Genomic DNA, 71,811 nt, shown 5'->3' on the forward strand with positions numbered 1-71,811 from the left:
TGTGTTTGTGGTGCCTGTTACAATATTCCCGGAGATAATGTTTCCTTTATTTATTCTCTAGCATTCAACAAACATTTGTGAAGTACCACTAAGCCTTAGGTGGAACTAAAATATTCTTTTAAAAATTACCTAATTTAAAACGATCACCCAATTTGCAACATTTTAAAATATTTAAAACTGTAACTTGCTGTGTCACAATGCCAGAGGCTAACCCACAATAAGAACACCTAGAAGAGAAATTACTGTAGAAATAGAAGAGTTGGGCTCCGTAGTTCCATTGATAAAGTGGCTTATTAATAGTACAGTGGTGGGGTGTTGGCTGGCTCAGTTGGCAGAGCATGTGACTCTTGATCTCAGGGTTGTGAGTTCAAGCCCCACTTTCGGTGTGGAGCCTACTTAGAAAAAAAAAGAAAAGAAAAGAAAAGAAAAAATAGTACAGTGGCTGGCACCTCAAGGGTAGTCAGCCAAGCGGTTGTTGAATGAATAAAAGCAGGCAGGGATTCATAGCTGAGTATAAGGCTTTTAGACCAATGCCTGCCACGTTAAAAAAAAAAAAACTTCAAATATTTGTGGAATAATACATAACTTCATTAATTCATTCATTCATGCATTCATTCATTCATTCATTCTGCAATCACTTATATTGTGATTTACAACAAATTTGATGTGTAGATTCAGCACTAAAACCTCATCTGCTACTCCAGAGGCCAAGATTTGGTTCTAAGCCAATGCAGTGTAACTTTCCTACTGGAAGGAAGTCTCCACGAGACAGAACTTTGCCTGAGTTAGTTGTTCCTTAATGTTTTTAGTAGAAATACATTATACAAATTCATGTTAACTTCCAGTAGTCTATTTAAAAAAAAAACTTGCAAGAAAAACTTTGGCTATAGTAACAAGCATCTTTCATGCCACCATCCTGAGACATTTTAGCTCAGAATTCCCAGCCTATGAGAAAATTGTTCCATGCTTGACGTCCATGAAGCTGGGCCAGCTCCTATGATTATTTTTTTTTAATCCAACTTTTATGAGTTTCCTCAGTGTTAACCACAATCCAAGTGGGGGAGTATAAATTTAAAACAAACAACAACAAAAAAGATTGTGTTTCAGGAATGAAAGATAAACGTAATCTGAAATCAATATTTATGAAGTTGTGATTAATTGACTGATGGCCAAATGATTACAAAACGTCTGTCTGAAACATCTACTCAAATTTATTAGCTTTGACCAAAAAAATTAAAAAACAATCTGAACTGGGTCAATGAAAGAATAATGCATGCCTAATCAATTTTTAATAGCACTTAAGATTTTATATTTTTTTAAACTTGCTTTTAAATAATTTATCATAAAAATGAATCTGATTTAAACAAGGGGTAAAAGGTGTTCCATAGCTATTTGATGGTTTTCTTAGCAAAGAAATTCAATTATGACTGACTTTTTATTACTGAACTCCTTTATTAATAATAATACATCTTGCATTTACACAAAGGCATCGGGCCAACAATCTCAGAGAATCCAAGTAAGATCTAGGATTTAGCTCCAAATCTACCATTTTCCGGTGGTTTACCTTCTCTAGGTCTCAATGTCTTCATCTGTGACAGGAGAGACCTGCATAAAAACCCCTAAGATTCTTTCTAGTTCTAAAAGTTTATAGTTCTAAGAATTTAGGGGGGTTTAACCCATTCCAGGTGCTACATTTGATGGTACCCCTCAGGTCACAGGACTCTCCATAAGGCTACTAAGAAGCCAAGACACAGATTAAGCACAAAGTCAATGAGCCATATAATCTTTGTTTTCCTATTAGAGTAATAGCAACATTATTTAACAATTTTGGCCAAATGACATCTGTTTAGAACGTGATTTGTCAACAAAAAGAAATGCTGTTCATAGAGCAGAGGGAAAGGATAGTTCCTGGCTTTAAACCATTTGTTGTTGTTGTTGTTTTTTTTAAGATTTTATTTATTTGACAGAGAGAGACACAGCGAGAGAGGGAACACAAGCAGAGGGAGTGAGAGAGGGAGAAGCAGGCTTCCCGCTGAGCAGGGAGCCCGATGCGGGGCTCGATCCCAGGACCCTGGGATCATGACCTGAGCCGAAGGCAGACGCTTAACCGACTGAGCCACCCAGGTGCCCCAAACCATTTGTATTATTAAAAGTGACGCCTGGGAATTGGCCTGGAATCAGTTTGGACCTAGAGATAGTCCTCATCAGCCCATATTGCTAACAATATTATTTAGATGTGTGTGTGTGTGTGTGTGTGCACGCCTATTCACAAGCATTAGTAAACAAAGCAAGTATATTATGGTATGATCCTATTTGTGCTTATGCACAAATATATGAATTAAACTGTTTGTAAGGATATGCTTTAGAATTTAATAGTGATTATCACACAGGATAGGAAGGTGAGGCATAAGTACAGAGGAACTTTTGCTTATTACTTTATATATTTATAAATGGCTTAATTTTCTTAAGACAAGCCTTATTATTTTTATAATTAGCAAAAAAGTAACACAGCCTTCCATTTTGCAGTGAAAAACAAGTAAAGGCAATGTTTAAAACAGCCTGAGTCTGTAGCTAAAGAAAATATTATCTTTTGTGGAATAGTCACCTAGTACCAGATACTAGAGATAAATCAGACACAATCTCTGACCTCAAAAAACAGTCTGTTGTGGGGGCAAACACATAAACAACCAACTATAATACAATGTGATCAGCACAGAAATAACTATATGGACAAACTACAACAACAGCACTAAGGAGCTGTGACAATGATAGTGAATGTGGAAAGAGAGGCTGGGAATACTCTAGATTTTAACATTCTACTTAAAATGTAGGTTACAATTTTTTAAACTCACTTTGTGACTGTTAACACCAATCACCAAGGTGATTAACAAGAAATGAATCTTCTCCATTAACAACGGAAAAGAATTTTTAAAAAAACTGTCTTCAACATGTCTCCCTGTTGCACTGTTTCCAGGGATGGCTGTGAGAGGCAGAACATTCTCAGTTCTACATCCCACTCAGAGGGTGGCAATGACAGGTCCTAACATACCATCTTAGATATCAGTGAGGTAAAAACAGAGAGTGGACAAGGTGAGAGTAGGGAAGAACACTGCAGGATGGGGAAAAGGTGAAACTTGAATGGCAGTGGGTAATAAATGACCTGGAGATTTCTCATTCTGAAGTCTGAGATCTAGGGACAGGAAAGATACATTAGCAAAACATGTGAACTCCAAACCCCGTAAAAATATTATTTCAAATAGCCAGAAAATAACCAAACCAGGTGACTTTATGCCAGGCATTTTGAAAAAGTGGCCATTAACCAAACAAGCGACATGACTATTTTGCCTAATCCTCCAATTCCAAACAGATGATGGCCTCCAATTCCCAGGAAATGAAGTTTTGAGCTGTTTGGAAGAATTCTCACTGTTGTGTGTGAGCCGATTTTGAACTGGACTTGGGCTTCTTTAGGTGAATTACTGGCTGGTCCAGTCCCATTACTGTCTGTTTCTTTGAAACATGATAGTAAGCATGCATTGACCTCATTTAACACACACACGCGCACACACTTTACCAAGACTGAAGCTAAGAAGCAGAGAGGTTAAATAAATTGTCTGAAGCCAGGAGAGCTAGAAGTTGTGGGGGCAGGGAATGCTACCCTGCGGGTACAGGTCCAGAACCTCTTTCCTTTGACCACGTGCTTCTCGCGATCATACTCTTTTTCCGAAAGATTACCGAAAGTCGTTCCATTGGTTTTGTTTCTAAAACTCCCTGCTCACAACTTGTGTTTGTTTGCATAAATTAATTACATTGGCTCTTTCTCACTTAAAGTTAGTTGCTGTTAAATTCCAAATCCGTTATATTCAAGATTCATGTAGGAACTTTTAGTTTTTCTTTTTCACTGGTAGGAAATGCTGACTTAGAACCTCACACACTGTCCTTCGAGTTCTACAGCACAATGATACATGTCTTACCCAACACGCACCTGAAATGAAGGCTTTAAACGCTTGTGCAAGTGCTTTCCGGGAGTGTGGGCGACGGGCACGACCTGCAGCTTTCTCACCGGTGGGTGTAAATCAGAGTCCGTGGCTCGGACCCTTAAGTCTCTGTTAGAAACCACAGAAGGGCCAACGAAAAGAATGTCTTCAGGGAAAGTTGCGATAGAATGTAACCTGCCTCGGAAACAGATCAAAGACCATCACTGTTGCTTTTAAGTGACATTACATCATTTCAGAATGGAAAAAGACCTGAGAGCGGCAGAAAGTTGTTTTGAAAAATTAAAATGCATAGATAGCATCTTTTCTCTTCCTGTTTTGACAGCGCCATGTGTTTGCAGACTGTGTAGGGTTTAATTTTTAGGCGGAAATATCCCCTCCACCCTCTGGGAAAGACTAAGGCATTTAAAATCACCTTCCCCATCTTCCTCTCGGCCCCGCACTTTTTCATTTAAACTTTCAGGATCCCCCATCGATGCCTGTAGTATACTGCCTTCCTTCTTAAGAATATTGCAGCTCCCCAACACGGGAATTTTTTTTTTTTTTTTTTAATGAAAGGAAGGAGGGAGAGAGGGAGGGAGGAAGGAAGGAAAAAAAGTCGTGGCGACCGCGCGTTTCGAAAGCGCGTTTTCGTTTCCTCTCCCGGCGGGCTGTGGCCCTGCCGGGCTGCCGTAGCCGGCCTCGCGCGGCCCCAGACGCGGCGAGGAGCCGCCGTCGGCGGGACTTCCGTGTTGGCGGGATTCTGAACGCTGCCATGGCTCAGACCGTGCAGAACGTTACATTGTCGCTCACTCTGCCCATCACGTGCCACATTTGCTTGGGGAAGGTAATGGGTGATTCTGGGCACTTCTACGAAACAGGGTCGGGTATGAGGTGGCCCTCCGGAGCCGAGGGCGGTCTCCGTGTGTGGCGGGGACGGGGCGTGAGGCGCCGAGATGGGTGCAGACGCTAACCCGCGTTCTCCTCTGGCAATGGGAGGCCGCGTCCTGGGGGACGGGATCGCGTCGTGATTACTGGGTTCATCTGTGTGCCTTTTGGAGGAGGGTGACAGCGGCCTGGGGTCTGAAGGGAGGGCGGCCAGGCGGTTCTGCCTCCGCCGGCGGCCTCACCCGGCCGACTCCGGCGTCGAAGGAGGCCTCGTCAGAAAGGAATCCCAACAGTGTTTTACGCCCCTGTGCCACCCGTGTGGCGTGTGGTGAAGCCCATTGGAGCACGTTTCCTGGGAGCCTTGCCTAAGAGTCCTTCGTCCCCTGCACAAGTTTAGTGTTTCTGTCCTTGGGCCTGCCTGCAGTGCTAGTTGGGGAGAGTCTTTTCCATTTCCAGCCTCCTTTCCTTTGCTTAACCCAGCCGTGTCCTTTGCTCTGGGTTCAAAATTGGCAAAGTAGATAGTACCCGCCCTTAAGTGATGTTTAAAAATGAAAGGCATGGTCTTTTATTCCAGGAACGGATCGGCGAGGAGATAGAATACCCTCTCTTTGTGTCGCAAAAGGTGCCTAATGTGTTTGTGAAATGAGGTAGGAGAGAGTAGTTCTGAATTAGAAACGGAATTTTGAAGGTTCTAAAGCATTTGTCTGCTCTTTCGTTTCCGTTTGTGCCTCCCATTCGGTGTTTAAAAGAGCATTTCTTTAACGCGTAGATCAAGAAGAGGAGAAGATACTATGCAGGAACAATCAGATTTTTCTCCACCCTGAATTGTTTTTACGTTTGTGGTGTGTCTGTATTTACCCTGAAATGCAGACTGGAACTACAGCCGCATATTTAGAATTGAGACATACAGACTTCAGAGAGCAAACATTTGAGTGCCAGCCAACACGATCATTTGCCTTAGGTGTTTGGGGTTCTGTGTGAATTTACTGAGTTCGAGGAAGTAGGAAGTCAGGCTTGGAAGCAACTGATAACTTGATATCCCTCAGAATGAAATGCCAAGGAAATAGCAAATGTGCTGTGAGAGTATATAGGGGATGGCTTGATCAATTCTGACTGGAGAGATCAAGGATGGCTGCACGGAGGGCGGTATTTGAGCTGGCATTTGCTGCCACTGCCTACTTACATAGCTGGGAGGAGGAGATGTTTGTGTTTGCTCTTCTACTTGGTTTCTGACATGAAGTTCCCACAAGTATATGTTAAATTCTGAGTGAATATACCCCCAGCAATAGCATTAAAAGCTGATAAAGATACCTTGGGAAATAATTTCCACTTGGTCTTAGTTGTATGCATTATATCTGTTTCCATTAGTTAATAGGCCCTTTTGCAGTTGTGTTGAAAATGTGTTCTGCCTGGTTGATTTTCCATACCTGTGCTTTCTGTGTGTAACAAAAATGATTCTAGTAGAGGGTAGTGCTTTGAAGATTACAGAATGCTTTTGTATGTATTTAATTACTTCATTTACTTCTCTCACCAGTGCTGTGAGATAGGCTGGTTGTCCCATTTTTTTTTTAACGTAAGAGAACTAAGGCTTATAATCTCTGGTTTGAACCTCTGTCGTTATCATTTGTGTCTTCAGTAGATTAGGTCCTAAAAACTGACGTGAGCAGACACTCTTGGGGGTCTTCTTCCCTCCCTCCCTCACTTTCTCTCTCTCTTTTTTTCCTGTATTTGTTGGCTGTGTTCTAAAATGAAATCTGCTAATAAAAAATTAACGATTTGTAAACTGTCATCTTTTTCTACTAGGGAGGCATAAAGGTGTGGTGGTTGAAGGCCTGAGTTCTATGTTCAGACTGCATGAGTTCTAGCTTCTTCCGTTTACTAGTTATATGACCTCATACAAGTTACTTAACCTCTTTCAGAGCAGTTTCCTTATCTGTAAGATGGGAATAGTAGTAGTAGCAACATCCTTCCTTGCATTTTGGGATGATTAAATCAAGTAATTCATATGTAGTGCTTAGCATAAGGTCTGGGGCAGAATAATATTCAATAAATGTTTACTTTTAGTGTGGGTGCTGAGACAGGCCCTCCTATGAGCACACCAGCCTTTCAAGTAACTTGTGCTTTCCAGTGGCTTTCTGAGGCAGTGCACTTACTGAGGCAGTGCACTTGATGAAGATTTGCTTTCCCAATGGAGTGAGTTTGTTCTAGAAATTGCCACAGGACGTCCAGAGGTTTTAACTGGTTTCATATAACTGTTGCCTTTTGTATAGTTAAAGCAAATCTGATCTGCTTGGACCATTTACCCTCCCCACATACTGGTATTTGTGGGATACTGGAGATAGCATAACCTGGGGTAGTAGGTACCATGTTCCCATTGTTACTTCCACCTCCCGGACACAGCATCTCTGGCCAACTCTGAGATCTACCTTTAAGGTCCTTTTTGCCTAGCCCTCTCCCAGATAACCATTCTTTTGCCAACCTCATTATTTGTCCCCAAATCTCACCATCTGCAAGATCCTTTTCTTTTGCTTGTTCAACAGAATTAGGGGCCATTACCCCCTGAAAGGTCACTGTAAAAAAAAAAAAAAGCATATTACTTTAAAGGAGAAGGTTCGGGTAGGAGAGACCTTAAATCTAAATGGATAATGTAGATGCTGATTGGGATGGGGAAGAATGGAAAGGTAAAGAACTAGTGGAGGTAGCCTAAGTACCCACATTGTCAATACTTTGTTTTTTTGATACAAATGTACTTAAAATTGGACAGTTTAGACATTTTGCATTTTCTGCCTGTCTCTACCTCAGTCTTTTTTTTTTTTAAGATTTTATTTATTTGAGAGAGAGAGAATGAGAGAGAGAGAAAGCACATGAGAGGGGGGAGGGTCAGAGGGAGAAGCAGACTCCCTGCCAAGTGGGGAGCCTGATGCGGGACTCGATCCAGGGACTCCAGGATCATGACCTGAGCCGAAGGCAGTTGCTTAACCAACTGAGCCACCCAGGCGCCCGTTATTGAATCTTTTTTTTTTTTTTTTTTTAAAGATTTTATTTATTTGCGAGAGAGAGAATGAGAGACAGAGAGCATGAGAGGGAGGAGGGTCAGAGGGAGAAGCAGACTCCCTGCCGAGCAGGGAGCCCGATGCGGGACTCGATCCCGGGACTCCAGGATCATGACCTGAGCTGAAGGCAGTCGCTTAACCAACTGAGTCACCCAGGCACCCTGAATCTTTAAATATAAACTTTTTTTCATCTGGAAAGGAATCAAGCTTTATGTAGCTCTACGATATTAAGATTTGTACTTATGTAATGGCACGCTCTCTGGCTGAAATAATCTGAGATGAAATCAGCTTCCTTAGGGTGTGGGGTGTCTGTTTCTTGTAGAGTCCAGTAATAGGGTGGACTGTTTCCAGCTTAGAGTACTAGAGGAAGAATCCTTTGTTTTTTTTTTTCCCAGGGAGGACTTCTTGCCTTGCTTTCCACCCATATTGTTGATTAAAAATGTTGACAAGGTAAGGCTAGGTACAAAGCTTTATGCAACTTAGAGTCCTCATTCTAGGTTGACTAAATTCATTCATCAGTGTTCATCAGAGGCTGTTGATTGGCCAGCATGTTATCAGCCGCAGTATACTGAGCCCACATTTGAGTCCTGATTGCCTCTCAGTTCCCAAGAGTGGATTTAAGAACCAGCCTTGTACATAACTATCACAAGTAATTTGCTTTGAAAAAAGCCATATGGACTACCATTTTTCTCTTTTCCAAATTAAGTTTAAAGAATGCAGACACTTCAAAAAATGTATAATAATATTGTGGGTTTTTTTAACATACTTAGAGCATAACAAAAAATTCACTGAAAAAAAGTGTTGTTATATCCTAATAATTTTAAGGTTGGTATGTAATAGCTAGCATATGTACTAAACAAATAAGATTCCTGAAAGCATTCTAAGTAGGGATAAAGGTAGGGGAGGCAAAAATGTATTACTTTTCCTTTTACCTGGACAGAAATGGGGACCCGGACCAATAGGCATTAAGCAACTTAGTTCTCAGGATAACACAGTTTTAAAGTTCTAGGACTGAAATTTTGGTCCAGAGCCAAAGATTTCTTGAAACATAACAAGAACAATCCAGAAATTTTAATTTTGAAAAGTTTCCAAATTCCCAAAGTTGGTGATGGTAGGGGAGCTATTAGCATCATTTCTATACCTCAGGCTTCTTTTTCAGTCTTTCTAGGTCTTGTCTCATGAAGCCCATAAAATGTTGACATAGGTGCAAGAAAGAATATTCTTTGAAGAAAGATTAGCTCTAGTCTCTAACAAAGGTGATAAGAGACAGAGGAGTTGACTTTAAGTGTGATTGCCAGGCCTGTTGGTTGTCTTTCCCTCCCATCACCTCCATCAATGCCCCTTTTCTGTAGCCCCTACTGATCCCAAAGTCTTGATCCTAATCTTTTGCTTCTTTCAGGCATGTGCCCTCTATTTCTTACTCTCAGACTATTGTTTACTAACTCTGCCCTAAGGAAGAAAAATCTATTTCTTAGTTGAAAGAGCACTCAATTTGCAGCTGAGTCACATTGAATGATGGTTAAATACTGGTTCTGCCACTTATAACCTGTATTATTATTTCCTTGAGTCTCAGTTTCCACAGCTGAAAATGAATTTGATACTACCAGGGCCATTAGGTTATTTGGGAAATTCATGTGAATATCCTAGACCAGTGGTTCTCAAAGGGGTGGGATGGATTTCATCCCCCAGGGATATTTGGCAATGCCTAGAGATGTTTCTGATTGTCTCCAGGGGTGTGCTAGTTATGTCTAGTGGGTAGAGCCCAGGGATGCTGCTAGCTAAACATTCTACAATATACAGGAGAGCTCCCTACAACAAAAAGTTCCTCAGTCCAAAATACCAGTAGTCCTGCATCAGGCTCCCTGCTCAGCGGGAAGCCTGCTTCTCCCTCTCCCACTGCCCTTGTTTGTGTTCCCTCTCTTGCTGTATCTCTCTCTGTCAAATAAATAAGTAAATAAATAAAATCTTTAAAAAAAACCAAACATCTTCAAATAAAAGAAATGAAAACTATGCAGTAGAATTACAGATTTAGGGTTAATCTTTCTGCACCTAGGACTGTCCCCCTCAGGCCCATTCCAGTGATAAGAGCCCACTTTTTATACCTTGCTCTCTCTTATCTCCTCTTCCTCCCCAGCCTCAGGGTGTATTACCCTAGAATATCATTTTGACATGCTTACTCCAGATGAGTTTGGCATTGTACATGTCACTTGCTGTTGTCGTCTTGCATTTTTATTTTGTAAGAATACTGTTTTATTGCCACAGATCTCATTTGAGAGTAAATTGGATATAAAGCCTAATAACAGGCAACTTATGACTATTTCCATATCTCAGTAAGATTATATTAAGGAAAATTATGTGCGTGTTTAGGTATTGTATATACCAGGATCTGGGTAGAGGAAGAGGGGTGGACAGGAATTGAGGGAGGGCTACATTCTTTGTATTTTGCTCCTGTAGATTACAGTCAAATAAATAACAAGTTGTTTGTTTTAGTAGTTATTTATTTATAGATCTCGCTTCTCCTAAGCCAAATTTAAACCATTGTTTAGAAATCATCATCTGATAAGTACTTGCTCCAAAGAAATGAATTAGTCAACTCTTTCAAAACTCCCAACACAATGACAGTGACAATACCATGTATCAAACAGTGAAAATGATTCTCCTGTGGGTGGCATTGCCAATGGTCTTAGCAGAGAGAGCTAAGTAGTCTGCCTGTGATTGTTCTTCTAAAGAATTTGGCATATTAAATGGGAAGGTTAAACTTTTGCTTTTACACAGTTTGTTAGTGGCCATTGACCTTTTGCTTCTTGAGACACTTTTAGGAACATGATTTCAGCCTTTTTTTAATACATCAGAATTCAGTTTTATTAATCTTAGAGTGTGCAAGGCATTATATCAGGTGCTGTAGGTGGATACAAAGATGAGTATGCCCATCCCCTGACCTTAAGGAGGCTGAAATCTAATTGGGAAGCAGGATGTAAACAACTTTCTAAGTACAGTGCAGAAGGAAATGAACATTAAATCAATGCATAAGGAGTACCCTTATGAAAATCAGACAAAGACCCAGTTAATTTTAAAAAGGATTAATGAAGGCCTTGCAGAAGAGAGAGGTAGCATTTGATTTTCGTCTTAAAAGGTGGAAGGGACTCTATTTTGATTGGGGAAGCTGGAGACCAGCAGGTTATATCAAACTAAGAAATGAGAGCACAATCTGTCTTTGGCTCAGGTCATGATCCCAGGGTCCTGCTTCAGGCTCCTTGCTCAGCGGGGAGCCTGCTTCTCCCTCTCCCTCTGCCCCGCCCCCTGCTTTTGTGCGCGTGCGCAGTCACGCGCTCACGCACGCGCGCTCTCTCACTCGGACAAGTAAGTAAAAAATCTTTTAAAAAAAAAAAAAGGTGGGGCGCCTGGGTGGCTCAGTCGGTTAAGCGACTGCCTTCGGCTCAGGTCATGATCCTGGAGTCCCGGGATCGAGTCCCGCATCGGGCTCCCTGCGGAGCAGGGAGCCTGCTTCTCCCTCTGACCCTCCCCCCTCTCATGTGCTCTCTGTCTCAGATAAATAAATAAAATCTTTAAAAAAAAAAAAAAAGGTGGACAGAAGTGAGTATTTGGAAGCCAGGAAGCTTGGGTGGGAGGAGGTCATTGCAATAGGTCCTTGGGTAAAAGAATGAGAGCCTGAACTCATTATTGAGGTGAAGATGGAAAAGAAGGGATAGATGATAGGTAAAAGTAAAACAAAGCAAAAAACATTTTAAGGTAGATTTGCCAAATTTTGACAATTCTAGGATATAATTTTTTCACACTATAACTTTTTTGAAACCTGGCTGTATCAAGTGATGGCATCTTACAGTTGTAATTAGCAGCATTTTTCATACTTTTTTCTTAGTGGTACAGAAAATATTGGTGCATCTTAAAATCTCTGGCCACTTAGACTTGATATATGATACCAGGATTTGATGACCAACTGGATGGTGAGACTAAGTGAAAAGGGTGAGACAGACAGCTCTGAGTACTTTACTTCAAGTAATGAGGTGGTGGTGCCATTAACTTAGATAAGAAGGAGTGCAGGAGGAGGAGCAAATGTGTGGAGGAGGCCAAGTTTGGGTTTGGACATGTTATGATTGAGGCAGCTACAAGATCTTACATGGAGTTGGCTCCGAGGCACAGATACAGTAATACTGTTAACCTTTTCTTTTCTTTCTCTTTTTTTCTTTTTTTGAGGGATTGCTATCTGGAACCCTCTGTGTTTATCTTTACATTATTATATCTTAATGCCTGGATGAAAAGTATAATAAGTTAAGCCATTATCTTCAGAGACAGAAACCTATGCTCATTGTAACTAAAGGGCTTACCCAAGGTCAAACAGCTCAAATGGCAGAGCTGGAGTTAGCCCCAGGTTTGTCTCTCAAAACCTAAGCTCTGCCACTTACTGAGGTCCAGTTACAAGAGGATTCTCAGGAGTTGTCATAGAAAAGATGTTAACATCATGTGATACATGAGATTAAGAGAGAAAATGGAACTATGCCAGATAAGATGGCCCAGGAAAAAAAAAATTAAAGAAAGCAGCTGTACCACCTCTGGTATTTTGAATATAAGCATCTCACTCTGATCCTCTTTTCATCATACCTACTCTCCAGCATTACTTCAGCCTTATCAAGACCAATTCGTTGACTCTATGAATATCACTTTTTCACCGTCATCATTACCATTCATATACTCATGTCCCTTGTTAACCATGGTCATTTATTATCATCGGTCCCTTGTCTCTCTCTTTCTTGGCACAAATCCAACTCTGGGTAAACCCATCTACTTATTTGCTTCCTGCCTGAAACTGAACAGGTAAAAATTGGTAAGAAAAATAAACACCTGTGTTAATTGGTTTTTGTTTATAGTAAAAATTACACATCTCAAATAGGAACTCAGCAATGTTTGGCAATCCTGCTATATGTAAATTACTAGTAAATTTACTTTCTCCCTTTTCAAAATACTGCTTTAATAAAAGAACTACGCAGCTGAGCTCAGTCAACCCTCAGAATCATGGGAAAGAATAATAAATTTTTGCTTTAAATGAGCAAAAAAAAAAAAAATACTGCTTTATTCTGTTTTCTCAAGTTGATATCCCTACCCACATCTCACTTTCGGCTGGTAACCTCACCTCATATTTAATGATTAAAATATAAGCAATTGGAATAGTTACAACATGAGTTCTCTCATTTTTCCATCAACACATCTTCTAACCCCTTTGCATTTGTTCTCACACCCTTGGCCTTCCCTTTTGTTACAATGAAAGACAGATCCTCAATCCCATAAAAGCCAAAACCTTTGCTTTGTGCTTTGGATTTCATTCCCTCTTGACTTCTTAGGGACTTTGCTGCCTATAGCTCTAATCCCTCCTCTTCTTCCTCCATCGTTAATATCCCCTCTTTACTGTATCATTCTCATTGGCATCTCTTACCATGGTCTTAATTCTTATGCTCACTCCTTCACAGCAAACCATGAAGGAATTGTCTATATTCTCTGTTGTCACTTAACCTTTCGCTGTCTCTCTCAATCTTCAGTCAAGTTTCCATTCTTACCATTTACTGAAGCAGCGCTTGTCAGTAACAGATCACAATGATTTCCATGTAATTTAATCCCATAGTCATTTCTCTTTCCCTATCAGGCTCATTCTTTTTCCTCTCCTCTCCTCTCTTCTCTCTTCTCCTCTCTTCTCCTCCCTCTACTTTCTCTGTTTTCTCTTAATCTTCTGATCTCTAGTGTAGAAGGACTCTAAAATGGTATTTTTATTATTATTAGAACAGGAAACTATTGAAAATGCTATAAAGTATTTTGAGTCCCACAGTAACATTACCTTGTGAATCAAGAGAAAGCCTAAGCATTTCCATGTTATTTTGGTTTTTATTTAAAAATTTTTGCTACTTGAAGAATATTAAGTTATTGTTCCCTCTGGCAGTTTGCCAATTAATGTTAAATACTGTCTTAATAGCAATTACTAATCCAGCGAGTTTTTATTGAGTACCTACTGTGTACTAGGCTGTCTTCTAGGCATCAGAAATTTAGGAATGAATGAAATGAGGGAAGTTCTTGTTCTCATGCAGCTTCCTTTCTAATAGGAGAGATAGACATTAAATGTGTAAACAAACATAACATCAGGTAGAAAACTAACGTAACTTCTTTCTTCTATTTTCTGTCTTTTAAAACAGCGACACACACTCAGAACACCTAAGTTAATCCTGACCGAGCCACCTAATTTCTTTACAATTTGGTTTCCTTATTTGTGAGGTATATTTAACTGTGTTTACCTCACAGGACTATTTAAAACAAAACAAAAACACAGAGAAAGTACATGTGAAAGCCCTTTGTAAAATATAAGACTATAGAAATGTAAAGTATTAGTATTTGTGCATATTGTATAAATGGAGTCAAATATATATATATTTTTAAAGATTTTATTTATTTATTTGAGAGAGAGAATGAGACAGAGAGCATGAGAGGGAGGAGGGTCAGAGGGAGAAGCAGACTCCCTGCTGAACAGGGAGCCCGATGCAGGACTCGATCCCGGGACTCCAGGATCATGACCTGAGCCGAAGGCAGTTGCTTAACCAACTGAGCCACCCAGGCGCCCGGAGTGAAATATTTTTATATTTAGTGCATGTTAGTATTTCTGTCAGCATTGTTTGCTGTTTAAATTATAAACCAGTGTTTTTATAAATCCTGAATAATTTCCTCTTAAAGCACCCACTCCACTGTACTCTAGAGAAACTGTTTGTTTGCTCTAAACTAAACTTATTGGGATTCTCCCAGTTATGACTATTGCCCTGTACTAAAAGTAGTGTTTCTTTTTTCAAAGGTACGCCAGCCTGTCATATGCATCAACAACCATGTATTTTGTTCAATTTGTATCGATTTGTGGTTGAAGAATAATAGCCAGTGTCCAGCTTGCAGAGTCCCCATCACGCCTGAAAATCCTTGCAAAGAGATTATTGGTAAGGGCCTATTTTATAAACACATAAAAACAGATTTGAAACAATCTCTAAATAGTGTATATTTGGAGAAAGACTAAAATAGACAATTTTCACTGATGTCATTTTGCCACTGTCATACTGGATGGATTGGTCATTTGTATAATCTGTAAGTGAACACAGTGGCACAAGCCACTATGAGAAATCTTAGAGGCTTGTGGAACTAACATTATGGTAAGAGGCTGTGCATGTGGACCAAAGTATTAATGGTTTAAAGCAGCAGGTGTTAAAGGTCAAAGAGGCCCATAGAGTTCAGGCAAGGAAGTTCAGCTGGGAATATCAAGAAAGGCTTCATAAAGCACGTGGCCTTAAGAGATTTAAGAATGGATAAAATTTCAACTGGTAAAGATTAGGGAGGGCATTTCATACAGAGAGAATAGCATGAACTAAGGATTAGAAGTAGGAAAACACAAAGCATGTTGTTAGAAATGATCAGTAGTTAAGTTTGGTCTGACTACTGAAATAAGACTGAAAGTATAAATTGAGACTTTAGTGCAGAGAATCTTGAGTAATAAACTAATTCAGGGACTTGCTCTGTGGGTGAAAAGAATAGAGTAAGCTGATGGTTTTGAACAAGGGAGTGGCAAGATCCAAAATGTGCTTGAGGAATGATATGTGAGTTGGGTTGAAGGGGAGAGACACAATGTGAGTATGTCAGGTAGGAGGCTCTAGCCCAGTTAAGGGGGAATGTGAGTCTGGTTTAAGGATAAAAAAGAACATTCAGTGCAATACCAGTGTGGGTAAAAGGGAGATAAAACTTGAACTAGAAGATCCTTGAAAAATTAAACATTTAAAGAGCGTTTTTAGTGTTTGGATTTTATTCTGCTCATATTAAGTTATCATTCTTAGATTGCAGAAATTAAAATGATTTTTACTTGTTTCTTGCTTTACGAAAAATTGAAAGTGAATCTATCATTGGCTACGTAGAGAAAACACTTTTCAGAAAATGTAAGAAGTCATTGTAATAATCCCAACTTAGGGAAAATGGACTTAGTAAGATTTTTACAGTGGAAATGGACAGGAAGATAAATACCAGAACAAAAGAAGAACTAGTAGGACTTTGGAACTAAGAAATCCAAAGGAGGAATCAGAGATTATTCCAAGGTTTCTTTCTTGGTACTTGGGTGAAATCTGGTAGAGGAATATTTTTCTCTTGTGAACTTTGATGATTAAAATAATTTGAATGTTTTCCCCAGCTTCTCTTCACATACCTTCTCCTGCCTTCATATCTAAGTGATATTTCATAAATTCACTCAAGTAAAATAGTTCACTCATCCTTGTATTTGGATAGAATGTCCTGAAAAAGAACATCTGTAAAATGCCTTTGCTGTCATGATACTAAGAAGTACAAAGAAAGTAACCACAGCATAGTTGACGAGCTCTCAGGAAGAATTCATTTTGAGTGTATTTGTATCGCGTTACGGGCATACAGTTAATGCTGTGATTCATAATCCATCGTAACTGGGTTGTTAGATTCAGTTAAAAGATGCGTTAATCTTTTCATTTGTGTTACCAGTAACTAGGTATGTTTGAATATTTTGGTTATAATAATATATATATCATAATATGAACGCATATATAGAGATAGATAAACATATTAGATAATTATTTATGTGAAATTTAAATTGATAATATGGATGATGTATTCATTGGTTAAATATAAATATAAACATTAGTTTTATTACCACTTAACTGTTGTCTGGTATTCAAACTTTGCAGTAGTCCAAATGTGATAATTAACAAAATACAGCCTTTGCCTTCATTGAGTTTATTATAATAAGATACAAAGGTAAGTAAACACCCATGATATTTTACTGAAGGTATTATGGTGTTATTTGACACTTACCTTTTCTCCAGATTGAGATAGAGAAAAGGCCTAGGTGGAAGCCCCAAGTGTGTATATAAGGGAAAGGTAGAAATTAAGCTGGAGAAGTATATAAGACAATAAGAAAACCGTTTATCTTTGTTTTTATACTGCCTAAATCAGAATAAAAGTTAGATTTTTTTTTTCCCCTTGTAGGAGGAACAAGTGAAAGTGAACCTATGCTAAGCCATACAGTCAGGAAGCACCTTCGGAAAACTAGACTTGAGTTACTCCACAAAGAGTATGAGGTAAATAATAATTATAATTTAAAATGAGGACAACACTGAATTCAAGCTAAAACTGAGCTATCTCAGTCTCTGGACTTCTTAGAGTAAACATCCAATGAAATCTTATTTTAAATGCTATTTTAAAAATATCTTATTTGGGGGTGTCTGGGTGGCTCAGTCATTAGGCGTCTGCCTTCGGCTCAGGTCATGATCCCAGGACCCTGGGATCGAGCCCCGCATCAGGCTCCCTGCTCCGCGGGAAGCCTGCTTCTCCCTCTCCCTCTGCCACTCCCCCTGCTTGTGTTCCCTCTCTTGCTGTGTCTCTCTCTGTCAAATAAATAATTAAAATCTTAAAAAAAAATCTTATTTGAGGGGCGCCTGGCTGGCTCAGTAGAGTATGTGACGCTTGATCCACAGGGTCGGGAGTTCAAGCCCCATGTTAGGTATGGAGCCTATTTAATATCTTATTTGATAAATTTTTTTTCTTTTTCCCTTTTCTATTTCAAATAGAAGACAGGAACAAATATAAGCATTTTTTTTCCTTTTTTTAATTTCAAATTTGTCCTCAACAGACACATCATTTTGTAAGTATTTGCTCCTCAAGTTGGGAGAGAAAAGAAACCCTCTTGTGAAAGTCAGTCTTCCAGCCCCCACAGGGCATTATGAATGCTCTGGTAAACAGTGACTGTAACTTTCATTCCATTTTGTTTGTCTATAAATTCCCTGATAATTCTATGCCTGATTAGTTTTCGTAAAATAAATATACCTATGTCAACTACCAGCAAAGAGATTTTGGTGTGAAATATGCTTTTTTCTTTTTTTTTGCATGTTAACCAGTGAGGTTATTTTTGGTTTTATTTTTAATAAAAATTGTGTATATTTGGGGAACCTGGGGGGCTCAGTTGATTAAGTGTTTGACTTCATAGGCTCAGGGTCTTGGGATGGAGCCCCATGTAGGTCTCCCCGCTCAGTGGGGAGTCTGCTTTTCCTTCTCCCTCTGCCCCTCCTCCCCTCCTCCCCGCTCGTGCTCAAGCTCTTTCTCTGTCTCTATCTCAAATAATAAAATTTAAAAATTGTATATATTTATGTGCCCACAACATGATGTTTTGATATACATATCCATAGTGAATGATTGTGCTAACGAATGATTGTGCTAGCTAACTAACATAGCCATCTCCTCACGTACTTTTATTTTTGTGGTGAGAGTACCTGAAATCTACTCTGCTAGCAAATTCCAGTATTCAGTACAGTATTAACTATAGTCATCATGCTGTACATGAGAGCTCTAGACTTATTTATCCTACATAACTACAACATTGTACATATTGACCCATCTCCTTTCTCCCAACTCTACATTTCCCCTACCTCCCCACCCTGGGTAACCACTGTTTAACTCTCTGATTATATATATCCAGTTTTTTTAGATACCTCATATAAGTGAGATCATGCAGTAGTTTTCTTTCTTGGGAAGGTGATTTAATATGGTGATGGAAATTTTCCAAATTAGCTTCATGCTAATGGAATATGTATGTTTTGGGTGTTTTTTTTTTTTTTTTAAGGTTTTATTTATTTATTTGACCGAGAGAGAGAGAGTACGCATAAGCAGGGGAAGTGGGAGAGGGAGAAGCAGGCTCCCTGCTCATCAGGGAGCCCAATGCAGGGCTCAATCCTAGGACCTTGGGGTCATGACCCAAGCTGAAGGCAGATGCTTAAGGGACTGAGCCACCCAGGCACCCCTGGAATATGCACGGTTTTGAATAGTAACCATTAAACCCAGTTGTTATTTTATGTTGACTAAAGAGGGGATGTTATTAATCTCTTATTTTAACACAAAATATTTTTAAGTTAAAGTATAACATGGAAACTGCTTCAGTTGCCTCAAAAATATTTTGAAATAAAGTGGGGCATAAATAAATGACTGCATAAATGTTCATTCATATATGTTTTCCAATTCATATTTGTTTATTAATGTATTAATTCCAACAAAAAACTTACTTTCTTATTTTAAAACACAATTGAACTTGACATGTACTGTAATTTAAAGTAATAAATAGTACTGTCTGTTAACTCTAAAATGTATTCTTACATACTTAATATTTATCATACTTAGGTATTAATCAGATTAATCCTTTAAGAGTTCACTGGCATATTGAAATACTTGGAGTTTATTTTCTAACAACAGAATTTCTAACAATCTTAGTTTAAGATGAAATATCTATTATAGATTAATAAATGGTATCACAAAAAAGAGTTCTAGACCAAATGTTTAGTAATTGGATTTAAGACAGCAGTTCCAGATGGGGAAAACTAATACTTGAAATAGTCACAGTGGTAATTGAAGAACCAGAATATAGAAAAGTTAAAGTAAAACTAAAAATTAACCACACGTATTCTGAAGGAAAGTGGAAGGACATGGTATAGGGTTACACTCTACTTCAAATGCAGAAGCAAAAATGTAAACATCAAACAAAACTATTATGACCTTGATCAACACCGTCTCTTTTTAATTCCTCTTACTAAAGCAATTAAACAAGCCTAAGAATTTTCTTCTGTGGAATCTACTTCCTTGTTGAATTCACGTGACTTGTCTTGTTTTCTGGCTTTCTTCAATAAAATCAAAGATCTGACATTTTTATCTTAATTTTATTTATTTTATTTTATTTTTTAAGTTGGTTCCGTGCCCAGTGTGGAACCCAGTGCAGGGCTTGAACTCATGACCTTGAGATCAAGAGCTGAGCTAAGATCAGGAGTCGGACGCTCAGCCAACTGAGCCACCCAGGCGCCCCAACATTTTTATTTTTTTAACTACAAACTATCACTGAATTAAAATGAAAGCAGTGGAAATGCCAGCTTTTACCAGAGTCAAATACATTTTGAGAATTTCAGCTGTATGTGACTTTCTGCCTACAAAGTTATTCTGATGCATAATGAATCTGTGTACCTACAGAATTTTGAGTATAAAATTTAAAAACACATTGACCTCAGTTTAGCATATATATGTGTTTAGTATCTGTGTCTATCTAATGGCCATGCAATTCTTTTTCAGGATGAAATAGATTGTCTGCAGAAAGAAGTAGAAGATCTTAAGAGTAAAAATCTTAGCTTGGAGTCACAAATCAAGACTATTCTGGATCCTTTAACCTTGATGCAAGGCAACCAAAATGAAGACAAACATCCAGTTGCAGATAATCCAAGTAAAATTGACCCAGAAACTGTAGCAGAGTGGAAGAAAAAACTTAGAACAGCTAATGAAATCTATGAAAAAGTAAAAGATGATGTGGATAAGTTAAAGGAAGTAAGTTGTGGTTATTTTTTAAATTCTGCTGTGGTTTTTAAAATTCTGTATTTTAAGTCCCTTCAAAAGTAAAATAGCCATATTATCTTCACTCATTAGAAAATTTTTGGGGAAGGACAAAAATCTCTGGATGAGCACTTATAAGCAGTAGAACTTTTTTCTCCTTAAATGTCATTAGCTGCCAAGAAATATCAGGTCATTCCATTTGTGACCATAATTGGAGACTGTAGTGCTTTTGTATGAGTTTGCATCTTCTTGTAGAAGAGTGACATCAGTTTAAAGGATGTGTTTCTATTTACCTTCTTTGTGGTTTGCCTTAATTTTTTCTTAAGCTTATGTCAGTGACTGCCCTATATGCATAAAAACAAACGTATTCAATTCTCTACCTATAAAATGGAAGGTTTGGAACATATCTTCTCTAATACTACCATTCTCTGATTTTTAAGATTGTAATTAGTTAAAGACTGAATGACTAATTCCAAGGAAGCTTTGAGTAGCTGCTTTGGAATACTCCATGTAAGAAAGTATTGTAGCTTATGAAGTGGGTTCATTTTTTTCAGTTATTCTTCCTTTCACCCAACAAGATAAAGCATAGGTGGAAAAGGCAACCCCTAGGCTTTTTCAGTCTAGGAAAAGAGATGAGATCCATGCCATCAGTATGACAGGTTGTTATAATCAAGTGCTGTAGAGTTTTGTTGGCCAGAGGGACCAGCCTTTGGCTTTCATTTCAAGTTTATCCACAGCGGAGTCCTGCTGTGCTGTATGGAGTTGGTTTTGTGGTATCCATGTCCACAGCCGCCCATTTAACCTGTCTGTATTCACTTAAAATATTGTTACTGTGTTGAATGATTGAGTCCTGCCTCCTTGAAAACATTAATGAGCTCCTTAAAGAACTACCACCACATACTGACACCCAGATCCTCAGTGAAGCTGAATAGCATAGCAGTGTGCAACTTAATGTAAATACTAAGCCATCTTCACATATCTGCCTATAAAATAAATGTTGTTTGAGCTCAGGAAAGGCCATAATGAAAGAAGGGAACTTAGTGCTTTCAGAGAAAAAAGAAACTATAGATAGAATTACACTGAGTTTGTTACAAGTTTAGGGGAAGTGTGTAGTTTCTTTGGGTATTGAAGGCCAACATTAGCCTGTTGGTTTGTCCAAGAAGAGGATATAAAAAGGAAAGACATCTGGAAAGTTACAGTATTTATTAATCTACTATGTCCCCTTTAACTTCCCTTTGTCTTCTTGAGCTATCATTAAGTTCTACGTGGTCTCTTTTATAGTTATTAAACTTCATTTAAATTTTTGGCAATAAATGCTTCTTTGAAGATGAGGATCTGTATGAAAACATTATTCTGGGCTTGTAAAAGTGGTGTAGGGGGTGTATGTGAAAGAAAAGTACATAAAACACAGTTTTTCTTTGCTCTTTTAAAGGTCACATATTAAATTCAATACCCAAAGCTACACTGAGACCTCAGAATTATTTGGGATATTTAACAAGCCCATTTTGGATACCTAGTGGTGGTATTAGGTAGTACTAGGCAATAAATGGGGGCACAAATGAATTAAAAAACATGGAAGCAAAATTTGAATCTGAGGTACAAAATAACATACTATAAATCAAATACAGGAGTACAAAAGATTCAGACTACACAGCATGAGTGAAATGGACTTGTTTTCTGATGTTTCCAGGACTAGGTAAGTTTTGAAACCATTATGAGATCAGTATCATTTACGCAATCAGTATTACAAATGCAAAATAGTTATGTGAAGTCCTAGGTACAACAAATGGGTAGAACTTTGCGCTTTGTAATCTTGAGCCACCTAAATTGAAAATACCTCTGATGGTTTAAAAAAAAAAAAAAAAGAAAAGAAAATACCTCTGATAGTTGAGGAACCAGCCAGCCCATAATGAGGATATTAGAGAGCCACAGGACTGGTGAAAGACCTTGAAATGTAGTGATACAGTATGGAAGGGATGGGGAAGAGAAGTCAAATGAGTTTCTAATTTAAGCTTGCCATCATCATCAGAAAGCATTCACTAAGTGCCTCGTCTTATGGTGCTGTGTTTGAGAGCTTAATTCATTGTCTGTGTGTATGAGGAAGTAAATGACTTTCCTTGTATCTTCAGAGGGGCAGTAATAGTGTTTATCAATCACTTAAAGAATTAACCCTCCACAGTACTGGTTGGTTTGCAACCATGAGGATAAGTAGCTGCTCAAGAGCCCAAAAAGAACCTCCATGAGTGTTAAGTACAAGAGCTAGCTAGGCTTTGTGCCCAGAAGAATGTTTTTTGCCCTTCCTCTCTTGTCATCCTCTTGGGGTATTTGTGTGTGGGTGGATGAGCAGTATAGTCAGAAGTTCTGGAAATTATTCAAGAACATTGGTCAAATTTTTTAAATCTGTTTTTAAGTCTTTGGGTTTAAGCCTTTTTGTTGACAGTAGTTTTCGTGACCCATTCACTTTAAAATGTTTTAAATGTCAATGTTCTAGTCAAACAAAAGACATTTCTCTTGCCAAGTTAGTGAGATTGGTTTCTAGGCTAGGGAGTGTTATTCTTTGGAATTAAAAAATGCCATGACTGAGGAATTTAAATAGCTTTTAAAAAGACTCTAAAATTGAGGCACACTACTTTTTATCCAGAATCAATATTCAACTTCTAAATTTCCTAGCAATTAATGTTTTGTTAGACAGTTTTTAGGTATCATACAATTCAAAAAGAAAGTCATACTTGGGATTTTTTTAATCAAAAGAGAATTCTTAGAATTTTATTAGAAAATATTGACCCAATTTTGAGAGTCCCAGAAGTTGTGAGCCAAGGCATTTGGGAAAGCCTTGTGAAGAAAGCAAGCAAGTGGTTTAACTATATTAGATTTGTTATCACTAAAAAGCTATTTTTAAGTAACAACCCAAAATCAGTCTTACAGCTCATCATTCATGAGAATTAACTCTTAGCATTAGTTTTGCAAATAATTGCATATAGTATAATGTTACCATGCCTAGAATATTCAGTTATGTGAAAAAGGAAAAAAAAAATATTTGCCATTAGTATAGTCCCTTAATGACGCTAAGCTAACTAACATAGCTGTTTATTTCCCTGGATAGGAGAGTTGCAAGGTGCTTGGGGATTATGGATTAAAAATGCTTGGTTGTGTTCACAGTTTTACAAGTCATTCCCAGTGGTGATTTTAAGTTTCTGAGGACCATGTTCTAGTATTCAATTTTCTGATATCACTCTAAAAAATACAGATGGCTCATGACATAATTTTTATAAGGCACCTGTTTTAGTTCATGCTTAATTATTTTCAACTCTTTTTTAAAGGCAAATAAAAAATTGAAATTGGAAAATGGTGGCCTGGTGAGGGAGAATTTACGACTGAAGGCTGAAGTTGATAACAGATCACCCCAGAAGTATGTATTTTGCTCATAAAGCAATGTTTCAGATGATGTCAATGTTTTAGAATAAGCTGCTATTATTGTATGTGTTTTTCATTTGACTCTTTTCATTGAAACATGTAGATTTAAATACAATGTCTTGCCTGTAAAAGTCAAGTGTATACTTACGTTATTGGTGAAATCTTTGTGTCATTTAAGGCTAATTTTGAAGAAAGGATTTCATTCTTATTCTTTTTCCTTATCTGATTAGCAGGAGGATTGTTTTATGTGACCTAAGACAGGAAAAGTTTCACTTGGTTTTGTATGTAACTGTTTAATAGTACTAACAGAGAGTAGGGCGATTAATGTAATGCCCTTTAGATATTCTCTGAAAGAATCTTGATAGTAGTTAACATATGTAGAGTGCTTTCTCTTTGCCAGGTACAACAACCTGTGATGTACTATTAGTGTTCTCCATTTACAGATGAAGAGACAGAGGCATAGAGAGATTATCCAATCTGTACAGCTAGTAAGTAATGGAAATAGGATTTGAACCCACGTAGTCCAGTCCCAGAATCCATGCTGTATTACATTACAGAGAGAACCATTACACTATTACATTAACCATTATACTAAAAAGCATATCTGAAATAGAGTTTAAGGCATTATTTGTTGAATTTTAGACTGATTTTAATTATACAATTAAGTGAATCTATTCTTCCTTTATGATGGGATAGTTTTCATTCCATTCCAAGTAAGACAGTACAAGTATTGCCCTGTTTAACAGTTTGTTTAAAATTATAAGAAACAATTGAGAGTTGAGAGTTAAAGATGGAGAAAAGATGGGAGATAGCACTTGAAGTTTTTCTTCTTCAGGGGAAAAAAAAAGGTAAGCAGAGAATATAGCCTTCCGTCCCTCTGTGAGGGGTGGCATATCAGAACTCCACACTTTCCTTCTGTAATGACTAGACTTCATTTCTTCCTACTGGAAAAAGGCAAGGCAGACATAAGCAGCTGGAAATTTGTCCTACCAGAAGTAACTCTCTGCTTATCGTATGAAAAAGAGAAAACACTGCGTTTAGTAAAACCAAGTGTGGTATCAGGAAATGGTAGAAGTAAACCATAATTACTCAAAGCAGAGATAACTAACCAATAGAGAAAGAAGCATAGCTTTTACCTTTAAATAGTTCCTTCCCCTGTGCTTTCCAACCTCATTTTTCTTTCACCTCAGATAATGTTCTACTTTGACAAATTAGTGAAATAAGCTTAGGAAATGTTGCTGTTATGTGGTGGTTTGAATCTCTGCTCCTCTCATTTATTGGCACCTCGCCTTGCCAGTCATAGTAATGCTTGTCCATTAGTTGCATTTCCCACAGTGTGCTGAATGGAACTAAAGCTATTTTGTCTGTAGCTTTTATTTCTTGAAAAGTTGCCCACCAGATTTCAGATTTAATGCCAGCCACCAGGATGTGTTTTTAAATATCCACGGTTCCAACCTGATAAGTAACGGAAGAATCTCACCTGAAGAAACCTGGCCTCTGACTATCCTAACAAACAGCCACACTTCTGAAACCCATATAACTTTAGGAGTTGCTATCTTTAACTTCCATTCCTTCCCTTTAGGGGAAGGGAACAGTTTAACTTAAAAAAACGATTTGAACTGACCCCTATTCCAGATCAATTTGCAATGCATTGAGGTATTAAATGCATTGCAGTTGATTTATAGCTTTGTTTACTCTGCATCACCAAACCCTAGTGGGATTCAGAGAGAAGCTGACCACAGCTGAAAATACCCAGATCTGGTTCACCTGAAGAGAGCTTCTATTTGTTTTGAAAAAATATGAAATTTCAAGAGTGTAAAAGTAAATGCAAGCAAATAAAACCATCTGTTCCATTTTGTTCCCTTGATTAGGAAGTTCCTTAACCAATTATTTTTCTTTTGTCTACTTGGTTAGGTGTCAACGTATCCTTTTTATGCACATAGCTTTAGTTTCCAATGTATCCTTCAAATTGCGCAGACATATTCTACAAATCATGCAGAGGAGAGAGCTTTAAGATTTAGATACTAGAGAGGAAAAAATTTAGAAAAGTGTCATTGTCAGCTTGGGCTATCACAGCAAAATACTTTAGACGGAGTGGCTTAAACATTGAATATTTATTTTCTCACGGTTCTGGAGGTTAGACATCCCAGATCAAGGTTCAGCAGTTTTAGTTTCTGGCAAGGGCTCTCTTCTTGACTTGCAGACAGCCACCTTCTCACTGTGTCTTCACATGTCTGAAAGGGAGTTTTGGTCTCTCTTCCTCTTTTTTTTTTTTTTTTTTTGGAGAGGGAGAGAGGGGGGGTGGGGGAAGGGCAGAGGGAGAGAGAAAAATCTTAAGCAGGCTGCACGCCCACACCCAGCACAGGGCTCGATCTCACAACCCTGAGATCATGACCCGAGCCGAAATCAAGAGTTGGATGCTTATTAAGTTAAAGAGATTAAGTTAATTTATCAGGTGTCCCCTCTATTCTTCTTATAAGGACACCAGTTCTGTCAGACTAAGGCCTCATCCTTATGAGCTCATTTAACCTTAATTAACTCCTAAAGACTCTCTTTGTATAGTCAGACTGAGGGTTAGGGCTTCAGCACATGAATTTGGCTGTGGGTGGAGAATACATTTCAATCCATAGCAGAAGGTATTTCTTTTGAAGACACTCAGATCATGCTATTACCCCCAACGAGACTAACATATGATGTGGACAAGGGTGACTTAAACATTTACATTGGTCTCAAGTAGAGAGTTCTGTATAAAAGTAATGTATTTTATAATACTTTAAAAATAGTGCTATAAGCTTTTAAAATGAAAATCTGGGTTATTATTTATCTTCTCTGTTACTGTTTTTCTGTCTGTTTCCATCCATTATATCCAGTCTTAAACTGTGCCTGGATAATATTCCTTCCTCAACTTTAACCTAAAAGCCTTTTTGAGCAGTATGTCAGATATTCTGCTAAGCATATTTTTCTAGGCTTCAATAATATCTATTCTGTTCCCTGTCAAAAATCCATTGTCCTAATATCTAAACTGGTGGTCCAGAAAATGGGGTCTTTTTCTTTGATTTTATATAGCCACTTCCTGAATTTTTCTTCTCTTCTAAAATAGTTTATTTCACTAGGGAAAACCATTTGTTTGCCCTTTCAGTTTTCTTTAACATGGAGTCGTAAGAGAATCAGATCTAATGTTCATAACTCCAGAGGTGGTGATGTGTCCTTTAGTTTATAAGGCTGATAATTTGAAGAAAACTTACTCTCCCAGCCAGCCGGGGAGTACTGAATGTTTATTTACTTAACACTGTACAAGGTGCATTGAAATATATAAAATAAATACTCTTCCTGACCCCTATAGTAGGTTAGGTCCCTTTGCTATAATTTCTCTTACTACTTTGTACTTTCCCTTCATAGCACATATCATAATTGCTAGTAGTTAATATTTTGTACAGCTGTTTCACGGCTTTCTTCTGACTAAGCAAGGACTATAGTTGTATTCACTATTGTAGCCACTGCATTTTATAAAGTTCTGGTTCATATTCTGCTCCTAATATGTATTTGTTGAGTAAATGGATGATAAAGTTAGCTCTTTTTTTTTAAAGATTTTATTTATTTATTTATTTGACAGAGAGAGAGAGCACAAACAGAGGGAGCAGCAGAGGGAGAGGGAGAAGCAGGCTCCCCACTGAGCAGAGCCCGAGGCAGGACTTGATCCCAAGACCCTGGGGTCATGACGCGAGCTGAAGGCAGATGCTCAACCCACTGAGCCACCCAGGCGCCCCAATAAACGTAGTTCTTAAGACTAGGAGGAAACAGACAAATCCTAAATGTGGTACACTTAATAGGAAAAATGGCTAGGTGGTGGTATATGCAGCTGATGAGTCACAGACTCTACCTCTGAAACTAATAATACACTGTATTAGTTGATTTTAAATTAATTGTTTTTAAATTTAAAAAAAATGAATTAAAAAATCACTGACAAAATGGGAAGGGGGGTATGCTTTACAATAAAAGAGAATTAAGAGTCATAATAATCAGATGCAGTATATGGATCTTGTTTGGACATTGATTCATAACAAAGCATGTGAAAAGACATTTTTGAGGCAATTGGGTAAATTTGAATATGAGCTAGATATTAGGTGATACCAAGAGATTACTGTTAATTTTGTTTAGGTATCTGTGGTTACCTAAGAAAATGTCCGTATTTTCTTTTAGAAATGAATACTAAAGTATAGACTATAGAGTATTTTAATAGAAGAAAGGGGATGTATAATAAAAAAATAAAACCCATGAAACATGGCCCCTGCCTCTAGGAAGCTCATAATCTAATGAAGTCAAGAGGCAAAAATACATGAAACAATTAAATACTGAACAGATTTAGTCAAATAGTAGAGACCGCAGTAGGAATTTAGAGAATGACCAGTATGTTGCAATGGTGAAAGTCTTTATCAAAGAGGCCGGACTTGAGCCTGGCTTTGAAAGATGGAGATTTCCATGAGGAGGAAGGCATTCTGAGCTAGAGAGAAGCAGCTTGAGCTGTTAGAAATACTAAGTAGTCCCTTTAGTTCCAGGCCCTTGTCTCTAGTAGTAGCTACAGTTATGCTTGAGAAACATGGTGGCTTCCTTCTCAGACTGATCGGAGCAGAACTCCTCTGTGTGATTTGCATATCTCTCCATCATGACTATCATCACCCCACTTAAATAGCTGGTTAGCATGACTCCACTGTATCCATCACTCTGTGCTTTAAACAGAAAGGCCTGTTCTCAGTCTCCTGTTCAGTGGGGAATGCCAAGAGTGTCACACCTCCACATGGTAAAAAGCAACAAAAATGAGAAGAAGCTAAGGGGTGTTAATATTCCTAAATACCCTTGGCTTCAATTACTGTTTCTAAACTGTGCCCAGAAAGGTAGGTATACTTGTCCTTGATAGAGTTAGGAGTTCCTTAGTATTTTTTTTTTTAGCTTGAAGAGATACGAAGAATTGACTTGTAAAGCATTTGAAGGTTTCATGCCCTGTCTCAGATCTTTCTGTTCGGTTGTGCCATTTTTTTTTGCTCTAGGCACACTAGGCAGGGTTTCTATGGTTTGTGCCGACTATTATGAGGCTTTAGTGGAGCAACAGTTCTTGCCCTCGGCAACTAACTTACCTTAACAGCATAGGGTGTTAAACTCCATGGATAAAACTCTATAGGTCATTAATATCAAACTTGGTTATAGTTGGATTAATGGCTTTCCTTTCTATAAATATGTATTCAGGAATGTTATGTGTTCTTGTCATTGTGTCTTTAGTGAGATCTATGGATTTGATAATGTCTCCCTGCATGCAGCTCTTTTACTGCACAGCAACCCGAGGCTTGTCATTATGGACCAATCTTCCCCCATGCCCCTGCTCCTTCTGGGGGAAGATAAAGGCTCCAGATACTCTCTGGATAGTGAACAGTATTTCCTGTTATTAGTATAAGAAAAAAAGTACTCCGAAGAGGAAAGCGTAGATTTCATAGATTATGACCTGGGCTTTCTTCCCTTTTTGCTGTATTTGTGTTCCTTGATGAGCCATCGCATTTACTCCCATAGCTTTAATAATCATCTACCTGTATGTCAGAGATAAAATAAAATCTAATAAATCTTTGTTTGGTTTTACATTTTTTCTTCAGTTGTAGATTCATATTTCTGTCTGTTTTACACCTTCACCCAAGATCCTATACCTTAAATTCACCATATAGCATGGTGTTTAAATAAATGCTTAGCACTGGAGACAGACTACCTGGATTCAAATGTCCCTGCTTCCACTCTGCCCCTCCTTCCCCTACAGAATTCATTTTCACCATACTTGAAATGGTCTTTTTATAAAATACAAATCAAATTATATAAAAGTCTCCTAGTTAAAACTGTCCTGTTTTTTCCTAAAATAAAATCCAGATTCTTCACAAACTAGTCTATGTTTGCCTGTTCCACTTCATATTATTCTCCCAACTCATCCTGCTCCAGCCATACTGGCCTTCTTCTGTTTCTAAAACATGCTGGACTTTTTCTCTCTGCTTAGAATGTTCTGCTTCTAGATCTTAATGTGGTTGACTCCTTCTGCCAATCAGATTCAGAGATGCCTTTCCTGATCATTCATTCTAAAGCAGCCCTCTGCTTCAGTACTTCCTAAGTCCTTACTCTGTCTTACTGTGATACCATAGTAATAAATAAAATCATGGCATGATGAAGCAGTATAGTGTGATTATGAGCGCAGGCTCCAGAGCCAGACACCCTAGGACTGAACTCTGGTTTTGTCTACTTACTAGCTCTGTGATTTGGGGGAAGACAGTTAACCTTTTTGTATCTCTGTTCTTGTCTTCTGTGAAATGAGGCCAAAAGTAGTACCTATCTAATAGGTTGTAGTAAGGGTTAAATAAATTAAAACTTGAAATGTGCTTATAACAGAGCCCACAGCTAGTACTGAACCAAGGTTATAGTATATTGTCTTCCTAGCCCTAATCAGTCTGAAATTATCTTGTTTACTTAATAGCTTGATCTGTTTGTTGTCTGTCCCCTCCATTCTAAACTCTTAAGCTCTGCAAGGGTAAGAATCTTACTGCCTGTTTCCTTTACTTGCAAAACCCCAGCACCTGAAAGGCATCTGATGAATATTTGTTGAATAATTAAATGAATAGATAAATAACACTCAATAAATTACTTAATCCCTTGGAGCCATCATTTTCTTTATATACAGTGTGGATGATGTGTTACTGCGAGGATTAGCAGAAATAATTTCATGTCCTTGGAACAGTGTGTAGCACAAAGAACCGATAGAGGTGTGTGTCTAAATAATTGTATCCATTATCCATTCTACTCAAAAGATTGTTTATCCTCTTGCTTTGTTCCTATCCTCCTTAATGGCTTTACTACTCATCTGGTTGCCTCAGATAGAAACCTCGGCCTTCTGTTTCTCCACCCCTTCTCCTCATCCCACACCTAACTGTTCAGTATATTCTATCTGTCCTACCTCTTAAATGTCTCTCTAATCCATCTTCTCATTCCCACTAGTTTAGATCCACATGATTTCTTGCTTAGTCTATTTTAAACAACCTTCTGACTGCTTCCTCTTCTTTTCCACTCTCAACCCTAAAGCATCTGCCTTATTGTTGCCAAGATTCTAGAATATAAATTTGATCATCTCACTCCCTTGTTTAATAACTTTTGGTGATTCCCCATCGTCCTCAAATTAAAGCCCAAATTTCTTCAGAAGTTTATGAGGTTCTTTACAATATGACTTTAGCTTTGGCCTTTTTGTGTCCTCTCCAACCTTCCCGTTCTTATACTCTGCTTTGGCCATGCTGAATTTCTCACTGGGCCCAGATTCACCATGTTATGACCTGGCCTTTGCACCTTTGCTCATGCCATTTCCTTCGTTTTTCCTGGTCCTTCCCATTAGCCTCTCCCTTCTTATTCTGCTTTGTTAATTCCTCCGCAGTTACTCTTATTTGTGAAGCCCTTCATGATTTCCTAAGACAGAAGAAACACTTTCCTCTTGTTCTTCCCACTGTTCTTACATTATTAAGGATCACATGGTATACTGACAAGTTCCATGACTGTCATGCTCACTTAATCTACTGGCTAGCTTCTTGGAGCTAAGACATATTTATAAAAATGCATGCCATATGTGTATCTGTATAAAATACATGTAAGTGTGTGTATGACTGTGTGTGAGTGTGTGTGTGTGTGTGTGTGTGTGTATGTTCTCTGGAGACTGGCAGAAGGAAGGAGTCGTTATACTCTAATACTCCATGCTGCAACGTGGAAGGAACTAATCAGGGAATTAAGATTCTGAGCTTTCTTGAAGCTTAAAGTACAAAGAGTTTACAGGGACAAGAAACTCCCAAGATTCTTGGCATTTTCTCCAAATGAGAGCAGAGGGATTTCCTGAGGTTTTCCTGAGTCATACTAGAGATTGGGAGCAAGAAAGGGGAAAGGAGGAGGTGATGTTGCTGGGCTTCTGGACAAGGTTTCTTGTCTGAGTCTCCTTACTTGAACTGGATTTATCCTGCCTTTATCTGTCTCCATGCTGACTCTGAGCTGTGGCTCCTGGGTTCACAGTTCTGCTCTTCCTAAACTGTGTCTCAAGACATGCCAGTACCACCCAGACTACTCCTGTGTTTCGACTTCCTCAGCAGCACCTCTGGTCTTGCTGGCCTTGGCTATTGTCCCTTCTTGACCTATTCTGGCCTTTTTTACTTCTAATGATTCTCCCCTGACAAACGCCATGACTCCTGGTATTTGACCCCAGCCTGATCTGATGACTGATTCTGCTATGCCCTTTGGTTTTCCCGGAAGGGGAACTTGTAGACTGTCAGGGGAGCCTGATGATACCCTGGGGCCAGACTGTGACAGCCAGGTGTGCTCAAGCCCCTCAGCCGCCTGAGGGGCCCTTCTCTGGGTATTCAGCTAATTGGGGATGGACAGTTTAATCTGCAGTTTTCTGTCAACTTGTCTTTATTGTATTGATAAGATATTTTAAGAGCCTGCAATGCATGCTAATGACTAAGCAATAAGGTTGTTGGGAAGATTAGGACCTGCTTGAGAACAAGAATGTGTTCTACACCTTTTGTTTTCCTTTCTCATATCCTCTTAGCATACTTTAAGTCCTCAGTAACTGTCATCAGAGTAATAATTACAGGATGGCTGGATCACAGTTTTTGTTTTATTTTGTTTTAGATTGTTTCTTATGTTAATAAACATTCCCTTTGGAATTGGAAGAATAAAAAAATAGATTGTTCCTCATGGTGAGAGAGAGGTTGATCTAACTGTAGTGAAAAATAGGTAGATACTAGTCAGGAGATTTTTAAGTATGCTCTTTTCATATAACAATAGTTGTCCTATTACACTGTTGAGATTTTGTTGTTAAGGTTATTATATTTGGGAAAACCTATAAGTCCTTTTTTTAGAACTGTAAAAAGATATGAAATAGCATATCATAGGTTATTTCCTTCCATGAAAGATTAAGATCCCCACTGATGTCCTGTAAACTTCAAGGCTGATATTTTCTTTTGGGGCAGAAAATTAGGGCATTTCTATGTGGAATTGAAATGAAATATATTTATCAAATAAAATGGAATTTTTTCCATAGTAAAAAGAGTACTCCACCTTCAGAGGCAGTCTATATATATATGTCAGCCCTTTTTAGAGACCACAAAAGAGAATCTGTTCCTCTTCGTTTTACATATGCAGCCCAACACTAAGGTTGTTTGTGTTAAGAATTTCTAGGTATCTCAGCAAGAATTTTCAACATCACAATTTTCAACTACAAAGGCATGGTATAGTTTAATAAACACACACACACACAAAACTTCCTTTAAAATTGTATTAATAATATGAGCTGTTATTTTAAAACCCTACTCTCCGTTTGAAAGCTTGCAAAGCAGACTGTACCTTAATCTTTAAACGGTACTTCTGGGAGGTAGAAAGAGGAAGAATGGCTGCGTGGGCCTTAATTCTTTATCTAGTTCCACTGTCCATGTGACCTTTGTCTTTAAGGAGGATATTGTGACTTTTTTTTATTCTTGCAAATGTTGAAGTACTTTCTATTTTATTAAAACTAAGATGCAGCTTAATAATATAGCTTGTGTTTTTTATTCCTCAATATAAGACCCCGGGACAAGTACCTATGTGATGCTTAGGCCCACTTTAATTTTGCTCATTTCACGTAAGTAGCACTGTTCCCTTATAGTTGAAGATGCCTGCTGATTATGCATGAGGTAGACAAAATGATCATGTATACTTTCTGTCATTAGCTCACTTAAAGATGGGGCTTTCAAATTTGTGGTTTGGGTTCTGATTTAGTCTTCATATCTCTGGTTAAAATAGCTACCCTCTTTGGGTTGGCATTTGTCAGGGTGATCTGTCTGTGCTATAGTTTTCTGCAAGGCCACTTTAGTAAATGATCTTTGGAAATTGCAAAATATTCTTGAACTTGTGTCTAAAACATAGTAGGTTTTTGATAAATATTTCTCAATTTTGTGCATACATATCTGTATGTCTTTCAACATCTTGATCCCTTATTTCCACTCCAGGTTTTATTAGCAAGTGTATGTATTAGTAAATATTACAACAATCCTAGTTACTTAACTGTGTGTACAGACTGTGTGCTCAGCAATCCTAGCTTGTATTTTACATTACTTTACAGTATAAATAGGTACTTATATTACTGAAGAAGGGATCTCATGTTTAGGCACTTCATATAATGTCAGACATGGTGTTTGGACTCAGACACACTTAAATTCAAATCCCATTCCTGCCACTTTCTGCAAATCCTTGAACAAGAGACAGTCTTTTTAAGCTTCTCATTTCTCATCTTTAAAATAAAAATAACAGATCTTCCTTCATTGGGTTGACAGGACAATTAAATAAAAAATATAATATATAACAAGCATATAGCGATGTGCTTGATTCAAGTAAACATTTAATAAATTGTGGTTTCTGCAGTTATTTTTGTCACTGTCATTTTCAGTAGTGGTCAGGCTACTGTTAAAGACTTACGTGTTACACTTACTCTTGGTAAATTCCATCACAAAAGTTCAGTTTATTTATGTATATATGTATTCATTCATTTATTTGATGAGGGGCTGTTTCTTTCTTTCTTTGATGATGGTCCAGAAAATAGAAATGTTGTCTTGAGTCTTCAGGGGGGAGGAATTCCTTCCTGTTCTCTTAGTATGGTTCATATTATTTAACATATTTTTGTGGAACCAACTTGTGTGGCTAGGATTGGTCATAGACAGCACTTTTGTGATTAATAAATTCTCTAAGAATGTAGCATTTTCTTCACTGGGTGTTTAATTTTAAAAAGAGAAAACTCTTGAAATATTGATAAGTCATACAGCTCTGCAGTGGATAAAAATATATCAGCTACTTCCCAAAGCTTCCCTAGTAGTTTAAAGACAGAATGCCCCCGACCATCCTCCTGACACGTACACAAGGGTGAAATATGGGTAAACACACAAACTACTCTTTGGAAACAGGTGAGAGTGAAAGGCCCCCACCACCAAGTACAGTTTTGACCTTCCTACAGCCCTGGACCTCTGTGCCCTCTTTCCCTGAAATATGCCCCTCTGCCCACCCTGCACACATAACCATAAGGCAGAACACAGTACTTGGGCCTCTCCCTTTTCTTCCAACTCCTATCAAAATTTCATGTTTCTGAAGAGTTCATATTACAAGCTACTTATTACTTCCATTACGTGTAATCAAAAAGAGGAGTTTGCAAATTAAAGGAGTCTCTAACTGGTGAATATTGCATTAGGAGAAGATATTTAGGAAAGGGAAAGGAATAATGGAATGTTCTTTCCTTCGAAACCCTACCTTTACTCTCTGTTTAAAATAAGGTATTTTCTAATATCTCTGAAAGTCAGGGAATTGAGAAGATACACAACTGCAGTTGTGTAAACAGGCAACTCTACAATAAAATTCCCTCTGTGAATGGGTTATTCTTTAAAAAAAACATTCAAGACTCAAGTTTACTTGGTTTTCTTATATATCAACTATTCCTTCAGTATAGGTAATCCTCACTTTGCACAGTTGTGGAGGACCATAAAAAAGGCCATTCCAGTAAAAATGAAAAGCAGTTTTAATAATCAATGGGAAAAATCAAATTGCTTTATAAACTTTAATAATTTTTGTCAAAATATTAAATCTCTTACTGTCAGTTATAAATGTATATGGAAATGAAAAAAAGAAAAAACTAATATTTAGTACACTAATATTTATGTAGTAGAATTTAAAACATGAGAAACATTGTGAAGTATTTTCTTTCTTTGTAAAAAACCTGTGGAGAATAATCTGAATAGTGCTTGTCTTCCTATCCTAGAACTTATGATATGAAGCTACTAGCATCTTTTCCAGTGTCTTGACGAATTGTCATACTCCTAAGTTTGCAACAGCTTCCAACATTTTATCCTTAATGCTTTCAGTGTCGTGGAATATCTCCATATTGCTTTAATGTGAAGTTTTTTGCCAACCTGTCACTTCCTCTAGACATCTTTATTCTTTTCACCACCACTACTTCCCTCATTGATGTCAACAAGTTTGCCGCTCCCAGGTTCCTCAGGCATTGCTAGGGTCTCTCAAATGGTGACAGTTTCAACATTTCCATGGTCAGGTCTTCAGTAACTACATTTACATTTGATTCCAGTTTTACTTCTAACATTGATCGCCGTTCAGTTCTTAGCTGCACCTTCATTTTTGTTGGCCAGTTCTGTCTTTTGGTTATCCATTATTGTAAAATGTATGTGACAGGACTACATGTGTACTGTCTGTGTGTGAACTCAATAACAGATGCAGAGTGACCATCCACTTTCAGACTTAGAAAGAAGTGACCCGATTGGTCACTGATGCATATCTGTTATTTATGTACTCTTTTGTGAGCTGAAAAGCAAGTATTGAAATTTTTATTTTATGCAGTTTCATGCAGTTAGTTACAGTCAATATAATGTGTTAAATTTGAGCCACTTTGTTAAGTAACTGGTATTATTTACCTAAACTGTGGCAACTGAAATTTATGAGTATTGGAAGCATGTGCAGCCAGGATATCAATGCTGGAAAACTGTCACATAGGCCAGATCATAAAAGCTGGTTCAGATCCAAAAACTGCTTTTACTTTGTTTCATAATTACGACCTCATCTAGCAAATAAGGAAAAGATATGAAATCAAAGATACATGGGGGGCAGGTGGGTTTATTTCCCTGATGTCCCCCTATGTCCTGAAGATGTTTCGGGAGTTTAGTGGTCTCAGCAACCCACTGGGCTTGCTGACTTTATCCCTTTTGTTGGGGATGCCATTGAGAACTAGAGAGGCAAGTTAATTGCTCAAGTTCTCACAACTAGTTAATGGCAGCATAGCACTAGAAGTTAGGTCTTTTGGTACTTGGTCCTGGCATTTATTCTTTTACCACATTTGCTTTCTTTTAATCCCCTTCAAGCACGTCCTATTACTCCTGTGTAATGGGCTATGAGAAAATGTGGACTGAGGAGCTTTTCATTGTTAGCGATAATCTATTCTAGATGTAATACCTCAAAGGTCAAACTAACAGGACTTTCATTTCTCTTACTGCTAGTAGGTACAGGAACAATCTTGTACCTCTGTAGCTCTTTGGACAAGGGGAGCCCTAATCCAGAATGTATATATCCATTAACATTGCAAGCTGAAAAATCCTTTAAGCTTCTCTCGGATTCTAGTACACTTCCGATATATCAGTTGCAGCTCCCAAACTGCTTTATGATGTTTTCTCTGACATAATGAAGCCTTTGGCCATCACTGCTACTTTGAAAATCAAAGCCTTTTGGTCTCTAATGGAATGTTTATAAAAATACTCCATTTTGAAATTTGCTCAGGAAAAGGAAGTATGGTAAATGATGTTAGAATTCCCTCCGGCTTGCCTTGGCATTGATTCATTTAATGTTATGTACTCTGGAAATATCTGGAATTAGTGTGAATAAGAGTATTAAAACCCAAAGTTAAATAGCTCTTATCTTCATTGTCTTCTTTTATGGAAGTATAGCATCAGATATGCAGCCCTAATTGTTATTTCTATATAACTTGATTAATTTCCCTTTGCCAAATCTAATACAGTAATCAAGGGTAAGCTTAAAATTCCTGATGGCTATGTCAGAAGTCTCGTATGTGTCCATTCTTTTGGTAAGGTTAAAGTGGCAAGTTTGTTTTTTTTTTTAAAGATTTTATTTATTTGATTGAGAGAGAAGAGAGCACGAGCGGGGTGGGGGCAGAGGGGGAGGAGCGGAGGGAGAGGGAGAAGCAGGCTCCCCACTGAGCAGGGAGCCAGGACTCAGGGATTGATCCAGGACCCTGGAATCATGACCTGTGCTGAAGGCGGATGCTTAACTGAATGAGCCACACAGGAGCCCTAAGTGGCAGGTTTTTTTAGAAGGAGCAGTATAAGATGGCAAGCCTGTAGTAAAAAAAAAAAAAAAAAAAGAGCCACAGAACTATACTCTGAATATGTTGTTCTCTGTTGTTTTCCTTGGTGTCAGTGAAAAGAAAAAAAAAAAAAAGTCAAATGTATGAAACATTCAGTTTAGTAATATAGTGATTCAGAATACTTAGATGTAAAAGGGACGCAAGGACCTTTGGCTTCTCCTATGCTGTTGGTTCTGTCTTAAGGCACTGATGCATCTTAAAGTAAGAAAATAACATTTATTCAGGAAGTATTTAATGAGGACTGCTGTATACCAGGAATTGTTCTAGGGAGCTACCAGTGAATGTAAGATGGTCAGACTCCCTGCTTTCCTGGAGCTTATACTCGAATGGGGAAGAGAGAGACAAAAAATTACATGGATTGATTGATTAATGGATCAGTTCCATGGCTTTCACTATGCATTTCTGTTAATTTGCCCACCAGCACAGGCCTCTTACTAGCATGGTAAAAAGATCTGATCACTCAGAGTATTACAGACTTGTAAAGTATTGAAAGGGGACTTTGGGGAATTGAGGACAGTGACCTTTTAGAAAACAGCCAGCTCCATCGGTGACTTCTGCTTGCTGTCCCTGTCATATGTGCTCCTTTGCTGGCCTTTGTTGTTAGTTCTCATGGCACTTCAGCTTTCTCTCTGAAGTAACACACAATACACTGTTGGGGCTGTCATTTTGACTTCAACTCAGAGCCATTTGCTAACTTCTTTTAAAAACATAATTAAAAAGAATAAACATAGGGGCAAATGTAGCATCTTAAAGTGACGTTTGAAATTCCAGGTTAAAACCTTCTAATAAAATGCTGCTAAAATTTGGGAAACATTTCTTATTTGTCACTAGTCTTTCTTTATATAAGCCTCTGAGTTCCCAAGGACATCCTTTGGTAATAGTTGACTTTCCTATCTAGTAGCATTATTTGACTTTAAATTGTTTGATTTGGGGGCACCTGGGTGGCTCAGTTGGTTGAGCGTCCAACTCTTAATTTCACCTCAGGTCATGATCTCAGGGTTGTGGGATTGAGCCTCATATCGGTCTCCCCGCTCAGCGGGGAGTCTACTTGTCTCTCTCTCTGCCCTTCCCCCTGCTCGTGCTCTCTGTCTCTCTCTAAAATAAATAAATCTTTAAAAAATTGTTTGAGGGGCGCCTGGGTGGCTCAGTCCTGAAGTGTCTGCCTTCGGCTCAGGTCATGATCCCAGGGTCCTGGGATCGAGCCCCGCATCGGGCTCCCTGCTCCGCGGGAAGCCTGCTTCTCCCTCTCCCACTCCCCTTGCTTGTGTTCCTGCTCTTGCTATCTCTCTCTCTGTCAAATAAATAAAATCTTTAAAAATAAAAATAAAAAGAATAAAAATATGTGGGTTGTTTGATTATAGAGTAGTTACGATCAAGAACTTACAAACATTTTTACTGATGTCCTTAAGATATTTGTCCGGTCTTTAAAATTCTCTTGCAGAAACCACAGCTCTGTTAAATACTACATTTATAAACTAAAACATTTTTCTCTAACAAAGAAGGAAAAGCTACCATCATTCATTTAACCAGATACTCATAGTAGTAAAATTGGTTTTAAAACAGGGAACAGGTTTTAAAACAAAACAGGTTTTGTTTTTGTTATACCTGTGGTTTTTGCTTTGTTTTTTAGAGGTTGAAGGAGTGTGCTCTTTCTGGGAGTTCAGTTAGTTAATTGCAGTGAGTAGATCAATATTCAGCACCCTTTCTTTTAAGGCTCGTATAATCCTGAGATTTTATGAATCTATATTTACCTTTGCTCTGCTTCCCCCCCCCCAATACCAAACAGCAGGAATTGTGTTGGAGTGAGCTAGAGAGTGAATTGGGCTGTAGGGTAGGAGGAGGTGTTGGGCACTGAGTGAGAGTCAGAGCACATACACATACAGTGTTTGTCTCTAAAAGGTAATTACTGTGGGTTTCTTGTTTTTTTTTTTTTAATACCTAGTACGTTCTCTTAATTGTAATAACTTTTTTTAAAAAAAAGATTTATTTATTTCAGAGAGAGAGAGCATGATTGGGGGTGGGGGAAACAGAGGGAGAGGAGAAGTAGACTCCCTGCTGAGTGGGAGCCTAGGCAGGGCTGATCCCACAACCCTGAGATCTGGACCTGAGCCTAAACCAAGAAACCACCCAGGCGCCCCTTAATTGTAATTACTTTTACAATTAGGGGGACGGGAGCCTGGGTGGCTCAGTCATTAAGCATCTGCCTTCAGCTCAGGTCATGATCCCAGGGTCCTGGGATCGAGCCCTGCATCAGGCTCCCTGCTCCGTGGGAAGCCTGCTTCTCCCTCTCCCACTCCCCATGCTTGTGTTCCGTCTCTCGCTGTGTCTCTCTCTGTCAAATAAATAAATAAAATCTTAAAAAAAAAAAAAAATTAGGGGGGAAAGGAAGAAAAAGATAAACCCACAGATTTAAAAAAAAAAATTTTTTTTTTTTTTTTTGAAGAACACCTTCTCAAGTAGTTTCCTCCAAACAGACAATACGTGAATTCTTTAAGATGGGTCAGTATTGGGGGCACCTGGGTGGCTCAGTCATTAAGCATCTCCCTTTGGCTCAGGTCATGATCCTAGGGTCCTGGGTTCGAGCCCCGCATCGGGTTCTCTGCTCACGGGAAGGCTGCTTCTCCCTCTCCCACTCCCCCTGCTTGTGTTCCCTCTCTCTCTCTAATAAACGGAATCTTTTTTTTTTTTTTAAAGATTTTATTTATTTATTCATGAGAGACAGAGACAGAGAGAGAGGCAGAGGGAGAAGCAGGCTCCCAAGGAGCAGGAAGCCCGATGCGGGACTCGATCCCAGGACCCTAGGATCATGACCTGAGCCGAAGGCAGACGCTTAACCATCTGAGCCACCCAGGCGCCCTCTAATAAACGGAATCTTAAAAAAAAAAAAGATGGGTCAATATTTAAGTCATCAAAAAGATTATAGAAAGAGGCTTCTTAAAAGAACTTTTGTGGAGAAAAGTATTTTTCATGGGGTTAGAATGCAAGGCTTATGTGTATTGGCTCATAAGAAGCAGTTTCTTAAAAGATAGAATTTTCTTTGATGTTCTGATGGAATTTAAGGTAGACATTTTATATCCATTGGGGTGGGACAGTCTTATTGATCTTTGTATCCCCAGCTCCAGATATACCATCAGCCCATACTGGGTGCTCAGAACCGTTTTCTGAGCTGAACCTAGTACCCTTTTTTTTTAAAGATTTATTTTTATTTATTTATTAGAGAGAGAGAGAGAGAGCGTGTGAGTGAGCATGCAAGGGGAGGGCCAGAGGGAGAGGATCTCAAGCAGACAAGACGCTGAGGGCAGAGCACCACTCAGGGCTTAATCTCACGACCCTGAGATCACGACCCAAGCATAAATCAAGAGTCAGTCACCCAGCCAACTGAGCCATCTAGACACCCCCCAGTACCCATTCTTAAGGGAATAATGAAAACAAGATAATCCTGAGTAAAAGAAGTGAATTTTTGATACGTTCTTTTTCAGTTACTCTCCAAAATGTTCCTTTTCAGAAAATGTGAAAATGTTTTTATGTGTAATATATTGGAACCACAAGCACTGACTTTGTATTTCAAAGTTGGAAGAAATGAGATTGATGTCCCACACAGTTGTAAAATGCCAAAAATAAGTAGAGCTGGAATGAATTAAAGCCCAGTGTTCAGAAAGGCCAAGTAAAAGCTTCAGATCAAGAGTGGCTATAATTGAAAGGGTCCAAATAAGTACTTAAAACCACCCTTGCTGGGACTGCTAAGATTTCTGAATTTCAAATTGGCATTTTATGTTTGACAAGGTGACATTGTATAAGAAATGTATTGTAAAACACTGCTGTACGATAGGAAAATGATTGAATGTAAATATTTCAAGATGTGGACCACTGTTCAAATGTTATCATAAATCTTTGCCATTGTTTTAGGGGATAACCCTGCATGCATATATGAGCTGAATTGAGAGAGCTAGCTCTTGGAAGGGAAGTCAGCAGTGAGTTTCTGCCTTTCTGCCACAGCTAATCTGATTTGACCACAAAAGTATCCTATTAGATCTTTGCCATTGTTATCATATGCATATTGTTACATAAAATGGAAAAACTCTTTTCTGAAGATACTACATCTGGCATTGCTTTTGATCTGTTCATGGAGTGGTCTGAAATGTCACTGGTATGTGAAATTGAAATGGGTTGAGACAGTTTGCACTCTTAAACTTTGAAAAGGAAAGAAAAAAGCTTGCAACTGTAAAGTTAATTATCTTTCTATTCCTTGCAGGTTTGGAAGGTTTACAGTAGCTGCTCTTCAGTCCAAAGTAGAACAACATGAACGTGAAACCAATCGCCTCAAGAAAGCCCTGGAACGAAGTGATAAGTATATAGAGGAACTAGAATCTCAAATTGCACAGCTAAAAAATTCAAGTGAAGAGAAGGAAGCTATGAATTCCATTTGCCAGAGAGCACTTTCTACAGATGGCAAGGGGAGCATAGGCAACGAGGAGGATATGGCATCAAAGAATCAAGGTGATGGTGCCAGAAAGCAGCTTGGCTCATCCACCTCTAGTTCTCACCTGCCAAAACCTTCTAGCAGTTCTGCCAGGCAGGAAAGCACCAGCAAAACAGAACCAAATTGTTCTAAGAATAAAGACCTATATCAGAAACAGGTGGAAATAATGTTAGATGTGACAGATACAAGTATGGATACTTACTTGGAAAGAGAATGGAGTAATAAGCCAAGTGATTGTATACCCTACAAAGATGAAGAACTTTATGATCTTCCAGCTCCTTGTACTCCTTTGTCCCTTAGTTGCCTTCAGCTCAGTACTCCAGAAAATAGAGAGAGCTCTGTAGTCAAAGCAGTAGGTTCCAAAAAGCACTCAAACCATCTCAGAAAATTGGTGTTTGATGATTTTTGTGATTCTCCAAATGTTTGTAATAAAGATTCATCAGAAGATGATAGAAGTGAAAATGAAAAGAAATCAGAGTGTTTTACTTCCTCAGAGACAGGGTTTTGGGACTGTTGTTCCACAAGCTATGCCCAAAACTTGGATTTTGAAAGCTCAGAGGGGAACACAATAGCAAATTCTGTTGGAGAAATTTCTTTAAAATTAAGTGAGAAATCAGGCTCATGCTTATCTAAGAGGTTAAATTCTATTCGCTCTTTTGAAATGAATCGGACAAGAACATCCAGTGAAGCATCCATGGACGCAGCTTACCTTGACAAAATCTCTGAGTTGGATTCAATGATGTCAGAATCAGACAACAGCAAGAGCCCTTGTAATAATGGTTTTAAATCAGTGGATTTAGATGGGTTATCAAAGTCATCTCAAGGCAGTGAATTTCTTGAGGAACAAGATAAGTTGGAAGAAAGAACTAAGCCAAACCTTTCCAAAGGTTCTCTAACTACTGATCAGTTAGAAAATGGAAATGACTGGAAACCCACTTCTTTTTTTCTCCTCTCTCCATCTGACCAAGAAATGAATGAAGATTTTTCTCTCCATACCAGTTCTAACCCAGGAACTAATGAAATCAAACCCCCAAGCTGTTTGTTTCAGACTGAGTTTTCCCAGGGTGTTTTGTTAAGCAGTTCACACCGGCTATTTGAAGATCAGAGGTTTGGGTCATCTTTATTTAAGATGACCTCAGAGATGCATGGTCTTCATAACCACCTTCAGTCTCCTTGGTCTACTTCCTTTGTGCCTGAGAAGAGGAATAAAAATATGAATCAGTCAACAAAAAGAAAAATCCAGAGCAGTCTTTCCAATGCCAGCCCATCAAAAGCAACTAAAAGTTGACTCATTAGAAAGGTGTCATTTATGTTTTTGTCCTGAGAGGAATATAAGTTTTTAAAGTTACTTTTTTCCCTCATAAAAGTTCTATACGATTTTGAATTGATAATCTGTAGTCAAGTGTCAAGTCAGAATGGTGGATTAGCCTGTAACCAAAATACTTTTGTTCATTTTAAAGAATTTGTCCTTTTTCAGTTTCATTTGGGCATCTTTTTAAACAGAAAAGATAGGGAGAGGGTTTCTTTTAATGAATATTATATGTATCTGGTTTGGGTGTATTTTGTTTTCCTGGGTCTTGATTTAGGTATTAGATACAGTGGCCTATTAATGAGCCTCGGTTGTCTTCAGAACTTGGATTTCTTAAATAAAACTTTTTGGGTTGTCTACACACTGCTCATAAGACACTTGAGTTTCTTTAAAGCTTTCCTAGGGTGGGAATAATTTTGTCTGCCTTTTTTTATTTATATTTAGTGATGGCTCAACTTTTAGGCAGGGCCATGGTTGAGAAATAGCACTCTATAGTAGTCCAGTATTCATTTACTTTTTTTTTTTAGGTTTTGTATATGTATGTTTGCATTTTTAATATTGTGTTTTGTACAGTTTTTGTGAGAACGTTTTGCTAGAATGAAAGAACACATTTTCTATATGAAAATATTTGTTTTATGTCAGGTAGCTTTCATTTCCTCATCTTTCTGTGTGTGTTGAAAATCAGAAATTGAGCCTACTTTGGAAAGAAGGCATAAAATGGTTGGTTGGGTTTGGAGGAGCCTAAACATGGTAGCATCATTGTTCCAGATACACAGGTGCAGAAGCGCTCTTTGCCAAATGCTTTATCCACTTTCATTCCAGGGGAGCTTTTTTTGGAGTGAAGTTCTTGTTTGCATGTTACTATTCTTTGTGGAAACTCTGTATGCATGGTAGCATTCTTGCTTGCACTGTTTTCCTTACTTAAGAAAAAGAAGTTTTAGTTGGCTAATAGAATATCTTTTATGTAGGACAGAATTTTTTTTTTCACGAAGAGTGTTGAGATGAGAATAGGTGAGCTAAGCACAATTTTTAATTTAGGCTCTGAAAAAGTATATCCTAAACATGTTTGGTATGCCTATATAGGCCTTTAAAAATGGTTTGTATGCTAATGACTTGTTTATCTAATGTGCACTGAACATTTTACATTAATACTGTACTGTTTTACATTAATACTGCATGCTTTTCTATGTGAATTGAATAAAGGATGTCATAAGCACTGTAATCCTTGATGTTGTCTTAGATATTGAATTAGCCTGTAATGACCAGTAAAACTTACATTTTTAATTGATCTTATAGAGGTTGACAAACTGTGGACCATGGACCAAATCTGGCCTGCACCTGTTTCTTGTGAAAACCTGTGAACTAAAAATGGTTTTTACACTTTTTAACGGTTTTTAAAAATCAAAAAAATCGTTCATAATACAGGAAAATTATATAAAATTCAAATTTCAGTGTTTCTAAATAAAGTCTTATTAGAACTCAGCTATACTCATTTGTTTACATATTATCTATGACTGCTTCTACATTGTAGTGGCAGAGTTGAATAGTTGCCACTGAGACCATATGGCCCACAAAGCCTAAATAATATTTACCGTTTGGCATTTTACAGAAAAATTTGCTGACCCCTGTTAATAATAGACTCTAAGGATTCAATGAAACTATAAAAGTGTAACAAATCACTTTTATGATTTGGAGAATAATGCCCTCCACTTTTAGAAATAATAAGGGCCAAAAAGAAAAGCTAACATGGAGCATAATTTTAACATACATATTCCAATAAGTATATGTGTGTGATTTTTTCTTTTGATGTGTTAAAGTCAGTGGATACTTTTAGAGATAAGTAGTTTAGATATCTTTGACAATGTGGTAATATATTTGAAATTCTATTAAATGTAGAAATCAACAATTTTTCTGAGTTATCACAGTAAATTTGAGGGTAAGCCTCACTCTAATTCTGTCTGTAACTCTTCTTTACTATGAATGTGTCAGTTCTTAATCCATTAATCCAAATATATACTGACAGTGTGGCATGGCAATGCAGAATGTGTAACCTGATTTAGTGATGCCTAATCAGGGTTAGAGTGTCTCTACTGGACCAAGTATTTCCCAGCTGCTTCGGAAACGTTGCTCCACCCTTCCCAAAACAATATTTCATATATTAAATTAATCAAACCTGTGACATTTCTCAGTTGAAGGGAATAACCTGCAGGATTTTATTTTAATCACATATTCTCATTTGTACTCTTTACATAATCTGATATATCATGATTAGTGGTTTCATGTATTTTTAAGTATATTGTATGCACACTCTAAAAACAAAGATAAACTTATTTAAACCAAGCACTTTACTGACTTCTATTGCCTTTAATCCTCTTCAAACTCTGTAAGCCAATAATTGTTATCCTCAGTTTAAAATAAGTGATTTGAGGATTAGTGGTCACACAGCTGGAATGGGATAGAACCACGTCTTAGAGCTGGGCCCCTGACTCTAGAGCTTGTACTCTTCTCCCCCAAGCATGAGAGTTCACATCTGTAGGCCAAAGGATGAATGGATTTGAAATATCCGAGGGTTATTTTTAAAGTACTACTTTAGAAATATTAGCATGTTTCTTTTCAAGTAGCATTTAATTCCGGCCAATGTTCCAGGGTCTAACTCCACTACTAAGTGGAAGCTCAGTGATGAGAATTGTTTGTGTGCCACTTTTAAATTTAGAAAGAATTGCATTAACTCCGACATTTAGATGAATTTAACCCTTATTATGCACTTGTGATAAGGGAAGCAGACACTAATCAGTCATGCCTATAAAAACAGCATCTTTTGATTGCTCAGCTTTCTAAAATGTAATTGCCAAGGGACTGTGTGTGACATGATGCTAGGTTTGTTTTTTTTTTTTGACATGACCTTTAGTGTTCATCTTTTAATTTTCAAAATATTAATCCCATCCACAATGACATGTTTTTTCCTGTTTTAATGTATCAGCTGAGACAAAAACTGAAAATGGTAGACTTTAAGATTTATAGCTCCTTAATTTCATATCTGCTTTGTATTCCTATAATTTCTTTTGTATCTACAATGGTTTAAAGGTACCACTGAACAAGGGAAGAACTTTGGTCTTAAACCCTAAGATGGTTCAGCAACTTGTTTCTGTATACTTGAATGGTTTTCAGTTATTCAAAGTGTAATACATAGATTTTGTACCTGTGAATGATACTTGTACAACATCAAACTGAGATTAACAGTTTAACTTTATGGAGTATGGCCTATTAGATTAAAAGTGTTTCCCAAAGCCTCATAAGAAGGTCTTTCATTCCTATTTGTGGGAGTCCTACAACACAGTCTTTGCCTGTGATGATGTAACCCAATCCTTTTAATAATACTTGGCAGAGAGAAAACCTTTTAAGCAATGATCTCAGAGTGCATAGTGAACATTTATTGCCTAATTCTCGGAACCCCACTCTGAGCGAGGAAACATCTCTTAAGATGCAGATTTCTTTTAAGAACCCATCTGGAGCTCAAGCTAGGGCGATCTTCAGTTTTACGTGACGGAAGCGGCCTAGAATACTTTGAATTGGAGCTCCACTTCTTGAAATGGTAGATTCTAAGGTCTGCTGTGTCTTAAGAGGGAACAACAGACCCCCTCTAATAAACCAAGTGTGGAGAAGTGTGTGCCTTGTGTGACACTTAAAATTTCGGGGTTACTAAGGGCAAGGATGTAGGCATTTACTGAGACTTTCTGTGAGGGCGGAGGAGCTAGTTCTGGTCCATTTTGATTCTTACAGCACGGTGAGTAGAAAAAGTCGGTGTTGGCGATAGCATGGAGCAGAGAGGAAATCAAGCATCTACACGGAAGTGCTGTTTGCATTGGGTCTTTAAGGATGAATAAGAGCTCGGTGTGGAAAAGGACGTCTCTTCTGCTTGTTCGCTGTCCTTGTAGGGGCGCCTACTTCACGGACGTCTCAGAAGAGGTGCTGAAGCCTAATGCCAGGGCTTCTGATTGAGAAAGGTTTCTAGATCGCTCCAGCCTAAGCTTGCAAGTTTGGCTTTGCTCCGCCTCTTCTTTCTAAGCGTCCCCTGAGACTCTAAGCTAGCCCCAGCCGCCGGGGCCGGCGGCCTGATGGCGAGACAGTGACTCCCTGGGCGCTGGAAGGCTCAGGAGGTGGCAGGGCTGGCCCATCATCTGTCCATTAAGCCGGGGCTTTGCGCTGCGAGGGCCGGAAGGCGCGACCTCGCTTCACTCAGGGTCATCTTTGTGCTGGGGGTGGGGAGGCGAGGTCTAGCCCGCTAGTCTCGGCTCTGAGGCCCCTACCTCCCTCTGAATCCAACGCACCCAGCTTTCTGGGATTTCCGCAACCAGCGCCGCCCTTCCCCCAACGCCCACCCCCACCCCTCACCCCCCCCCGCCCCCGGTTCCCCGGGAGGGCAGACCCGCCGGTGCCCCGCGGGCCGGAATTTCCCGCGCTCTCGAGGGCTCTCTCAGCTGGTCCCGCCCAGGCCCCACCCGAAGAAACGACTTGCTTTGCGGTTTCCTTTCATTTTATTACCACTCGCGAAACCTGGCGATTAAGACGCGAAACCAACAAAGAGTTTTCTTTCCACCTTAACCTTGCACACAATCCTTTAACAAATTAATTAATCCTAATGAATTAACACTTCATTTATTTAAACGCGCTACAGTCCATGAATTAAATTTTCATGCAGTGATTAAAGGCTGTTAAAATATGCATGATTTCGTTAAAATTTTATAATAAATCAGGGCAATGTGTTACATGACAAGGCAACTATTTCCCAGTCCCTCGCAAGGGGCTTTGATTTGTGCGGGCGGCGAGGAGGAGGGGCGGCGGGCGGCGGCGCCGGCGAGCGCCGGAGCCGGGCGACAGGACCCAACTCCGCACTTCTGGCGTTTGGACTCGCGGCTTCGCGCTTTTCTCGGCGGCTTCTGGGCCCTCCTGGGGATCCTGCTCCTGCGGGTAGAGCTGAGCCTGCGGAGGGCGAGGGGCGCCCGCCTCGCGGTCCCCGGAACTGCACTCGTACCGGGCCAGGGGTCTTCTGCTGTCCATTTGCGCCAGCGGAACTCGCTCCAACCCCGGCCTGCGTGCGTCCGAATCGCAGCGGCTGGCAGGCGGCTATCTGACGAGAGGGAAGGCGACGGAATTTCCATCTCGTCGCATAGGGTCACTGGCGGGAGTGCCTTTTGTAGAGTTGGTTTGTTCGTTGTTTTTAACTCAGGGACCTCGAACCCCTTCTCTGACCAGCGCGCTCTTCCGGTTTTGAAGGAGCCTGGGTGGAGCGGGGGGGACTTTGCTCCTCTTAGGATCTAAACCACTGGGGCCCTTGGCCTTGTTTAGTGATACAACATTGGTCACATGGACAGCGAAACTAGCGGGCGCGGTGGGGGCGGGGGGCATGCCCCTGTTAGGACCCAGACGTAGTTGTCCTGCCTCGCCCGTAGATCTTTCACAAGGTAGGTTGGTTTTGAGTCCATGGAGAGATTAAGGTGGAGAAGGTGGAGATGATAGACAGATGATGGATAGATAGATACATAGATAGATAGATACATAGATAGATCGATCTCTACATATGTAACGCCAAGAGTGATAATGACCGGCAGTGAACTTTACTGGGACGCATCATTTCGGGGTGGGGTGGTCGACATCCAGGAAAATGTTCCCAACGGAAGTTGCACTTGAATTAAACGGCCAGAAGAAAGAAAACAGTGGGGTTTTGACAAGCTTACTCAAGATCCTTCTCCGCAGGTCCCAGCTGGAATCCAGTCTGAACGCGGGGGCCGGAGCCTTAAGGAGATCACCATGGGCCTCAATAACTCACTCACGTCCCGAGTGCGGGCGGGGCGCGGTGGAAAGGGAGGACAGGGCCTCCTGTCCGAGCTCCCGGCAGCAAGAGCGCGGCTCCGAACTCGCTGCTCGGGCAGGGCTGGGCCCGCGGGCGGGCCGAGGGCAGGGCCACCGCCCACAATCGGACGGGGTGCGCGCTGCGGCCTGGCGGTCTGCGTGGGGGAGCTTCTGAGGACCCCGGCAGGACGGGCGAGGAGCCTGGGCCCCTAGCGGCAGGAGAGCCGGAATCGGCCTGCGCGAGGGGTAGCGCTAACAGAGACCTAGCGCCGAGGCAGCCCAGACTCGGCCCTGGGAAGGCGGCCGGAGAGGAAGCGAAAGTACCGCGCTAGTAGCTCCTCTATTCCACCCTTCAGACAGAAAGTGTCGGAGCGCGAGGGCGCCGCCGGCCCACCCAAGCGCAGCTCCTCTTCAGGAGAACCGACCCCCACCCCGTACTCTGGGCCTGCTCCTCCCCCGCCTGCCCCTTCACGCTGCTTAAAAACAACCCAACAGGCCTCTGGAGCCGGCCAGCTCTGAGCTCTGGGGGCTCTCCCTGCACGCAGAGCGCGGGCTGCGCTGTGAAATGTGCCTAGTTTCAAACTGGGCAACTGCCCGCGGGAACCGTGGCACCCCGGGTCTGGGAGGTGCAGAGCTTCCGCTCGGGCCGCCAGAACCCGAGGGGGCGGCCAGCAGGTAGGGCCCGATCCCTGGGTTCAGGCCAGAGCGTGGAGCCCGATCCCCTCCTCCTGTACACACACACACAAACTCCACGCACTGAAGCTGACATTCGTCAGTGCCAACCCCCTGTCCCTGAATCCGAACAAATAACCCGGGTTCAATCCCGGAGGGGGTGTGTGTGTGTACGCGCGCGCACCCGCGCTGCTGAGTCGGGGGGCGCTGATTTTTCCCCGCACCCGTTTGGAAAGAGAAAGGCAGCCGAAGAGGGCAGCTGCTGTCAGGTGCGCTCTCCTGATTTGTGGGGTTGGGTGGGTGTCTAAGGTAAGGAGAGTTCACTCCCTGCAGTGCCGGCCCTCGAACAGCGCCTCTCTCGCGGCCCTCACTGCAACCAAGGAATCTCTGCTCCCTGAGCTTGGGGGAAAAAGCAGCTGCCAAAGGAGATGTGAAGTGGGGCCTGCCAAAGGAGGAGGAGAAAATTAATTAATGAGGGAAAGAAATGTGTCTCTGATCCAGATGATAGACTCCCTATCCCTGGGGGCGGAAATTCCTTGGAAATCAATAGCTGTGCATTCATTATCCCCCTCTTGATAAAATGCAAAGCTATGAGATGGGGGGAGGGGGGCGGGGAGGGGAGAATCTGTGTTGGTCATTAAATAAGAAGGAAGGGGGGTGACCTTTCCGGGAATCTATGCCAAGGCTCAGACCCCATGTGTGCTTCATTAGCACAGGCAGGGGCCAACTAGTTACTGCACTTGCCAAACCAGGAAAACAAAGCAGTGACATATTGGTGAGCCCCAGTCCACCACCCTTGTCTTTCACTGCCGTGGGATAAGGAGCGAAAGATTTTATAAGGTCAAGGAACTGCATGCAGATCTGCCACTGTGTCCCACTCTCTAGCCTGGGGCCCAGGCCCAGCAGGGATGTGGCAGGATAACTGTCCCAGCAACATCTCCCACCCCATCCCATATTTCTGTCCAATTCCCTCTCTTTGAACCTGTTGCACCTGTATCATAAGCATCCCTTCACCTGGGGCTGCCCCACTCTTAGAGACTGCCACCTCCTGGAGGGCAGATACCCCTATTTTATACCTCATTTTCTTTCTAGTGTCTTGCCCTGATTACCAAGCATTTGAGGAAGGAAAGGAAAGTAGAAAGTAAATGAGGGAGGGATGAAATAATTGAACTCCCCAAAAGAACAAGCTGCTATCAAGATTTACAACTCTGCATGGGGACAACACACCCTTCTGGCGCAGTCTCAATCTCCCTTTTAGGAAGAGAGGAGACCCTTCAGTGATCTTCCTGCTTGCTCCCCATTAACCCTGGCTTGTTGAACTCTCTGGCTTTTACTCCTGGCCCTCCCCATCTGCCTTCTCTTCCTATTGTTTGATGGGGCATTTTTACTCTGTGACAAGCACCTTGCTAGGTACCATGGTGGACACAGATGTGCCCTAAATGGGCTTCCAGTCCATTGATTAGCAGGTGGGTTGGGAATTGAACCCACAACCCTCATATTTCTAGTCCCAGGAAAAGCTGTGACAATCTGGACAAAAGTCTGGCCCCAACCCAAGGTGTTGTCCAAAGAAAGTTGTCCAAAGAAATGTGAACTAGGGGAGGAGTCTCGGCAGGCCGGTGAACTGATCTCTGTCAAGGTGCCTGACTTCTGGGTTTCCTGGTGCCCTCCCAGAGTCACAGCGTAAGCCCAGATGAGCTTCCAGTACTTGGGGGCTGGCCTCGTTCTCTGGGGGTCCACTGGGGAGGAACTTAGGCTGTTTGCAGTTCTTTCTCCCATGCACTCTTCCGGGTCTCTAAAGGCCAGTGTTTCCCTGGGGAGCAGGCAGGATCTAGGCTCTTGCCCTCTGCGGGACCCTTCCTTTCCCTAGTGAGAGAGCTCAGGGAATCGCTGCCATGGGGGTATCAGGAAAGATTAGGTTAAGCCTGGACACCTGGTGTGATGACTACCTTAGGACTCACTTGCTCCCTCCAGCGATGTCCTGCTCCTCATCCATTCCCCGTAGAGATAAGTTGCATTTAGCACTCCCAGGGGACCACATAATGGATGGAAACGCAAGGCTCCTCTCGCACCAGCAAATGAACATCTTTCTTACTCCTTTCTCTGGCTGCAATGGGGGAGGAGGGTAGAGAAAAGAAAAGAAAGAAAGAAAAAGCCATGGTGACGCCTGGGGGCCTTTCTTGGAATTTGAGTATTGAGTGGGTATGCTAAATTCGGACACGTTTATCCGAAGAAGAGATCCACACGAACGCAAATTGAGGTTTATGGAAATGAGATCTGCTCTTTGGTGGAAATACAAACCTCTTTGGTGTGGGAGAGACCAGAAAGATTATTTATCTGATCTCTGCCTCCCCCATAAGTAGCCCCTTGCTGCTCTCCAGCTCTCCTGCCGCAGATGTGATAACATCTGGGCTGTTATTATCACCCGGGGCAAGCTCTGTGTCCCTAGGGACTCGGCACCTGAACTGTGGTTCTCCCCGGAGGCCCTTGATCTGCCTGCCACACAAGGGCCATATAACAGGTTGGCTAATTGATTCATTCTTCTTAGGTTTTGATTTCACAATAAGAGAATACATAAAAAAGTCTGGACCACAGCTTAGGTTTCTTTCTTTCAAATTGGTTTGAATTAATATTTTAATCACACTTTCCTATAAACTGGCTTGATCCCATCTCCTATTGGAGAAGTGTACGCATATATATACATATCTATCTATCTATCTATCTATCTATCTATCTATCTACACACACAGACACACAGAGATAAGAAGCAAAGAAGCCAAACGATGGAAGGGAAAAGAAAGTTCTCTTTTCAACATCTTAATTCTTTTTTCTCTGAAGCGATTTCCTTCTCCCGGAGTTTCCAGCATAAAGTTCGTGTGTGTGTGTGTGTGTGTGTGTACACGCTGAGGAGAGGGAAGGATCCCAACAACACCCTGTTAACTATTTTTCCTTTTGATTACTAGAAGCCTCAGATCACCCGGAGCTCGTTTGAAATGTGGGTTTGTACACGGTTAAAGGAGACAAACAATAAGAGAAATGCACAATTTCATTTCAACAGCGGTTCCCTAGTAGAAAGCACACGCTCCTTGTGGCTCCTAAGTGGCTGTCACTGTCGGTGCCTGACACAGTTATATTCACAACAACAACAACAACAACAACAAAGTATGCGGAGGAAATTAAATTATATGGAAATCAACAGCGTCTGACTGCTTCAAACAAATGTCTGTCACCGCGATTATTCTCCTGGAACCTATTTATAAACCTTGAAAGAAACAGGTTCTTGCAGCAAAAGACAGCATCTTCTGCATTTCTGTGTTGTTATTTATACTGTATACAGAGGAATGCGCGGGCATAATTTAACATACAAATACCCAGCTGTATACATTATATAACAGCTTGTTAGACATCCCGGAGCGGAGGTGTGCCTAAGTAATGCGCATATATTCCGGGCTTGCGATGGGGATGGGGGAGAGTTTGAGAGAGGCAAAGCACCAAGGGGCTGTGAGCATCTTGTTTTTCTCCCCCTAAAAGGTGCGTACCCTGAAACAATAGCTAGCCTTTTTGATCTTTCCAGAGCCGCGGTGGGAAAGGTGAGGCGTGCAGTGCGCATGCCCGGGTAGCTACAGGTGCATCACCTGCGCTGTCCTTGCTGGTGGTCACTATAAGAGCGGCTCCCAAGCGCCTGTCGCGGCCGGGCGAGTGCGCGCGCGCTCAGACGCACGGCGCCGCGGAGAGAGAGAGCGCGCGTCAGACAGACAGAGACAGCTGATGCCTGTCAGCGCGGCGGGGCCGGGAGCTCTCGCGAGAGCTCCCCGAACCGGCCGCGAGAAGTGGGGCTCAGGTGTAAGAGGAGTGCATCCCGTCGGCGCGCGGGGCTAGAGCTCTAGGAGAAGTGGGATCGCGAGGCCGGTGCGCGGCGCTCTGCACGGTCAAAGGGAGCGCCGGGCAGCAGCGGCGGCAGCAGAGGAGCAGCAGCAGCCCCCGGCGCGGCCGCCGCGGCTGCAGCCTCCGAAGGGAGGCCGGGGGAGCCGGCGTGCGCACTTTCCGGCAGACTTTCGGAGTGTTTGTGGATTTACATGCCAAGCCATCAAGATGATGTCTATGAACAGCAAGCAGCCTCACTTTGCCATGCATCCCACCCTCCCTGAGCACAAGTACCCGTCGCTGCACTCCAGCTCTGAGGCCATCCGGCGGGCCTGCCTGCCCACGCCGCCGGTAAGCGCCCCACGCCCGAGGCTCCGGCCCGCGCCTGCCCCCTCCCCGTCTCCGAGACACTGCATGTCGGGCGCTGATGCGCGCCAGGTCCCGGTGCTGGGTTTTGCGGGCAGGGATTTTTAGAGGAATCCCGCGGCGAGGCACGTTTTGTCCGGTGGCGCTTAATGTCGTGTTCCCGTCGCCTCTGCCTCGTGTCGGGCGCCTGCGATCAGAGTGGGAAGCGCTGGGGACATGACTCTCGACTTCCCTCCACTTTCTCTGTTAATTTCACGCCTCGGAAAGGCGGTCTCTGTGCGTGTTCGGGTGCGTGACACGGGTCCCCAGCTGCGAGTTACATCTCCATTTCTTCTTTTCCCCTTCCTTTTTGGTCTCCCACGCCGGTTCCCCGAATGTGTTCTTGTGCCCCCCTCTCCCCTGCCATATCCCTCTCCCCCCCACTCACGTCCCTTCTCATCTGTCCCCCCTGTCTCGTCCTCAATGTGCTCCCCATTCCATCTTTCCCGGTCTCCGCTGTCCCCACCCCCGTTGTCGTTATTTTGGTTGCTTTGTGTTTGGTTTGCCCTTTGCTTGTGCTTTCCGGCTTGTGTGTGGTTTTGTTTTGTGTTTTTGCCTTTTTTGTTTGTTTGTTTTTTGTTTTGGTTTGGTTTGTGTCGCCTGCAGCTGCAGAGCAACCTCTTCGCCAGCCTAGACGAAACGCTGCTGGCGCGGGCAGAGGCGCTGGCGGCCGTGGACATCGCCGTGTCCCAGGGCAAGAGCCACCCATTCAAGCCAGACGCCACGTACCACACGATGAACAGCGTGCCATGCACGTCCACGTCCACCGTGCCGCTGGCGCACCACCACCACCACCACCACCACCACCAGGCGCTCGAGCCTGGCGACCTGCTGGACCACATTTCGTCGCCCTCGCTCGCGCTCATGGCCGGCGCGGGTGGCGCGGGCGCGGCGGGCGGCGGCGGCGGCGCCCACGACGGCCCGGGGGGCGGCGGCGGCCCGGGGGGCGGCGGCGGCCCGGGCGGCGGCGGCCCGGGGGGCGGCGGCGGCGGTGGCCCGGGGGGCGGCGGCGGCGGCCCGGGCGGCGGGCTGCTAGGCGGCTCGGCGCACCCGCATCCGCACATGCACGGCCTGGGCCACCTGTCGCACCCGGCGGCGGCCGCCGCCATGAACATGCCGTCGGGTCTGCCGCACCCCGGGCTGGTGGCGGCGGCGGCGCACCACGGCGCGGCGGCGGCGGCGGCGGCGGCGGCGGCCGGGCAGGTGGCGGCGGCCTCGGCGGCTGCGGCCGTAGTGGGCGCGGCGGGCCTGGCGTCCATCTGCGACTCGGACACGGACCCGCGCGAGCTCGAGGCGTTCGCCGAGCGCTTCAAGCAGAGGCGCATCAAGCTGGGCGTGACGCAGGCCGACGTGGGCTCGGCGCTGGCCAACCTCAAGATCCCGGGCGTGGGCTCGCTCAGCCAGAGCACCATCTGCAGGTTCGAGTCGCTCACGCTCTCGCACAACAACATGATCGCGCTCAAGCCCATCCTGCAGGCGTGGCTCGAGGAGGCCGAGGGCGCGCAGCGCGAGAAAATGAACAAGCCCGAGCTCTTCAACGGCGGCGAGAAGAAGCGCAAGCGGACTTCCATCGCAGCGCCGGAGAAGCGCTCCCTCGAGGCCTACTTCGCCGTACAACCCCGGCCCTCCTCCGAGAAGATCGCCGCCATCGCCGAGAAACTGGACCTCAAAAAGAACGTGGTGCGGGTGTGGTTTTGCAACCAGAGACAGAAGCAGAAGCGGATGAAATTCTCCGCCACTTACTGAGGGGGGAGCGGGAGGTGCAGGGCGGGGCAGAGCGGGGAGCTGAAGGGGCTTTTCGGGGCCTTTCCCTGAGCCTCTTTCCCCTAGATTTGGAGTGTCCGTTATCTTGCTTGCATTTGGGGAGTCCCTCCTAGCGCACTCTCCTCTACCCCCTCTCTGCTCTCCCTGCCCTTTACTAACCTCCCCAGAAAAGAGGACTGCGGTGCTGCGTGTGGACACCGGAGAGCCAAGCTGGGGAGAAAGGGGGAATATTTGGGTGAGTGGGGAGATGAGGGGAAGGAAAGCAGAGACTGGAGGAGGGGTTCTGAGGAGCAGATTGGTTCTGGGGGTTAGGGTGGGGGGGGGGAGACTCGGGAAGAGTAGGGAAATGGACTGTTTTTGACCAGAGACACTTGTCAAAATCTCCTGGGGACCAAGGGACTATGTACAAAAACAAACCTACCAACCACCAAAACCAGACAAAGACAAACTAAAACAAAACAGAAAAGATAAAAATACTTAAGGAACTTAACTCTGGGGAGCCGTATTCTGCAGCTTCATTACCCCCTAAAGAAGAGAAAAAAGAGAGCACCACTATTATTACCACCCACTCCAACCCTACATACATGAACTGAGTTAAAAATGAAAAACCAAACAAACCAGAAGGTGAAATTCTGGGTAGTGAAGCTAGTTGTTCTGTCTCTGTGTTTACTTTCTCCCCCCAAGTCTCACCTCCGCCCAGTCCGTGTCCTCTTTGATTTATTTTCCCCGTTCCAATGAGACCCCGATAGCTGCTCTCCACAGCCAGAAAGTGAGGGGCGGGGGGCACAGCTAAAGGAGAGGGAGGCTACTCAGGAGTCCCAAGTTTTCCCGCGATCTGGCCTATACATACTGCTGTGGCCTGGGCACTCTTCTGGTGGGGATGTTTAGGGAGAGACAGACACACAATCTTTGAGCTGACTAAACAGCAGAATTTGGGGGCTCTGAAATAAATACTTTGTTCTAGGAAAATAAAACAAGTTAACAAGGTTTTTCTCTTTTCATTTTTGTTCATATATCTAAGATCCGGAAAAAAGATTATTTCAAAATAAGCTCCCCCTCCCTCCCCATAGAACTTGCGTGACCGTTCGATTATTTTTCTGAGTGTGGTTTATTTTAAACTACCTCCTGATTTTTCCCCCTATTGATTCAAATACACTGATGGGGTGGAAGACACTAGGAGAGATACTGTGCCCCATTTTCTCTCCAGAATAAGACCCATCTTGCTCTTCTAGGTACCCTTTCTTTCTCTCTTGAAGAACATGAGATCGTTGAAATACTGGAAAGTTTCTGCTTTCAGTTGGAGCAGGACTTGGCTGGGAGAAAAATCAACTAAATCCCAGAAGAGAGGAAGACAGGTTTAAAGCCCTCCATTTGTTTCAAAGGGGTCTGCATGTTGGGGGGGAAGCAGAACAAAACTGTGTTTTATTGTTATTATTATTATTATTATTATTATTATTATTATTATTATTATTCAAAAGTAATTTATTGCTGGGGATAAATGTTGGGTAGCAAGAACTTTAATTTGCACTATCAGTCTCCCAAATAGAAAATCTTGTATAGTATTTCATAGTAATAATCAAGGTACTCTATGAACTGCTGATGGATTAAAAAAGAGAGAGACAGTTGAAGGTGGTTAGGTAAAATGCCTGCTTGGTGCACAAGATACTCTTTTGATCTCGTGTGGAGATGGTTTATTACCATCCTTTAATAAGAACTAAAAAATTGAAAACAACAAATGAGAAAAGGAGAACTCTGCCATTTAAAAGACTGAAATCATGCATGATCTGAAAGGTGCAGAAAGAAACACAATTAGGTCTCACTCTGGTTAGGCATTATTTATTTAATTATGTTGTATATCATTGTTTGCAGCGCAAACATACTATGCATTTGAAACTGAGCACTAAACTGGGCTAGCTTTCTGATAGACCGTTTTGTGGATAGTGTGATTTCACAGCCTACTGCCTGTTTTCACCGAAAACACAACATTCTTGTCATATTCTTGTATTTAGAGGAAGAGAAAAAAAAAGGAAGACTACTGTAAATATTTTCTTTAATGCACACACTCACACAGTGGTTACAAACTGCCAGTGTTAATCCTGAAATGTCTCACGGATTGATCTACCTGTCCATGTATGTCTGCTGAGCTTTCTCTTTGGTTATGTCTTTGCTCTATTACCTTTCCCCCTCCCCACTTCTATTAGAACCATTTCTGTGCGCCAAAATACAACAGGGGGATGTGTCCCAGTACGCTTACAAATAAAACATAACTGAAAGAAGAGCAGTATTATGATTTGGGTGCATTTTTGTTTATACTGGGCCAAGTCCTGGTGAAGGCGGTCAAAAAATGAGATTCAGTTCAACCACAAATACAGGGGAGGATATTGAAAGGGGGATATAAAGTGAGGAAGGGGTGAGAATGATGTATTTTTCTGCTGAATCAGAATTCACTTTCAGATAACTCATATGAAAAGCGGTGCTCTGAATAAAATGAATTCTATATTAGTTGCCTGTGTTGATCAATTTTTTTTTTTAAACTGCAGAAACTCTTAAACCACAGCACTCACTTCAAAGTGGTGGAAGGTAATAAATAACCAGGTCCCCCTCCCCCAAATTAAATTGAGGTTCAGGGAAAGAGGCATTTGAAGGTTTCTATGTGTTGTTCTAGCCTATAAAGATTTCTTTAAAAAATGTTGTAACTAAATGACTTTGCTTTGGAGGTTAATAAATATAAAAAATCATCCACAGATCAGATCTGTCCAGCCACCGTGTCAAATGCCTGTGTTCATTTGAAACATTTAGTGTGCCACCTACTGCTCCAGAAAGACCAGAGATACTTTATTTATTGGGGACCCCGGACTAGATCAGATGCCAAATGTACAAAGTTTCTGAATAGCTGGGATTATATCTTCTGACATCATCCTATTTTAGCCAAATCTTTTTAATTTCACCGGCAAATCTGTGAAACAAAACACTTGATGTTCAAAAAAGAATAGTACATTTAAAAAGCTGTGATTTTAAACAGTTGTTAATGTTTTAAAAAAAAGCACTAGAGGTATTTTTCAAAATAGATCTCTTCCATCAAAATTGATTTGTTTCTGTTGTTATTGACTTGATGTCATCAAAGTTTTTAATAAAATGCATTTGTAAAGAAAAAAAACAACAAACAAACCGTTATTTTATAGGAAAGTATGACCGGATTTCATTGTTGGAGAACCAGAAATGAACAAATGAAAAGATTTACGAAGGCTGTTTTTTTTTTTTTTTCAATCTGCTCCAAACGGAAATGTTGCAGGCAAATACATTTGTATTATATAATGATGACCAATGTATGTAATAATAACTTAAGTATTTGTTTTGTATTAAAATCCTTACCAAATAAAAAGAAGACAATATTATGTTAATAAAACATCATGAAAACATATGCTTTGCAGAGTTTCCTATTTTATGTAGTAGGAAACTGTGCAAAACAGAAATGCTTTGCTCTCTGGTGAGTGAATCTGTGTACCTTGGGAAGGAATAGTAAGACTGTTCTACAACACCTTTGTCGATTTAGCTGAAGAAACAAACAAGCAAACAAACGTCTTCCTGAAGAGAGTGCAAAGGCTTGTCACTCAGCATACTTGGCCTTTCAAAGTTTTCTGGTTGTGAAGAGGTACTACACTCTAAGCAGATTCTGAAACCAGTTGGTGAGTGGAAATAGTAAAATGAGTGGCTCCCGTACTTTAAAAGAATAATCTTAAGGTAAGTTGGAGAGAGTGGGAAAATTGTGCTCCGTTTGTATTTCAGCTTCTCAGGAAATCCAGGCGGTCGTGGAGTAGGATGGGCAAAAGAAAAATAAGTATGAAATGTTCCTGCCACGTTTATGGCATCCGTTCATTTTAAATTTCTCTTTGCCCCAGTCCTAGCCCAGGGTCCTGCTCCTTCTCTAGGTCTAAGAAATGATGCCCTCAAGACACATCAACTAACTTCTGAGTAGATTTTTGTTGAATGCGTGTTCTGGAATTGCTCTCAACTTCGACTACACTCTCATAAATAAACCCAGTACGCACCCACTGCCACGACTGTATCAATTTATACTTTCTCGCGATATTAAGACTACGTCTGTCCTGTTACCACACGTAGCCATGCCAAGAGAAGAAAGGGCGCCCGAGCCCCCAGGACTCACCTGGCCAGCCCCCGCCCATGGCCCTCTGCCGCGGCGCCCGGGCCTCCCCCGCCGACCCTCCGTGAAGCGTCCCTGCTCTATCTTTCTTGGGGATGGGCTTTCATAGCCTAGTCCATGAAGTGGGAATTGTGAGTTCTGACTTTGGTAAAAAGCAGTGTTCCCCACTCCATTCGAATTGCCTTGGTGGCCAGCGGGATGATAAAGGTGACGACCACAATTATTATCTGACATGGTTCTGTTTATGGGTGTTATTGGCGCCACCGTCTTAGCCCCACGATGAGAGCCACACAGAGCTCGCGGGCGGTTTCAAAGGAGACCGCAAGCTTAATTGATTTTTTAAAAATAGCAGCCGAATTCTAATTCTCGCGGGAGCCTCTTTTCCACCTGCGAGATAAGCCTTGTCGCAATAATTACGTTATTTAATATTTGATCAAACCTTCGCGCCACCGCGGCTGCCGGCGCCGGGCCGGCTCACGCCCTCCGGGGCGGCGGGCGAGCGGCGCTGCCGGCGCCGGGCCGGGAACGTGCGGCGGGGGCGCGCGACCGCCCCGCTCCGGTTGCCTTGCCCTTTGAATAATGCATGGCTTGAGAGTTCTGGAAATTAATAAAATGAATGATAACAAGAAGCTAATTAAAAACTTTCGTAATTGTTGTCAACTTGATGGGAGACGGGCAGCCCTCCCTCTCCCTCAGCCGGAATCTGGAGGCCCTGTAGGGCTGGGCGCGGGCGGGAAAGGGCCTTGAAAGTGGAGCGGACAAGTGCTCCAGGCACTCAGGGAGTTACTTCGGGGGCCGCCTTGAGGGGCTGCTCCCTCCCCTCCAGCCGCAGCCGTCGGCAGCTCACTTGTCATCCTGGCTCGACTCCGGACTTCCGAGCGGGTGGATGGGGCGGGTGCCGTTGCAAACCGCAGGCAGAGCTGATTGGGTCAGAATTTGCAGCCAGGAGGGACCCGCCCTCCCCCGACCCGTGTAGGGTTCTCCCCCTGCCTCCGAAACACCCACCCACCCGGGGCCGTCCGCGCGGGGAATCCCAGCGCCCCAGGCGCGCGAGCCTCGGCCCAGCGACCGCAGGGCGCCGGGTCCGCGCCCCTCCACCGCCTGCCGGGAAACTCGCGGCCTGGAGGCTTCCAGCCGCCCGAGACCGCAGTTCCTCTCGAACAGCGGGACAGCCACCAGCCTTCGGGCCCTGGCGGGGAATTGGCCGGCCCGCCAAAGACCCCAAAGGATCAGCGGTCCAAGGCCTGGACACCCGGCGCGCTTGCGCAGCGGTGGCGGGTGGCGGGTGGCAGGCGGGGCGCGGACCGCTGGGAGCGCCCGGCGGACGGGGCGCGCGCGGAGTGCGCAGGGAGCGCGCGGAGCTCGCACATGCGCGCTGCGTGCTCCTAGTCCCCTCGGAGAGGGGAGCTGGAGTTCCGCAGCTGGTAATTAGGAGCTCTCAGAAGTCCTCTCCCACCATGTAAGTGCCTTTGAGGATGTCCTGAGAGAAAAGGGAAGGGACTAGTAGCTCACAGAGGTTAAAAATACTCCCCTCCCCACAGTTTGCCTAAGTCGAGCAGACACCTTAAACACCATGAAACTTTCAAAACTGGTTTACGTTAAAAAAAAAAATCATTGGAAGCAATAAGATCTTGGTTTTTGTTTTGTTGTTGTTGTTGTTGTAGTTAAGGTGCACACCACGAAAGCCCTATTATGGATTTGAATTTATTACGCAAGGATTTGTACCCAGGGTGGGAGGAAGGCTGGCCACTCTGCTTCCTTCCGGGAGAATTCAGTAGAATCCTGGATCGCAAAACGGGGGGTGGAAAATCTCGGTCTAAGAGAAGCTGGCAAAGCATAAGTAGTGAGTCCAGAGTCCTGCTCCTGCAAACGCAGGGGTGGAGCAAAAAGCACCCCCGACCCATCCATCCTCTGCCCCAAGCCCAAATGCCCCGGGGGTCCCAGCTTTCTGATTTACAAAGGCAAGAGGATAGGGAAAGGAGAAGGGAAACTGAGGTTGCTAAAGGAGAGCTTGGACGGAGCAGCGGCAAAAGAAGGGATGGAGGAGGAAAAGAGATAGACTGCCCACATTGATTAGGCAAAATGAATTACAAACAAAAGTTTGGTGACTCTGACTCCTGGCAGCATCACTGTGCAGCATAATGTACACAAACTTTTGTAGGCATGGATCAGACTAAAACAAAGTGACGACAATTTCCAGCCGAGGAAATACACTTACACCAGTCTTTCCTCACCCTATCCCTCCTCCGCCCCCGCCAAGTGTTGACAATAAACATTTAATGAAGGCAGGGACCTGGCTGTCTCCAGTCAGTGTCAGAATACTTTAAGCAGACCATTAGCACGGCTTCTTCCACTTCAAACATCGCGCGCTACACTCTAACATTATATTTAAAAAACAAAACAAAACAAAACAAAGTGTGAGACAAATAATATGTTTATACGGATATCTAAAGTGGTCTGCAGTAGTTCTGATACCCCCTGTACTTATTAGCAGAAACTCATTGTAGATTACTCGCGCTTAAAAAATGTTAAATACAGTTAATGCAATATTAATCGCCCTTTGGTGATATAAAATGCAATATTTTCAGACAGCTATCGAGCTTTTCTAGAGGAAGAGCTGATGAAAAGAGTCACAGCTGAATAGTGGAGAGAAAAAGCCCGGTATTTATTGCTTTTGTTTGGCTTTTGGCTACAGAGACAGGAACCTTCTAATGGGGTAAGGACATTTATTTTATCTGCAATCTATTGCTGCGAGAGCAGGGGCGGCAGATGGGGCTGGTGTGATATTCACAGTGTAATTTAGACCAAATCCTAATAACTAATAATGATTTATGTTAATTTTGATCATTTATGCGACTTTACAAAAGCATTGTCATGAAAGAAAGAGAAGCAGAATGTGAGAAGGGGCTCTGAGGCTGAGACTGGAGCTCAACTACCCTGCTTAAAATATGTTTTATGAGTTAGCAGTGGAAATACAGGCATTTTAAAAAGCAGGTAGGATCTATTTTACTTGGGCAGAGAGTTATCTCCCCGGGGCTTGCATTTCTTCTGAAAATGTACCTAAGTGAGAGGAAATGAGAGGCTTTGGAGCGAGAGACTCTTTCATCCCAGTTTTAAAGAAAACAGATATGTTTCAATTGTTTCATTTGCTTATATTCAACTAAGGGGTCGTGTGTGTGCATGCTTGCTTGCTTGCGTGTGTGTATGTGTGTGTGTGTGTGTGTAGTGTGTGTAGTGGAATCAAGTGTGTGCGAGGCAAGAGTGCGCGCCGGGGTCTTCCCTCCAAGTGGAAGCTGAGCCCGGTGTTTGAGATCAGCCTTAGCGCCTGTGAGCAAGCAGTTGCACACCGCCGCCACACCTTATGCAAAAGTTTTATTACTGGCTGCTTAAACAAGTTGCTGTATCTTAATCTTCACTTCCCGTCTGATATTTGTTTGCCTAGAATCAACTTTTGAGAACCCTTTGCCGTCTCCACCTCCTGTCTGTCTCCTCCCCCAAGGGATCTCAGGGCTTTTAAACTTAAAAGTGCTTCCCCTCTCCTCATCCCCCTGGTAACGTGGCACGGGTTCAGAACCCCAGGGGCTGCCAACGGGACGTAGTTCTGCCCAGGAACAGGCGATTTTCGGCTGCCACGCAGTGCACCGCAGAGGGTCGGACCGATTTTGAAAGGGAGGGTGCGCCCTGCTCGTGGCAATTTACTTTTTCGGTTACCTTTTGCGCGTTTCAACGCCTCGAGGCCATAGTTTGAAAGTAAAACAGCATCAAAGCACCTCCTTATTAGCTCTGTATTTGAGAAATCCGAAGATGAAACTACCTAAAAGGTTTAATAGGGCGGAACAGCATTTATTTGCCAAGCAAACAGCCAGAGTACAGTTCAAAAGGGGTACAGTGGTTTATCAGCAGGAGGCTGGAATAAGAACGTTGGGTAAAGCGAATTTCAAGCTTCAGTTATGCTGTTAAACCGTTAAAGTGAATGAAATAAGCTTCAAGTGGGATGTCTTCTTTGATTTTGAATATCATCTCCCTCACGAAATATAGAGATACATACATACATACATATATGTGTGTTTGTATATATATTTCTGTCTCCTAGAGGCTTTCCCCACCTTCAGAGTTATAGAATTATTGTCACGACTTTTGCTTGTTTGTAAACTTTCAGGTTTTGTAGAGCAAGAATAGTCTCCTTTCTAGGGATTTGATGGGCAAATGTATCTAAAATATGATCACATCTTTTACAATTAAAATTTTCATTATTTTCTTCCTCTTTTTCTTATTTCAAAGCTGTAGATGTAAAAATACATTTAATTTCTTCTACTAGGGAAAAACAGCAGGCTACATGATTCAGAGAAGTTTATTTCTTAAACATTATGCTGTATTTTATTTTTGCTTTTGAATAATCTCTATCAGTAACTGTACTGTTATTGCATTGTTAGTATTTTCAGTATAAAGAAGACTTTAAACAAAATAAATCTTTAAACAAAATAAATCCACGCAGGTGACGCTGCCTGCTTACTGATAATACTCAGGAGCTGGTGTATGTTTGTGAGCTTGAAGCTGCGCCTCCACGTGCATATCCATATACAAACAGATGTAGGCACAGTTTTTACTGTTGTTGTTGAATGTAACTGAGTCTCATTTCTAAACTTCATTCTGGTTCTGTCCCAATGTTTCAGCACTAGACACAACGCATTGAAGAGTGCTGCATTATTGAAACTCTCTATCAAACAGCTCTGGGGTGCAGCCTTTCTGAAAACGCCAGCTCTGGATGAGGTCTGACTGTCTGACTGCACATAAGCCCCTAATATGTTAATGGCCGTAGGGGATGCCTAAGGTACTATCTCAAGCTGCTTCGCACACCATATGTCAGGCCGTTAGCCACATGGATCTATTAATCAAAAAGAGCTGGAGAGGGAGGAGAGGGTCTTCGAAGGGGGGGGGGGATGAGAGCAATGGGGGAGGGGAAGAAAAAGCATTTTAAACCCCCACCATTTCTCATTTCTTTTATAAAAAAATGAATAAAAACAGCTAAAGAAGACTCAACTAATGCAGATTTCCTTTCTGTCAAGTTAAAGACTGTTCATAAATCTCTGCTAGAAGAATTGGGAGAGTATCTGGTTCTATTAAAATAGAAGGAAATTTTACCTGAAGGGTCTTTTAGGGTTCCTTTATTGCAAAACTTTTATAAGTAGGACTTGATACAAAAAAAATGTTGTTTTGTTATGTAGGTTGTTTTGTAGATGAACTATATTAAAAGTACAGGGGGAGGGGAAATGGGGCAAATGTGCATTTAGGGGATGTAAGGAGGGCATGAAGGGAGGCACCTAGAGGATTTGTAATGATTATATAATTTATTAATATTTTATCTACATGTACAGTAGCGTTTTCACTACCTTAATTCTTCTGATAGTAAATAAAAAGTGTTTACATTTTTATCCCTTCCTTTAGGCTGGCTTTATGATAAATGAAACTGCAGAGTCTACTGGGTACAAAAAATTATTTAATTCTTTTAGGAGGAGAGGAAATGAGAAAGCATTTAAATCTCCCATATTTCTTACTTCTGCTTTGTTTAGAAGTATCTCTTGCCCTTGATTGTTAAAAAAAAAAAAATTTGGTTAGATAAATAGTTTAAAAAGTTTGCACAACCTTAGAAGTAATTATGAACTCAGCATGGAGATGGTAAAAATTAATAACTCTGGTATAAATGAATAAGATGATATAAATGAATGAGGCATCAGGTCTATAAGAAAAAATTTTACATTCTGTCTTGAAATGGTGAATATATTTTGTCATGTGCTATAAACTTAACACATTACAAAAGTACTGATTTTAAAATGTCAGAAACAGAGCAATGAAAAGAAAACATAAAGGCACTTAAATTTAAAAGTTGCATTTTTTTCATGTGTGATGCTACCTGGGGAACAGAAAATATAAAATCAAATGTCAATTAAGGTATTATTGTTTTTGGTAACCAATGATGATGAATCATATGAGGAATTAATTTCTGGATTATTAATTTTAAGTTTCAAAATCTATAATTAATGATAAAATTTAGAAAAGAATACTTTGAAGATGATTTTTAATGTTGTCATGATTAGTAGGCATGATTTACAGTATTAATTTATAGGATAATGGAATGACTGAAAAGTTCATTGATCTTAGTTTTTAAATATATATGCAAATGATTGACTACTTATATATATTTGAGAGCACAGATTATATAACCATATCACAAAACCTCTGTCATTAACATAGATTCACTACTCTATTATATTGGACTTGCAAAAGAGAGGGAGCAGGATGCTCTTATTTGATTAAAAAATACATTGAAGAAGATAATTGTGAAATTCTGCTCGGTGATAAACAAAAACTCTATAGATGACATCTGTTACATCATTTATAGAATATAAGTGGAGTATTTTATGCTGTATATTAGGTTGGATATATTAAATAATCCTTTTTACAAAGGCATCTATTTGTGTTTATATAGAGGTAGGGTTCTCAATTACAAGGAAAGGTTAACACTGGCAGATGCCAAAACACCAGCATGTTAGATTATTTGGTTTAGCTAGAAAATAATCTGTAGCTCTTTTAGGGGGAAAAAAAAAAGCATTAAAAATGAAGAATTGTATTGTAGAGAACTGCAGTGAATGTGTAAATATGAGGGGTTCTGAAGCTCTGTATTTCATCCAGGAGATGATGAATACATAAGAACAAGATCATCCTGAATTTCAAGAGTAGCTGGGTAGAGAGAAACACTTATTATCTTTAAATTTTGGCGCATGCCACACTAGCCTTCATTTCTTTCCCTGTAGTTAAAAGGTAGCCCATATATCTGTCGCTTTGGGTTTCCAAAGACTCGTAACTTAATTCCTTCAGGCTATTCATCAGCACAGTAATTAAACTAGCAAATGGATGTAAATAAAGTGAAATTGGTTTCATGACAGATGAGGCGAAGAGGCCTCTGACATGAAACAAGGCAGGACAATAATGATTTCAGCAGCATTGGGCTATGGAAGGAACCCCAGCTGGATTTATTAGGTGCTGCAAGTGATTTGCTGGAAGCGGGCAAGACATGAGCACTCTTTAATTTGACAGGAATTTTGCATCCTAAGGAGCATATTAAATATAAATCCAGAAACAAGTTCAGGCAAACTGTAAACAGATGCGTTATTGGACTAAAGGTACTATTCAATATGAAAAAAGGAAGGAGCACAGAGAAGTAGGAGAAGGGCTTCAATTGCACAACTTATTACTTAATCCTGGGGAGTGGCAAATAATTATGAAACATTTCTTTCTACTTATGAATTCTATTGGTATTTCAGGGTTAGCAATTTTGCACTTTCAGGTTTATTTATTTGGGAAAACAACTAATACAACAAATGATTTTAGAAACCAGCATGATGAAAACATCTGTAGAAATTGTGGGTATATGCATATGTGGGAGGAGAATATGACAAACTGGGAGAGAAGCCTGGATGGCAACTTATTTAACAGAGCACAATTATTACTGTATTTAAATAAAATCTGAGATAAAGATCTAGTACGAGTTTATTGCCTCTACCAGTCTGTGCCTGGATACCCAGAAAGCAAATTTCTAGCTAAAGAGAGAAATTGTGTCAAGCCCTTGATCAAATGAAGCCTTGAAATCAAATGTGGATTTATCCTTGCAAAATACACAGTTCCATAGACTAGGGGGAACCAAGTATAGCCGGAAATTGATGAATATGAGAAAGAGAAGGTGGAAGGAATGAGTTCTTGGCTAGCTCAAGAAGACTTAAATGGGAATTAAGTCACCAATTCCACTGCAATAAGGAAGTCCCATATAGAATAAATAAAAGACATTTTCACACTAGGAGCAGATTAGCCCCTCTCTCCAGGAAAAGATAAGAAATGAACTGTTTTATGCTTAAATGCAATCTCAATTATTTAAGCCCCTTTTATGAGGAGCAAAAGCCTTCACGAATGGTGCCCTCCCCACAAGATTCACGCAGGATTTTCAGCACCACGGCCAGCCCTCCCCCCTCCCCCCTCACTGTCGCAGCAGGTGGGGGGAGGGTCGAGGGCTGCCGCAGTGGGGTGGAGCGTAGCCACTGACCCCGGAAAGGTGAAATCTAAATACTCCTGAAAGTCTACGGTCGGTTTAATTATTTAGCAGTGGATTCAGATCCGCGAGTGGGATACTAACATGGTCCAAGTCCCTCAAATCTTTTAGAAACCAGTATTTTAAGAGAAAGGGTGGAAAGGGTAGGAGAGTAGTTATCAAAATTCTTAATGAAAATAAGATCTTTAAAAAAACAAAACTCAGCACCCACTGCATGCTCCCTCCCTTCTAATTGTGGGTGACTTTCAGGCCACGAAGGAATTTATAATGAAACTCAATTGGCTTTCTCTCTGAGCCTGTTCTTTGTTGTTGTTGGTTTTAACAGAAAAATATGCCTAATTATTTTAAAGTTATTTTCCAATCACAAGGCATAGGCAAGTCCTTTAATTAGAATACAATCTGGATAGGGGGAGCATATGGAGGAGAATGTCAAGAAGAGGGTGCCAGGGGCAGATCCTCAGAAATCTGTATTCATTTCTGGCTCTTATTTGTTCAGTAATCTCTACCATCATAACTAAATCTTGAAGCACTGATGTAGTTCGCGTTGTTGTTGACTTAACGTCAAAATTCAATCACTGGGGGTTTTGCATCAGCCGGGCTACTTATTTGTCTAATAAATCCGTCATTTTGTAAGAAAAATATTTGAGCAGCCGTACTTGACCTCTTGGTATCCACAAGTCACATTTATTTCTCCCAGTTTACAAATGCAAAATCGAGATGATCATCTAATGCCTGGAGGAACTGTGTTGATTTCTGATTGGATTTTAGATGGAAATGTCTATTTTAAATACCTTGTGATTAAATTGTACATATAATAGAATCCCTGCATTTTAAGCTGATTCCTGCTTGGAAACTTAACAACCTGCACTGCTAGTCACACATACTGATGCCAAAAAACTAAAAGCCAAAAACCAAAACCCACCCCAAATCCCACAAAATACGAGACCCACCTTTTCCAAAGAAACACCTAACATTCAGCCTCAGCTGTAAGACTATTAAAACCAGAGTCTTATATTTTTTATCTTAAAATAGTTATTTTATGTATGGAGCCCCCCTCTGCCCCCCAAAATGTTCTAATTCCTGGACGGTAGGGCTTCATCATCCCAAGCCCAGGGACAACGCACACAGGGGAATTAAAATGGCTGGCCCTTCAGTCTCAGGGTTGAAGCTGAGTGTTGAGTCTACTGCCAAAATCAAGTCCAGGGAAATCCACATCTCCATTTCTGAGTGTTCCTAGTCAAGGAAAATAATGTGAGGTGTTTGATTGAATTAATTCTATTCTCCAGTATAGCACTGTGTTCCGAGGTTGCCTGAAAACATTTGTTCCGCCCCTCTCCAACCCCTTCTCCTCTCAGCACCGTTTAGTGTAGAGACCTTTTACAACTCATGATTCCTTCTGAAATATTTGACTAAGGCACATGGGTCCATTGGAGAGTTTCTTTGTGTAGTGTTGGGGAGAATGAGACACCACCGGGACCCCATCTGTTGTGCTGGACTAGAGAGACACGTCTGCGGAAGTCAGGCTGGAGAACTGGTTTTGCCAGTTGGTGATGAAACCGGGCTGAGGCCTCAGAAACCTGGAACAACAGAACGCTTGCATTTATCCACGTGGCGTGTCCTATGATGCAGTCCCGCCCACTTGACCGGGAGGCTGCGGTGTAGACTAGCTGCACCTTGGCTGAGGGAGGAGCCCGGCCTGGCAACCCAGTCAAGTTTTGGACGCCCTTTGCTTTTGCTTTCCTGCGGGAGGGCGTGTGTGGATGTATACTTTTCAATTAGTGGGGGATGTGTAGAGAAAGTATTGCTCAAGCTTGTTTTCATCTGAAACCATCTTGGTGGTTTGACCCCATCTGTTAGAGTTCAGGCCGAAGGTGGCCAATATGGGGGAAGAGTCCCTCCGCCCTCTCTGCAGACTTCCACCCTGGCTCTTCGCTGGGTATCCCTCCCTCGGAGCCCCGCGTCGGTTCCGCCTGAGTGTGGTGGTCGTACATTTCCCCCTCCTGCTCAGTTCACTCTCAGGATCCCCGAGACTTCAGCTTCTCTCTCGTGGTGAGGAGAGGGGTGCTCCTCTCGAACGTCTCGAACTGGATCCCAGTGCGGGGCTCTGCAGCCGCTCCCACGCAGTGCCGAGCTGGCGGGCGGCTTGCGGCGCTGCTCGGGGATGGGACGGCCCTGCTGGGACCACCCCGGGAAAGGAGCCGCGCTCCGCGCCCCGGACGCGCGTCCGCGCTGCGCTCCGGCGTCGGCTTGGTTCGGCCTGAGAGCTGGAGGGGTCGCTAGTGAGCAGCAAGCTTCGCGCGCAGCCAAGCCCCGGGCTGAGAGGACTTGGCGCCTCAACTTGCTGTGAGCGTGCTCTTGCGAAGTTTAGTAGGCGTCTGTTACTGACCAGTCTTAGCGACAGGCTGCGGGGATCGGGAGGCTCTGCCCGTCGTATTTATTTCTGAGCCTGTCTCATACACATTTCACTTCCATTTCCAAGCCACCCCCCCCCCATTTGATTAGTTCATTCCCCCCTCATAGGATCTTAAGGCATTTAATACACTCGGAGAAAGACACTAAAAAACCCCCCTGTAACTCTAGGCCCACCCTTCCGCGTGAAAGCAACAATCCACAAGACCCTGCTCCCAGTTGCAAGACTGGTAGAAGGTCGAAGGACCAGATTAAGTCTCTCTGTGCTCTATGCCATGGGTCTGGCTGGATTTACAGTTTAAGTTTTAGGAGGTGAAGGAATACTTTTTTAGTACGGGACAAAACAGGTCAGATGATTTGGCAAATTTGTCCAATATTTGTTCCTGTTACAAAAACATACTGCTGGGGCTTTTATGAGTCATTAATCCATCCTGCTCTTTTGTCTTATTCTTCTCCTTGTCCCATCTTCCCCTTAAGTTCTCAAGAGAAACAGGGGGAGGAGGTGTTCCTGGTTTCCCCGTACTGTCTGTCTACTGGGACAGATGTCCACTAGGACTTTGCCTTCAGATGTGGAGATTACTGAGGGAATTTTATTCCTTGAATGTGGTTAATATGAGGAGACAAGGGAAGTCTGCGTTTTGTTGCGGGGGTAAAGTTTGCTTGGGCCTCCTCTTGGCTTCCAGATTCTTCTCCCTCCTTCCCTTTCCCCGCTGCCCCCCGCAATATTAAGGAAAGGACTTCTGCATTTCCACTGGTTTCCTGGACTCAGGCCCTCAATCAGAAGCTGGTATGATGTGCAAAGACTGTACTAGCCAGGCAGAAAGGCAGTTGTGATGGGCCGGATAGTTAGGGGATGGAGGAGGACAAGGTGTTTCAGAGACAGATATGTTTTTAAATTTAGATGGCCCTAAAGTTACAAATGCATCATTTCTTGGAGAAACCTTATTTAAATTCTCAAAAGTTCTACTTACAGGGTTTTGAAATTAGCTTTCACCTCCATAAAGTGCTGACAAGTTTGTGAACTTTTTAATGAGAACAAAACTGGAGTAAAAAAGGAGGAAGTGCTTTGGCATTTGAAAATATTAATGTTAGCTTGTGGAAATA

General features: G+C 41.6%; 2 protein-coding genes across 2 annotated transcripts; both read left to right on the forward strand.

Annotated features, from left to right (window-relative positions):
• Positions 1–4,663: 4,663 nt before the first annotated feature.
• Positions 4,664–43,999, forward strand: OBI1 (ORC ubiquitin ligase 1). The gene is made up of 6 exons (XM_045869587.3): positions 4,664–4,818; positions 14,757–14,892; positions 16,949–17,040; positions 20,066–20,314; positions 23,641–23,729; positions 41,947–43,999. The coding sequence occupies exons 1-6, from the start codon at positions 4,747–4,749 to the stop codon at positions 43,460–43,462; spliced, it is 2,154 nt and encodes a 717-aa protein (XP_045725543.1). The 5' UTR covers positions 4,664–4,746; the 3' UTR covers positions 43,463–43,999.
• Positions 44,000–53,348: 9,349 nt separating this feature from the next.
• POU4F1 (POU class 4 homeobox 1) lies at positions 53,349–56,257 on the forward strand. The gene is made up of 2 exons (XM_045867664.3): positions 53,349–54,217; positions 54,878–56,257. The coding sequence occupies exons 1-2, from the start codon at positions 54,095–54,097 to the stop codon at positions 56,015–56,017; spliced, it is 1,263 nt and encodes a 420-aa protein (XP_045723620.1). The 5' UTR covers positions 53,349–54,094; the 3' UTR covers positions 56,018–56,257.
• The last annotated feature ends 15,554 nt before the right edge of the window (positions 56,258–71,811 follow it).

This window comes from Mirounga angustirostris, unplaced genomic scaffold (assembly GCF_029215605.1).
Source record: "Mirounga angustirostris isolate CCGP_5_RB_7025 unplaced genomic scaffold, mMirAng1.0.hap1 SCAF_3, whole genome shotgun sequence".
In the NCBI taxonomy this organism is placed as follows: domain Eukaryota; kingdom Metazoa; phylum Chordata; class Mammalia; order Carnivora; family Phocidae; genus Mirounga; species Mirounga angustirostris.

What these genes read in the sequence shown, in the direction of transcription:
- OBI1 (XM_045869587.3), top strand. Translation starts at nt 4,747, where the DNA reads ATGGCTCAGACCGTGCAGAACGTTACATTGTCGCTCACTCTGCCCATC. An exon ending in TCCTTGCAAAGAGATTATTG is followed by an intron (nt 14,893 to 16,948) that starts GTAAGGGCCTAT and finishes TTCCCCTTGTAG; the next exon opens with GAGGAACAAGTGAAAGTGAA. An exon ending in GATAACAGATCACCCCAGAA is followed by an intron (nt 23,730 to 41,946) that starts GTATGTATTTTG and finishes TATTCCTTGCAG; the next exon opens with GTTTGGAAGGTTTACAGTAG.
- POU4F1 (XM_045867664.3), top strand. Translation starts at nt 54,095, where the DNA reads ATGATGTCTATGAACAGCAAGCAGCCTCACTTTGCCATGCATCCCACC. An exon ending in CCTGCCTGCCCACGCCGCCG is followed by an intron (nt 54,218 to 54,877) that starts GTAAGCGCCCCA and finishes TGTCGCCTGCAG; the next exon opens with CTGCAGAGCAACCTCTTCGC.